The sequence below is a fragment of the Triticum aestivum genome, chromosome 1B (genome assembly GCF_018294505.1).
Source record: "Triticum aestivum cultivar Chinese Spring chromosome 1B, IWGSC CS RefSeq v2.1, whole genome shotgun sequence".
NCBI lineage: Eukaryota > Viridiplantae > Streptophyta > Magnoliopsida > Poales > Poaceae > Triticum > Triticum aestivum.
The window spans coordinates 439,473,895-439,545,983 of record NC_057795.1 but is presented as its reverse complement, the minus strand read 5'-3'; the positions used below and the strand labels follow the sequence as shown (position 1 = coordinate 439,545,983).

Sequence of the window (72,089 nt, the reverse complement as noted above, 5' to 3'; positions counted from 1 at the left end):
GAGTTCTGAATTGACATGGAGGATATTTTGGATGGCCCGAGAAGTCATCGTCGACGTGACAGCCGATCGGGCGGTCATGACGAAGTCGCCTAGTCGGAGGGTTTGGCCTAGAGCCAGGGCTCCCCATAGGTGATGTTGTCCTTGACAACGAGACGAGCCATCAAGCCTTATAGCGACGGCACAGCGGAACTCTCAATGAAAGCACCAATGTCGGTGTCAAAACCGGCGGATCTCGGGTAGGGGGTCCCGAACTGTGCGTCTAAGGCTAATGGTAATAGGAGGCAGGGGACATGATGTTTTACCTAGGTTCGGGCCCTCTCGATGGAGGTAATACCCTACTTCCTGCTTGATTGATCTTGATGATATGAGTATACAAGAGTTGATCTACCACGAGATCATAGAGGCTAAACCCTAAGAGCTAGCCTATGATTCTGATTGTTCTCCTCCTACGGACTAAACCCTCTGGTTTATATAGACACCGGAGGAGGCTAGGGTTACACAGAGTCGGTTACAAAGAAGGGGATCTAACATCCGAATCGCCAAGCTTGCCTTCCACGCAAAGGAGAGTCCCATTCGGACACGGGACGAAGTCTTGAGTCTTGTATCTTCATAGTCCAACAGTCTGGCCAAAGTATATAGTCCGGCTGTCTGGATACCCCCTTATCCAGGACTCCCTCGGTGGGCGCGCCCCCACCCTCCTAGCCAGGGAGTGGGCCCCCTCTGGTGCTTTCTTCGCTCAATAATTTTTATTAATTCCAAAACTAACTTCCGTGGAGTTTCAGGATTTTGGGAGCTGTGCAGAATAGGTTTCCAATATTTGCTCCTTTTCCAGCCAGAATTCCAGCTATCGGCATTCCCCATCTTCATGGTAAACCTTGTAAAATAAGAGAGAATAGCCATAAGTATTGAGATATAATGTGTAATAACAGCCCATAATGCAATAAATATTGATATAAAAGCATGATGCAAAAAGGATGTATCAACTCCCCCAAGCCTAGACCTTGCTTGTCCTCAAGCGGAAGCCGAAATCGATAAATATGTCCACATGTTTAGAGATAGAGGTGTCAATAAAAATAAAATACGGACACGAGGGCATCATGATCATTCTTATAACAGCAACATATATAGATTTTGTCATATGATTTCTTATGCTCAAGTAACAATCAATTCACAATGTCAAGTATGGTTCAGAAACTTCATTGGGAACTAACAAACTATAATCTCAGTCATTGAAGCAATTGCAATTTATCATAACATCATAAAGAGTCAAGAATAGAGCCTTTCAGCAAGTCCACATACTCAACTATCATATAGTCTTCTACAATTGCTAACACTCACGCAGTACTTGTGGTTATAGAGATTCAACTGGACACTAAGAAAGATAAGGGCTTATTGTGTTGCCTCCCAATGTATTCACCTTTGGGTGATGTCAACAATAATAATTCATGCTAACGTGCATCCAATTGGATATATATATATATCAAGATCTTTCAAACATGAGGAGCTTGCCAAAGGATAAAATGAAAAAGGAAAGGTTAAGATCACCTTGACTCAACCATAAAGTAAAAACATAAAGTAAAAGATAGGCCCTTTGCAGAGGGAAGCAGAGGTTGTCATGTGCTTTTAGGGTTGGATGCACAAAATCTTAATGCAAAAGAACGTCACTTTATATTGCCACTTGTATATGGACCTTTATTATGCAGTCTGTCGCTTTTATTGCTTCCATACCAAGATCGTATAAAGCTTATTTTCTCCGCACTAATAAGTCATACATATTTAAGGAGCAATTCTTATTGCTTGCAACATGACAACTTACTTGAAGGATCTTACTCAATCCATAGGTAGGTATGGTGGACTCTCATGGCAAAAACTGGGTTTAAGGATATTTGGAAGCACAAGTAGTATCTCTACTTGGTGCAAGGAATTTGGCTAGCATGAGGGAGAAAGGCAAGCTCAACATGTTGGGAAGATCAATGACAATATACTTTAACTGAGATGTGAGAAAACATAAACCATTACGTTGTCTTCCTTGTCCAACATCAACTCTTTTAGCATGTCATACTTAATGATTTCTCACAATCATAAAAGATGTCCAAGATAGTATATTTGTATGTGAAAACCTCTCTTTCCTTATTACTTCCTATTAATTGCAATGATGACCAAAACTATGTTTGTCAACTCTCAACAACTTTTATGCCTCATACTTTTTACGTGTGAAGTCATTACTATCCATAAGATCAATATGAACTCTTTTATTCTTTTTATTCTTTCTACTTCCTCAAGATCATAGCAAGATAGCAAAGCCCTTGACTCGACACTAATCTTTATTATAGATAGCTCACGGACTCGATTACATAAAGAGATCACAAAGCAAAACTCAAAAACTACTTGATACTAAAACTTCAATCTACTTGATGAAGATACTACTAAAAGGATCGAACTAAGTAAAACGGTAAAGATAGGAGTGTGATGGTGATACGATACCGGGGCACCTCCCCCAAGCTTGGCAGTTGCCAAGGGGAGTGCCCATACCCATGTGATTATGTCCTCGGAGTGGGTGAAGTAGGAGTTGTTGATGATGTAGGCTTGTTCCTCAATTTACGCTTGAGAATAGTATTCTGCTCCTTTAGATCATCGATCTCCTACTCAAGACTCAATATTCTTTTGCATAGTTCTTGTTTATTTTCCTGTAAGAGACAAAAAGGGATAAACTCGATCTTTGGCTTCTTTGCTCTATCAGGGAGGCTTGACTTTTTAAACTCCACATGCATGTCCCCAGGTTGAGGTAATGGGGCTTCGTCTTCGTCTGAACTCGTTTCCTCCTTTCCCTTAGGTTCATAGTCTTCCTCTTCCTCAGTGGTCCAGCCACCATGTTCCAAATCCCCATAGACCTTAGGGTCTGCAAGAAAATCAGCCACATAGCTTTCTCCCTCCGAATCCTGGGACGACATATCGCTCTAACCTGTGGCAGAAACAGCTTGAAACGAAAACAGAGGATATTTGTGTGATACGGTGGTCAAAACCTTTGAGAGATTATATAATGAATTTTTACCGACCAAAATATGTAACGTGCAAGAAAACGGAGTCCGGGAGGCAAACGAGGTGGCCACGAGATAGGGGGCGCGCCCAGGAAGGGTGGGCGCGCCCTCCACCCTCTTGGAGGCCTCGTGTCCTTCCCGGATTACTTCTTTTTCCTAAAATTCTTAAATATTCCAAAATGGATAAAAATAGCCATTAGAATTGTTTTGGCGTCGGTTTACTTACCGTACCACATACCTATTCCTTTTCGGAGTCTGAAATGCTCTGGAAAGTGTCCCTTATGTATTCCTCCGAGGTTACAGTTTCAAAAATATTAGTTTCAACATTGATAGGATTACCTGAGATATAATGTTTAATTCTTTGACCATTCACCACCCTCGGACTTGTGCCTTCGAAGTTGTTGATTTTTATGGCACCGGAATGATAGGCCTCCACGATAACGTAAGGACCTTCCCATTTAGAGAGAAGTTTTCCTGCAAAAAATCTTAAATGAGAGCTGAATAATAACACATAATCACCTACGTTAAATTCTCGCTTTTGTATCCTTTTGTCATGCCAGCGTTTAACTTTTTCTTTGAACAACTTGTCATTCTCATAGGCTTGGGTTCTCCATTCATCAAGTGAGCTAATATCAAATACCTCTTCTCACCGGCAAGTTTGAAGTCATAGTTGAGCTCTTTAATAGCCCAATATGCTTTATGTTCGAGTTCTAGAGGTAAGTGACATGCTTTTCCATAAACCATCTTATACGGAGACATACCCATAGGATTTTTATATGCAGTTCTATAGGCCCATAATGCATCATCAAGTTTTTTGGACCAATTTTTTCTAGATCTATTCACAATCTTTTGCAAAATTAATTTGAGCTCTCTATTGCTCAACTCTACTTGACCACTAGACTGCGGGTGATAAGGAGATGCAATTCTATGATTAACATCGTACTTAGCAAGCATCTTACGGAAAGCACCATGAATAAAATGTGAACCACCGTCAGTCATAAGATATCTAGGGACTCCAAACCTCGGAAAAATAACTTCTTTAAGCATCTTAATAGAGGTGTTATGATCAGCACTACTAGTTGGAATAGCTTCTACCCACTTAGTAACGTAATCAACAACAACTAAAATATGTGTGTAACCATTAGAGGCAGGAAAAGGTCCCATATAATCAAAGCCCCAAACATCAAATGGTTCAATAACAAGAGAATAATTCATAGGCATTTCTTGACGTCTACTAATATTACCAATTCTTTGGCATTCATCATAAGATAAGACAAACTTACGACCATCTTTGAAGAGAGTAGGCCAATAAAAACCAGATTGCAATACCTTATGTGCAGTTCTATCTCCAGCGTGGCGTCCTCCATATGATTTAGAGTGATACTTGCGTAGGATCTATTCATGTTCATGCTCAGGTACACAACATCTAATAACACCATCTACTCCTTCTTTATAAAGGTGTGGGTCATCCCAGAAGTAATATCTTAAATCATAAAAGAACTTTTTCTTTTGCTGGTATGTGAAACTAGGTGGTATAAATTTAGCAACAATGTAATTAGCATAATCAGCATACCAAGGAGCAGTACGAGAAGCATTAATGACCGCTAGTTGTTCATTAGGAAAGCTATCATCAATAGGTAGTGGGTCATCAAGAACATTCTCTAACCTAGACAAGTTGTCTGCAACGGGGTTCTCAGCTCCCTTTCTATCAACATTATGCAAATCAAATTCTTGGAGCAAGAGAACCCATCTAATAAGTCTAGGCTTAGCATCTTTCTTTCCATAAGATATTTAATAGCAGCATGATCAGTGTGAATAGTAACTTTGGAATCAACAATATAAGGTCTGAACTTATCACAAGCAAACACAACTGCTAAGAATTCATTTTCAGTGGTAGCATAATTTCTCTGGGCAGTATCAAGAGTTTTACTAGCATACTGGATAACATTCAATTTCTTATCAACTCTTTGCCCTAGAATAGCACCTACAGCATAATCACTAGCATCACACATAATTTCAAAAGGTAAATTCCAATCAGGTGGTTGAACAATAGGTGCAGTGATCAAAGCTTTCTTAAGTATTTCAAATGCTTCTACACAATCATCATCAAAGACAAAAGGAATATCTTTTTGCAATAAATTAGTCAGAGGCCTAGAGATTTTGGAAAAGTCCTTAATAAACCTCCTATAAAAACCGGCATGACCAAGGAAACTTCTTATACCTTTTGTGTCCTTGGGACATGGCATCTTTTCAATAGCATCAACTTTAGCTTTATCAACTTCAATACCTCTCTCAGAAATCTTATGCCCCAAGACAATGCCTTCATTAACCATAAAGTGGCACTTTTCCCAATTCAGTACGAGACTAGTGTCTTCACACCTCTGCAAAACTCGATCAAGGTTGTTCAAGCAATCATCACAAGAGGATCCATAAACGGAGAAATCATCCATGAATACCTCACAAATCTTTTCACAAAAGTCACGGAATATAGCCATCATGCATCTTTGAAAGGTAGCAGGTGCATTACATAAACCAAAAGGCATACGTCTATAAGCAAAAGTACCGAAAGGGCAAGTAAAAGTAGGTTTTTGATTGATCCTTTGCTGACACAGGTATTTGAGAGAAACCAGAATAACCATCTAGAAAGCAGAAATGTGTGTGTTTGGATAGTCTTTCTAGCATTTGATCAATAAAAGGTAAAGGGTAATGATCTTTCTTAGTAGCTTTATCTAATTTATGGAAATCAATTACCATCCTATAACTTGTGATAATTCTTTGCGGTATCAGTTCATCTTTATCATTAGGAACGACTGTAATACCTCCCTTCTTAGGTACACAATGGACAGAACTTACCCATTCACTATCAGCAATGGGATAAATTATACCTGCCTCAAGGAGCTTTAGTATCTTCTTTCTTACCACTTCTTTCATCTTAGGATTTAATCGTCGTTGAGGATCTCTAACTGGTTTGGCATCGTCCTCCAATTTAATCTTGTGTTGGCATAAAGTGGGACTAATGCCCTTAAGATCATTCAGAGTATATCCAATAGCAGCGCGGTGCTTCTTTAGGGTTTTAATAACCTTTCTTCTTCTTGCTCTGAAAGGTTAGCACTAATAATAATAGGATATATTTTCTTTTCATCAAGATAAGCATACTTAAGATTATCAGGTACTGGTTTGAGCTCAAACACGGGATCACCCTTGGGTGGAGGGGGATCCCCTAGGATTTCAACAGGTAAATTGTGTTTCAGAATAGGACCCTGTTGAATGAACACTTCATCTATTTTCCTTCTTTAATTCATAAACATATCATTTTCATGGTCTGGCAAATATAGTTCTAACAGATCAGTAGGAGGCACGGCAATAGAAGCAAGACCAATAATCTCGTCCTTGCTAGGTGATTCTTTATCACGGGGTTGTCTACGAAACTTAGAAAATTAAACTCATGAGACATATCCCCTAAGCCAATTGCAACAATATCCTTTTCACAATCGATCCTAGCATTAACAGTATTCAAGAAGGGTCTACCAAAAATAATGGACAAAAATCATCTTGTGGGGAACTAAGAACAAGAAAATCAGTAGGATATTTAACCTTCCCACACAAGACTTCAACATCTCTAACAATCCCAACTGGTGAAATAGTATCTCTATTGGGAAGCTTGATAGTAACATCAATACCTTCTAATTCAGCAGGTGCAATATCATGCATAATTTCTTTATATAAGTCATAGGGTATTGCACTAGCACTAGCACCCATATCACATAAGCCATGATAACAATGATCTCCTATTTTAACAGAAATAACAGGCATGCCTACAACAGGTCTATGTATCTTAGCATCTGGTCTAACAATATTAGCAGTCTCATCACAGAAATAAATAACATGCCTGAGGGAGTCCTGGATTAGGGGGTGTCCGGATAGCCGGACTACCATCATCAGTCGAACTGTCATCGGCCGGACTATCATCATCGACCGGACTCCAAGACTATGAAGATACAAGATTGAAGACTTCGTCCTGTGTCCGGATGGGACTTTCCTTGGCGTGGAAGGCAAGCTTGGTGATACGGATATGTAGATCTCCTACCATTGTAACCGACTCTATGTAACCCTAGCCCTCTCCGGTGTCTATATAAACCGGATGGCTCCAGTCCGTAGGACGACAACAACAACCATTACAATCATACCATAGGCTAGCTTCTAGGGTTTTGCCTCCTTGATCTCGTGGTAGATCCACTCTTGTAAACATCCACAATATCAATATCAATCAAGCAGGACGTAGGGTTTTACCTCCATCAAGAGGGCCCAAACCTGGGTAAAACATCGTGTACCTCGTCTCCTGTTACCATCCGCCTAGACGCACAGTTCGGGACCCCCTACCCGAGATCCGCCGGTTTTGACACCGACATTGGTGCTTTCATTGAGAGTTCCTCTGTGTCGTCACCGATAGGCTTGATGGCCTCTTCAATCGACAACGACGCAGTCCTGGGTGAGACTTTTCTCCCCGGACAGATCTTCGTATTCGGCGGCTTCGCACTGCGGGCCAACTCACTTGGCCATCTGGAGCAGATCGAAAGCTACGCCCCTGGCTGTCAGGTCAGGTTTGGAAGCCTAAACTTCACAGCCGATATCCGCGGGGACTTGATCTTCGATGGATCTGAGCCACAGCCGAGCGTGCCGCGCTATCACGATGGGCACACCCTAACTCTGCCGCCGGACAGCACCTTGGAGGCCGCACACGAATCTGCTCCGAACCATTGTCCGGAGTCGATCGCTCTGATCGAGGACGGATGGCTGGACACCGCCTCGGGAGCTGCAACTTCTACGGCGATGGAGCCGAACACTTACCTTGTCCCGCATAAAGCTCATGACTCCGAGGTGCCGAACTCCTTGCCGGACTCCGAACCCCCTGCGCCCCTGCCAGTCGAATCCGATTGGGCGCCGATCATGGAATTCACCGCTGCGGACATCTTTCAGCACTCACCCTTCGGCGATATCTTAAATTCGCTGAAGCATCTCTCACTATCCGGAGAGCCCTGGCCGAACTACGGCCAGGATGGTTGGGACGTGGACGACGAAGAAATTCAGAGCCCACCCACCACCCACTTCGTAGCCACCGTCGACGATCTAACCGACGTACTCGACTACGACTCCGAAGACATCGACGGTATGGACGACGATGCCGGAGACTATCAAGAACCAGTGCCTACAGGACACTGGAAGACCACCTCGTCATACGACATATATATGGTGGACACCCCAAAAGATGGGGACAGCGAAGAAGCAACGGAGGCCGATTCCTTAAAGAAACAGCCCAAGCGCCGACGTCAGCGGCGCCGCTCTAAATCCCGCCACAGCAAGAATGGAGATTCCGGCACAGGAGATAATAACACCCCGGAAAGTGCCGAAGACAACCCCCTCCAGCACGATCCAGCGCAGGAGGAGGCAGAAGCAAGCCCTCACGAGAGGGCGGCAGACGAAGAGGTCGAGGATGATAATTACTTACCTCCCTCCGGAGACGAGGCAAGCCTTGACGACGACGAATTCGTTCGTGCCTGAGGATCCCGTCGAACAAGAGCGTTTCAGACGCAGGCTAATGGCCACGGCAAACAGCCTAAAGAAAAAGCAGCAACAGCTTCAAGCTGATCAAGACCTACTGGCCGACAGATGGACCGAGGTCCTCGCGGCCGAAGAGTATGAACTCGAACGCCCCTCCAAAAGTTACCCAAAACGCAAGTTGCTCCCCCGACTAGAGGAGGAAGCGTACAAACCTACATCACCAGCGCACAATACGGCAGACCGACCACCTCGTGGCCGCGACAGAGAGGCGTGCAAGCCCTCCACCAAAACCGTACCCCGGCATCGCTCAAAAAGCATGAAGCCACGGGGGAACGCGCCGGACTTGCGGGATATATTGGAGGACAAGGCAAGACAATCCAGATCTATCTATGGATCACGTGGGCGCCCCAAGACCCACGACGAATACCGTCGCGCCGGATACAACTACTCCGGCCGGGCCGAACACAGCAGACAACGCTCTCTCGAGCTACGTCGCGATATTGCTCAATACAGAGGCGCCGCACACCCACTATGCTTCACTGACGAAGTAATGGATCATCAAATCCCTGAAGGGTTTAAACCCGTTAATATCGAATCCTACGATGGCACAACAGACCCCGCGGTTTGGATTGAGGATTATCTCCTCCATATACATATGGCCCGCGGCGACGATCTTCACGCCATCAAATATCTCCCGCTCAAGCTTAAAGGACCAGCTCGGCATTGGCTTAACAGCCTGCCCGCAGAGTCAATTGGATGCTGGGAAGACCTGGAAGCCGCATTCCTCGACAACTTCCAGGGCACGTATGTGCGACCACCGGACGCAGATGACCTAAGCCACATAATCCAGCAGCCAGACGAATCGGCCAGGCAATTCTGGACACGGTTCTTAACAAAGAAAAATCAAATCGTCGACTGTCCGGATGCAGAGGCCCTCGCTGCCTTCAAACATAACATCCGCGACGAGTGGCTGGCCCGGCACCTAGGACAGGAAAAGCCGAAATCCATGGTAGCCCTCACATCACTCATGACCCGCTTCTGTGCGGGAGAGGATAGCTGGCTAGCTCGCAGCAACAACCTCAGCAAAAACGCTGGCAGTCCGGATACCAAGGACCGCAATGGCAGGTTGCGTCAAAACAAAAACAAACGCCGCATTAACGGCGACAGCAATGAGGATACGACAGTCAACGCCGGATTCCGAGGCTCCAAGCCCGGTCAACGGAAGAAGCCATTCAAAAGAACCACTCCGGGCCCGTCCAATTTGGACCGAATACTCGACCGCTCCTGTCAAATACATGGAACCCCCGAAAAGCCAGCTAACCACACCAACAGAGATTGTTGGGTATTCAAGCAGGCAGGCAAATTAATCGCCGAAAACAATGACAAGGGGCTACACAGCGATGACGAGGAAGAGACCCGGCCGCCGAACAACAGAGGACAAAAGGGATTCCCCCCTCAAGTTCGGACGGTAAACATGATATACGCAACGCATATCCCCAAGAGGGAGCGGAAGCGTGCACTAAGGGACGTATACGCGATGGAGCCAGTCGCCCCAAAATTCAACCCATGGTCCTCTTGCCCGATCACTTTCGATCGAAGAGACCATCCGACCAGTATCCGCCATGGCGGATTCGCCGCATTGGTTTTAGACCCAATCGTCGATGGATTTCACCTCACGAGAGTCCTGATGGACGGCGGCAGTAGCCTGAACCTGCTTTATCAGGATACAGTGCGCAAGATGGGCATAGACCCTTCAAGGATTAAACCTACAAAGACAACCTTCAAAGGCGTCATACCAGGTGTCGAGGCCAGTTGTACAGGCTCAGTCACACTGGAAGTGGTCTTCGGATCCCCGGATAATTTCCGAAGCGAGGAGTTAATCTTCGACATAGTCCCGTTCCGCAGTGGCTATCACGCTCTGCTCGGACGAACCGCGTTCGCAAAATTCAACGCGGTGCCGCATTATGCATACCTTAAGCTCAAGATGCCAGGCCCTCGTGGAGTCATCACGGTCAATGGAAACACGGAACGCTCCCTCCGAACGGAGGAACATACAGCGGCTCTCGCGGCAGAAGTACAGAGCAGCCTTTTAAGGCAATTTTCGAGTCCGGCCGTTAAACGACCGGACACGGCCAAACGCGCCCGGAGCAACATCAACCAAGACCACCTGGCACGTTCCGAGCACGCGTAGCAATGCGGCCTCAACCCCAGCCCTCGCACAATTGTAAGACAAACTCTCCGCGTACATAATTACGCCCTGGAGATACCATGGGCATAGGGGGAGAGGCACAACCACAACAGACCCAGAGTGCGGTTCGACCACACCAGGGGCTCCCAAGTGTGTCGCTCTTTTTATCTTTTATTTCTCTCTTTTTTATACAGAACTCTGTCCGGCGGCGAACCTGCCGAACTCATGATGCAACAGCCAGGGAGGGACAAAGGCTGCGACGAACACTCAGGTGGTCTCCATTACGAGCATTAAATTTGTTAAATACACCATTCCGCGGCCTACCCCTGGAGGGAGACGCCTTTAATTCGTCCAATCCCTTGCTTTCCGCACTATTTGTATCATTCCGCACTCATAGCAGATCTTCTCGAATAAAATGCAGCACTTTTTGCCCATAATTGCATTACCTTAATATATATATATATATATATATATATATATATATATATATATATATATATATGTTCATTTACGACATGTTGCATCCGTACATTTTGGTACGGCCAAATACACCAGGGGCTTATGTTCCCCGCATTATGGTGTGATAAAGTCCGAACACTTTCACAAGTGCGGCACCCCGAACTTATAGCATTATATGAATCGGCTCCGAATCATGTCTTGGGTCAATAGTTGGGTTTGCCCGGCTCCCATGTTTGGCACCTTACGTTCCGTTCTATCGGCTAAGGTAGCACTGGGAGAACCACTGCGATTGCGCCCCGGTTGAGCCGGGTTAACGCCTCAGTGGAGAAAGCTAAAACTGACTGTCATGATAAGGCGAGAGACTGGTCGCTGTTCGAGAGGTCCTTTCGGGTCCTTAAAGACCTACGCCGCTTCGAGCGAAGTTCCGGATAATGTCCGACGAAGGCGTGGATAGCGCCCCTAATTCGGTCTTCCGAATACTAGGGGCTTCGCCGAAATTTAAAATTATAGAATTCTATGGCTAAGTGAGAGTGTTCAAGCACTATAAGTCCGGTTGCCTTGTTCGTTGTGTTGAGCGCCTCCCTAGATGGACCCAAAAATGGGAACAAGAGTGCTCAAGTTTATCCCGAACACCCCAGCACTCGTGGCATGGGGGCTGAAGCCGACGACTTGCCATCTCTCAGATTTAATAAACGGCCGCACAGAAGGTAATATTTTAAATTAACAAGCGTTGCTTAGCGCATATGAACAAAGTTTTCAGCGCACAGGATAACACATTGCGAATTTACTCAATAATTACATCCCTGGGGCACTCATCCGCAATCTTGCGGGCACCCTTCAGGACAGTCTTATAGTACATTTCGGGCGTACGATATTCCTTGCCCGCTGGTGGCGCGTCAGTGATTAGCTTCTCCGCATCCAGCTTGCCCCAATGCACCTTTGCGCGGGCAAGGGCCCGACGAGCACCTTCAATACAGGCGGAGCGCTTGATAACCTCCACCCAGGGGCACGCATCCACCAACCGTCGCACGAGGCCGAAGTAGCTCCCAGGCATGGCCTCTCCAGGCCACAGCCGGACTATGAGGCCCTTCATGGCCTGCTCGGCCGCCTTGTGGAGCTCGACCAGCTGCTTCAGCTGGTCGCTAGGGGGCACCGGATGGCCGGCCTCAGCATACTGAGACCAGAAGACCTTCTCCGTTGAGCTCCCCTCCTCGGCTCGATAGAATGCGGCGGCATCAGACACACTGCGAGGCAGATCTGCAAATGCCCCTGGAGAGCTCCGAATACGGGTAAGTAACACGTAATTTACATTCACATGCTTGCTTTGCATGAAAAATGCCTTACCCGCCGCTATCTTCCTCACCAACTCAATCTCCTGAAGGGACTTATGGGCATCGGCCTTGGCAGTTTGGCACTTTCGAGAGCCGAGGCAAGCTCGGACTCTCGAGTCTTTGAGTCACGCTCCAAACTCTCATGCTTTTCCATGAGAGCCTGGAGCTCTTGCCGAACCACCGCCACCTGCGCCTCCTGCTTTTCTCGCTCTGCCCGTTCCGCGGCCGCATTGCGTTCGGCCGCGGACACGGCCTCCTTCAGGGTCGCCACCTCGTTCGTGGCCCCTGCAGTACCCATGTTATCCTTGTTATTTTTTGTTGCAACCTAAATCCTTTTCTGTAAGGTACAAGTTCAAAGTGGTGTTACTCACCTTCTTTGTCCTGGAGCTGCTTCTTGGCGCGGCCGAGCTCTTGCTCGGACCGCTCGAGCTCCTGCTTCAAAGCACCGACCTCCGCAGTCAGTGCGGCAGAGGTCAGCAGCGCAGCCTGCAACCCATATTGACATAATTTTTTAGCAACCCTGCGTATATCTTCTTTTTTTCAGATCCTCAGTCCGGCTTTTCTTTCCGAACACCGAACCGAGCATCAGGGGCTACTGTCTATGCGGTATTACATTGCATATTTTTAACTTCTTACCTCAAAGCCTGATAGAAGGCTACTGCAGGCTTCGGTCAGCCCGCTCTTGGCGAGCTGTACCTTCTGAATCACCGCACTCATAATAGTGCGGTGTTCTTCCTCGATGGAAGCGCTCTGGAGCGCCTCCAACAAATTGTCCGGCGCCTCCGGTTGGACGGAAGCCGCCGGCGTCACGGTCTTGCCCTTCGTGCGAAGGGGCCGCCGGCCGGACTCCGGAACCACTGCGGGTTCTGATATGGAGTCCGGCGCAAAGTCCGGGAGGCCGCCTTGTGGCGCCTCCGGAGCCTCCCCCTGATGGGTCCCTTCTTGGGATCCCACCTCGGCGTCCTCGGTGTCGCGAGGGGTGGAGGCGGTCGGGATGGAGTCTACATCCGACGGAGCCAACGACCCGCTCGATGAAGCGGGGAGATCATCATTGGCCGGACTACAGGCAGCATGCGGCATCAGAATGACACTATGTGACGCAGAAAAAGAAATTATAAATCATTCAGGAATCCGGATACTTACGATCTCGCCGGAGGCCTGGCCCTTGAAGGCCATTCTTCCTCGCCAACGTTGATGTTGGCGGAGCTGTCCGGGGGAATAGTCCTTCCCCTCTTGGACCCTTCGGCCTCCCCTGTTGGGGAAGCCTTCCTCTTCCTCTCTCCCTCCTCTGGGAGAGAGTCCTCTTTCTCCTCCTCGTTTTCGGGGAGGAGTCCGCCCCGGAGTCGTCGGACACCTGAAAACGGGAACTCTTTCGAGCACCCGTGGCCTCCTTCTTGGCCTTCTTCTCCGGCACCACGTGCGGTGCCGGAACCAGCAGCCTCGCTAGACGGGCGTCTACTGGGTTTTCTGGCATGGGAGCCGGGCAGATAATCTGCTCCGCCTTCCTCATCCAGTCCTGTCAAAGGAAAAGGGGAAATTAAAACCCGCATAGAGTCAAACTATGAAAAGCAAGTGTCCCGTAAAGGGGTAGAATCACTTACCTCGTCGGCTTGGCGCTGCGAGCGAAATCCGCGATCTTCAGTCGCGGATGCGGGGGCTTCGGCGCCCTTAAACAGCACCCTCCAGGCGCCTTCGTACGTCGTGTCGAAGAGCCCGCTCAGCGCCTGGTGCTGTTCCGGATTGAACTCCCACAGATTGAATGCCCGCTCTTGGCATGGGAGAATCCGGCGGACGAGCATGACTTGGACCACGTTAACCAGCCTGAGCTTCTTCACCAGCTTCTGGATACAGGCTTGGAGTCCCGTCAGCTCCTCCGAACTACCCCACAGCAAGCCCTTCTCTTTCCAGGAGGTGAGCTGCATGGGGATACCAGATCTGAACTCGGGGGCCGCCGCCCACTTAGGGTCGCGCGGCTCGGTGATATAGAACCACCCCGATTGCCACCCCTTGACGGATTCCACGAAGGCCCCTTCGAACCAAAGGACATTGGGCATCTTGCCCAACATGGCGCCTCCGCACTCCGCTTGAGTGCCCTTCACTACCTTCGGCTTGACATTGAAGGTCTTGAGCCACAAGCCGAAGTGGGGCTGGATGCAGAGGAAGGCCTCGCACACGACGATAAACGCCGAGATGTTGAGGATGAAGTTCGGCGCCAGATCATGGAAATCCAGGCCGTAGTAGAACATGAGCCCCCGGACAAAGGGGTGAAGTGGAAAACCCAGTCCGCGGAGGAAGTGGGGAAGAAAAACGACCCTCTCATGGGGCCTGGGGGTGGGGATGAGCTGCCCCTCGTCGGGCAGCCGGTGCGCGATGTCGCCGGACAGGTAGCCGGCGCTGCGCAGTCTTTCGATGTGCTCCTCCGTAACGGAGGAGGTCATCCACTTGCCTCCCGCTCCGGACATAACTGGGGAAGGTTGAGACGAGATGTGCGGGCTTGGGCGCTGGAGCTCGAGTGCGCGGAGATGGATAAGCAAAGGAGGAAGAAGGCGTAGGTGAAAAGGTGAATCCTTATCCCTTATATGGGCGGGCGAAGTCTACGCGTCCCCCACCGGCCTGGTAAAACTCGCTTATCCCCAAGCGTCACCATCAATGGCGCGGTTGGGTTACCCACGTCCGTATTGATGAGAATCCCAGATTAAGGGGGAACACGATCTCTGCTTCGACAAGACGTGCCAAGGAAACCGCTTCGCTAAATGCGCTGAGGTGGTAGAGTAAAAAACGATTCAAGTAATGGCTTGGTAGTGGCGTGACGTCATGCCGCAAAAAACGTCAGCAGATTGAACTTGTGTATATATTATTCTCTCTACGGTGGAATGTGGAATTTATTTTGCAGAGCCGGACACTATCCTGGTGTTCACAATCTTCTATCATTCGGAGGAGGAACCCGCCTTGCAATGCCAAGCAATATACGCGCCGGACTTATCGTCATTGAAGCCTGGTTCAGGGGCTACTGAGGGAGTCCTGGATTAGGGGGTGTCCGGATAGCCGGACTACCATCATCAGCCGAACTGTCATCGGCCGGACTATCATCATCGACCGGACTCCAAGACTATGAAGATACAAGATTGAAGACTTCGTCCCGTGTCCGGATGGGACTTTCCTTGGCGTGGAAGGCAAGCTTGGCGATACGGATATGTAGATCTCCTACCATTGTAACCGACTCTATGTAACCCTAGCCCTCTTCGGTGTCTATATAAACCGGATGGCTCTAGTCCGTAGGACGACAACAACAACCATTACAATCATACCATAGGCTAGCTTCTAGGGTTTAGCCTCCTTGATCTTGTGGTAGATCCACTCTTGTAAACATCCACAATATCAATATCAATCAAGCAGGACGTAGGGTTTTACCTCCATCAAGAGGGCCCGAACCTGGGTAAAACATCGTGTACCTCGTCTCCTGTTACCATCCGCCTAGACGCACAGTTCGGGACCCCCTACCCGAGATCCGCCGGTTTTGACACCGACAATGCCCATCTAAATTATCATATAAGAGATCTTTAACCATAGCAATACTAGGTTCAACTTTGATTTGCTCAGGAGATGTATAAGTCCTAGTATAACTCTTACGAACAACAGTCAAAGTTTTAGCATGATCCTTTATCCTAACAGGAAAAGGAGGTTTCTCAACATAAGTAGTAGGAACAGTAGGATCATTATAAGTGACAGTCTTTTCTTCAACTGTAATAGGTGCAACTACTTTTACTTCAGTGGGAGGATTATATTTAAACCACTTCTCCTTAGGGAGATCAACGTGAGTAGCAAAAGATTCACAAAAAGCAGCTACTATCTCACACTCAAGTCCATACTTAGCGCTAAATCCACGAAAAGCATCGGTATCCATAAAAGATTTAACACAATCAAACTTAGGTGTTATACCTGACTCCTTACCATCGTTGGAACCCCAATCTTCAGAGTTGCGTTTAATTCTTTCCAATAAGTCCCACTTGAATTCAGTAGTCTTCAGCATATAAGAACCAGCACAAGAAGTATCAAGCAAGGTGCGATCATTGGGAGACAGCCGAGCATAAAAGTTTTGAATAATCATTTCTATTGAGAGCTCATGATTGGGGCATGAATATAACATTGACTTAAGCCTCCCCCAGGCTTGAGCGATGCTTTCTCCTCGCAAGGCCAGAAATTATATCAATGCGATCATGATGAACAAGATGCATAGGATAGAACTTCTGGTGAAATTCCAACTTCAATCGTTTATAATTCCAAGATCTCGTATCATCACATAGCCTATACCATCTCAATGCATCCCCCTTCAAAGATAAAGGGAAGACCTTCCTTTTGACAACATCATCGGGAATACCTGCAAGCTTAAATAATCCACAAATTTCATCCACAAAGATAAGGTGTAAATCAGGATGCAATGTTCCATCTCCTGCAAAGGGATTAGCTAGCAGTTTCTCTATCATACCCGAAGGAATCTCAAAGTAAATATTTTCAGTAGGTTCAATAGGTTGAGGAGCAACTCTTTGCTCTTCTGGTCGGGGTGAATATACCCCGAACAAGCCCCTCAAAGGATTAGTTTCCATAGTAACAAGTGACAGAAAATTTCAGCACACTATAAATGTTTCCTTACCAAGTTCCACTCACCAAAGGCACTTCACTCCCCGGCAATGGCGCCAGAAAAGATTCTTGATGACCCACAAGTGTAGGGGATCTATCGTAGTCCGTTTGATAAGTAAGAGTGTCGAACCCAACGAGGAGCAGAAGGAAATGACAAGCGGTTTTCAGTAAGGTTTTCTCTGCAAGCACTGAAATTATAGGTAATAGATAGTTTTGTGATAAGATAAATTGTAACGGGTAACAAGCAATGAAAGTAAATAAAGTGCAGAAAGGTGGCCCAATCCTTTTTGTAGCAAAGGACAAGCCTGGAAAATTTCTTATAATGAGAAAAGCGCTCCCGAGGACACATGGGAATTATCGTCAAGCTAGTTTTCATCACGCTCATATGATTCGCGTTCGGTACTTTGATAATTTGATATGTGGGTGGACCGGTGCTTGGGTACTGCCCTTACTTGGAAAAGCATCCCACTTATGATTAACCCCTATTGCAAGCATCCGCAACTACAAAAGAAGTATTAAGGTAAACCTAACCACAGCATTAGACATATGGATCCAAATCAGCCCCTTACAAAGCAACGCATAAACTAGGGTCTAAGCTTGTGTCACTCTAGCAACCCATCATCTACTTATTACTTCCCAATACCTTCCTCTAGGCCCAAATAATGGTGAAGTGCCATGTAGTCGACACTCACATAACACCACTAGAGGAAAGAGAACATACATCTCATCAAAATATCGAACGAATACCAAATTCACATGACTACTAATAGCAAGACTTCACCCATGTCCTCAGGAACAAATGGAACTACTCACAAAGCATATTCATGTTCATGATCAGAGTGTAATATGCTTTAAGGATCTGAACATATGATCTTCCACCAAATAAACCAATTAGCATCGACTACAAGGAGTAATCAACACTACTAGCAACCCACAGGTACCAATTTGTGGTTTTGATACAAGATTGGATACAAGAGATGAACTAGGGTTTTGAGAGGAGATGGTGCTGGTGAAGATGTTGATGGAGATTGACCCCCTCCCGATGAGAGGATCGTTGGTGATGACGATGATGATGATTTTCCCCTCCCGGAGGGAAGTTTCCCCGGTAGAACAGCTCCGCCGGAGCCCTAGATTGGTTCCGACAAGGTTCCACCTCGTGGTGGTGGAGTTTCGTCCCGTAAGCTTGCTTATGATTTTTTTCCAGGGTAAGAGACTTCATATAGCAGAAGATGGGCACCGGAGGGCCACCAAGGGGCCCAGGAGACATGGGGCGCGCCCAGTAGGGGTGGGTGCGCCCCCCACCCTCCTGGCCAGGGTGTGGGCCCGCTCTGGTGCTTTCTTCGCTCAATAATTTTTATTAATTCCAAAACTGACTTCCGTGGAGTTTCAGGATTTTTGGAGCTGTGCAGAATAGGTTTCCAATATTTGCTCCTTTTCCAGCCAGAATTCCAGCTGTCGGCATTCCCCCTCTTCATGGTAAACCTTGTAAAATAAGAGAGAATAGCCATAAGTATTGAGATATATGTGTAATAACAGCCCATAATGCAATAAATATTGATATAAAAGCATGATGCAAAATGGACGTATCAACTATCACTGGGAAAGGGCACCGCAAGATTGAACCCAAAGCTAAGCACTTCTCCCATTGCAAGAAAGATCAATCTAGTAGGCCAAACCAAACTGATAATTCGAAGAGAACTGCAAAGATAACTTAATCACACATAAAAGAATTCAGAGGAGATTCAAATATTTCTCATACATAAACCTGATCATAAACCCACAATTCATCGGATCTCGACAAACACACCACAAAAAAGAGTTACATCGAATAGATCTCCAAGAAGATCGAGGAGAACTTTGTATTGAGATTCAAAGAGAGAGAAGAAGCCATCTAGCTAATAACTAAGAACCCAAAGGTCTGTGGTAAACTACTCACAACTCATCGGAGAGGCCTTGGAGATGATGTAGAGGCCCTCCATGGTCGATTTCCCCTCCGGTGGAGCACCGGCGAAGGCTCCAAGATGGGATCTCACAGATACAGAAGGTTGCGGCGGTGGAAATAGTTTTTCGTGGTGCTCCTGGATGTTTTCGGGTTACGTGGATATATATAGGAGGAAGAAGTAGGTCAGTTGACACTCGAGGGGGCCACGAGGGTGGGGGACGTGCCCACCCCCTTAGGGCACGCCGGGCACCCTCGTGGCTGCCTCGTTTGCTGCTTGACGTCCACTCCAAGTCTCCCGGATTGCGTTTGTTCCAAAAAGATCGCTCCCGAAGGTTTCATTCTGTTTGGACTCCGTTTGATATTCCTTTTCTTCGAAACACTGAAATAGCCAAAAAAACAGCAATTCAGGCTGGGCCTCCGGTTAGTAGGTTAGTCCCAAATACGATATAAAAGTGTAAAGTAAAGCCCATAAACATCCAAAACGGGTAATATAATAGCATGGAACAATCAAAAATTATAGATACGTTGGAGACGTATCAAGCATCCCCAAGCTTAATTCCTGCTCACCCTCAAGTAGGTAAATGATAAAAACAGAATTTTTGATGTGGAATGCTACCTAGCATATTTCTCAATGTAATTTTCTTTATTGTGGCATGAATGTTCAGATCCAAATGATTCAAAATAAAAGTTCATATTGACATAAGAAATAGTAATACTTCAAGCATACTAACTAAGCAATCATGTCTTCTCAAAATAACATGGCATTAGAAGGTTCATCCCTACAAAATCATATAGTTTGGTTATGCTTCATTTTCATCACACAAAATACTCCCATCAAGAACAACCCCGGTTTCAGCCAAGCAATTGGTTCATACTTTTTAACGCGCTTCAGCTTTTTTCAACTCTCACGCAATACATGAGCGTGAGCCATGGATATAGCACTATGGGTGGAATAGAATATGATGATGGAGGTTGTGTGGAGAAGACAAAAAAGAAGAAAGTCTCACATTGACGAGGCTAATCAACGGACTATGGAGATGCTCATCAATTGATGTCAACATGAGGAGTAGGGATTGCCATGCAACTGATGCACTAGAGCTATAAATGTATGAAAGCTCAACAAAAGAAACTAAGTGGGTGTGCATCCAACTTGCTTGCTCACGAATACCTAGGGCATTTTGAGGAAGCCCATCATAGGAATATACAAGCCAAGTTCTATAATGAAAAATTCCCACTAGTATATGAAAGTGACAACATAAGAGACTTTCTATATGAAGAACATGGTGCTACTTTGAAGCACAAGTGTGGAAAAGGATAGTAACATTGCCCCCTTTTTTATTTTTTTATTTTTTGGGCCTTTTTGCCTTTCTTTTTTTTCTTTGGCCTTTTTTTCTTTTTGGCCTTTCTTTTTTTCTTTTCTTTTTGGGGACAATGCTCTAATAATGATGATCATCACACTTCTATTTATTTACAACTCATGAATTACAACTCAAAACTAGAACAATATATGACTCTATATGAATGCCTCCGGCGGTGTATCGGGATGGGCAATGAATTAAGAGTGACATGTATGAAAAATGCATGGTGGCTTTGCCACAAATACGATGTCGACTACATGATCATGCAAGGCAATACGACAATGATGATGCGTGTCATGATAAACAGGACGGTGGAAAGTTGCATGGCAATATATCTCGGAATGGCTATGGAAATGCCATAATAGGTAGGTATGGTGGCTGTTTTGAGGAAGATATAAGGAGGTTTATGTGTGATAGAGTGTATCATATCACGGGGTTTGGATGCACCGGCGAAGTTTGCACCAACTCTCAAGGTGAGAAAGGGCAATGCACAGTACCGAAGAGGCTAGCAATGATGGAAAGGTAAAAGTGTGTATAATCCATGGACTCACATTAGTCATAAAGAACTCATATCCTTATTGCAAAAGTTTTATTAGCCCTCGAAGCAAAGTACTACTACGCATGCTCCTAGGGGGGGGGGGGTTGGTAGGAGTTAACCATTGCGCGCCCCCGACCTCCATACAAGGGAAGGCAATCAAAAGTGCACCCCATGCAATAAATTTGTTACACAACTTTTACCATACGTGCATGCTACGGGACTTGCCAACTTCAACACAAGTATTCTTTAAATTCACAATTACCCAACTAGCATGACTCTAATATCACCACATCTATATCTCAAAACAATTATCAAGCATCAAATTGATCATAGCATCCAATTCACTTCCTATGATAATTTTTATTATACCCAACTTGGATGCCCATCATTCTAGGACCAAATTTATAACCATAGAAAATACCATGCTATTCTAAAAGACCCTCAAAATAATATAACTGAAGCATGAGAGATCAACAATTTAAAATCCAGCCACCGCCGTGCTCTAAAAATATAAGTGAAGCACTAGAGCAAAATTATCTAGCTCAAAAGATATAAGTGAAGCACATAGAGTATTCTAATAAATTCCAAATCATGTGGGTTTCTCCCAAAAGGTGTGTAAATCAAGTATAATTGGGGTAATCTAAAAAAAGACTAATATCATATAAGACGCTCCAAGCAAAACACATATCATGTGGCAAATAAAAATATAGCTCCAAGTAAAGTTACCGATAAACGAAGACGAAAGAGGGGATGCCTTCCGGGGCATCCCTAAGCTTAGGCTTTTGGTTGTCCTTGGATATCTTGGGGTGCCATGGGCATCCCCAAGCTTAGGCTCTTGCCACTCCTTATTCCATAGTCCATCAAATCTTTACCCAAAACTTGAAAACTTCACAACACAAAACTCAACAGGAAATCTCATAAGCTCCGTTAGTGCAAGAAAGAAAAACCACCACATAAGATACTGCAATGAAGTCATTATTTATTTATATTTGTGTTAAACCTACTATATTCCAACTTCTCTATGGTTCATACCCCCCGATACTAGCCATAGATGCATCAAAATAAGCAAACAACACAAGAAAAACAGAATCTGACAAAAACAGAATAATCTGTAGAAATCTGCAACTTTCGAATACTTCTAGAACTCTAAAACTCCTACCAAAATAGGAAGTTCTGGGAAATTTGTCTATTGATCTACAGCAAAACGAATCAACGCAAAATCACGTTTCTGTGATTTATTAAAATTATTCTCGTGCGCGCAAAAGTTTCTATTTTTTAGCAGAATCAAATTAGCTATCACCGTAGGTTATCCTATAGGTTCTACTTGGCGCAAACACTAATTAAAACATAAAACACGTCTAAACAGAAGCTAGATGAAATATTTATTACTAAACAGAAGCAAAAAGCAAGAAACAAAAATAAAATTGGTTTGCCTCCCAACAAGCGCTATCGTTTAACGCCCCTAGCTAGGCATAAAAGCGAGGATAGATCTAAGTAGTGCCATCTTTGGTATCCAATTCTTCAATAGAGCACTTATAACCCTTAGGAGTTTCTTTATTTTTAGCAATGATTAAAATCCTAGGCAAGAAATCAATAAATTCGTTCGAAGCAAAAGGTTCCTTTATGATAGAGAGACAGTTGGGGTGGACACTTATTGATTTGAGATCCGCATTTTCCTTACTAGAAGATTCACCCTTATTTTTAGGAACATAAATAAATTTGGCACTTTTGGTTGGAGGAGTTGGAGTATTTTTCACGGATGAAAAGGCCGACCCTAAGTTGGTAATAATATCCTCAAGTTTACCGATTCTCGTAGAGTCAAGATCTATTCTTTCATTAACTATAGGTTCTTTCTCTTTAAAATGCTTCAAAGTAACTCCAACCCTAGATCCATATTGGGTAATTTGGTTATGAATCTTTTTATCCAAATTTTCAATCAACTCAACAGTGGCAACTTTATTTTCAATAATTTCAAGCCTTTGCATCACATGTTCCAAAGTTAAAACTGTTCCATTAACCAAAAGAGGTGGTGGGACAAACAAATCTAACATCGCATTATAAGCATCAAAAGTATGGCTACCCGAGAAATCCCCTCCGGTAATGGTATCAAGAATGCATATATTCCAAGGAGTAATGCCTACATAAAAATTGCAAAGAAGAACGGAAGTAGAGAGCATCCTAGTAGATCTATTTTGAGCATTGCAAATTCTATGCCAAGCATCTTTTAGATTTTCTCCCCCCCCCCCTTGTTTAAAATTGAGAACTTCATGCTAGGGAGTAATAACGAGGATAGGAGGACTAGCCATAGCGATGAGCACACAAAAGACAAGCGAAAAGAGAGGAGAACGAGAAAGAGGGGGCGAATAAAATGGCAAGGGTGAAGTGGGGGAGAGGAAAACGAGTGGCAAATGGCAAATAATGTAATGCGCGGGATATGAGTTTGTGATGGGTACTTGGTATGTCTTGACTTAAGTGAAGACCTCCCCGGCAACGGCGCCAGAAATCCTTCTTGCTACATCTTGAGCTTGCGTTGGTTTTTCCCTTGAAGAGGAAAGGGTGATGCAACAAAGTAGCGTAAGTATTTCCCTCAGTTTTTGAGAACCAAGGTATCAATCCAGTAGGAGGCTCCTCAAAAGTCCCACGCACCTACACAAACAAACAAGAACCTGGCAACCAACGCGATAAAGGGGTTGTCAATCCCTTCACGGTAACTTGCAAAAGTGAGATCTGATAGAGATAATAAGATAAGATAAATATTTTTGGTATTTTTATGATATAGATTGGAAAATAAAAGATGAAAATAAAAGTAGATGGAAAACTTATATGATAAAAGATAGACCCGGGGGCCATAGGTTTCACTAGTGGCTTCTCTCAAGATAGCATAAGTATTACGGTGGGTGAACAAATTACTGTCGAGCAATTGATAGAAAAGCGCATAGTTATGAGATTATCTAGGCATGATCATGTATATAGGCATCACGTCCACAACAAGTAGACCGAAACGATTCTGCATCTACTAGTATTACTCCACACATCGACCAACTCCTGCCTGCATCTAGAGTATTAAGTTCATGAAGAACAGAGTAACGATTAAGAAAGATGACATGATGTAGAGGCCTAAACTCGTGCAATATGATATAAACCCCATCTTTTTATCCTCGATGGCAACAATACATATACATGCCTTGCTGCCCCTGCTGTCACTGGGAAAGGACACCGAAGATTGAACCCAAAGCTAAGCACTTCTCCCATTGCAAGAAAGATCAATCTAGTAGGCCAAACCAAACTGATAATTCGAAGAGACTTGCAAAGATAACTTAATCACACATAAAAGAATTCAGAGGAGATTCAAATATTGCATAGATAAACTTGATCATAAAACCACAATTCATCGGATCTCGACAAACACACCGCAAAAAGAGTTACATCAAATAGATCTCCAAGAAGATCAAGGAGAACTTTGTATTGAGATTCAAAGAGAGAGAAGAAGCCATCTAGCTAATAACTATGGACCCGAAGGTCTGTGGTAAACTACTCACACCTCATCGGAGAGGCCTTGGAGATGATGTAGAGGCCCTCCATGGTCGATTCCTCCTCCGGCGGAGCACCGGCAAAGGCTCCAAGATGGGATCTCGCGGATACAGAAGGTTGCGGTGGTGGAAATAGTTTTTCGTGGTGCTCCTGGATGTTTTCAGGGTACGTGGATATATATAGGAGGAAGAAGTAGGTCGGTTGATGCTCGAGGGGCCCACAAGGGTGGGTGCGCGCCCAGCCCCTTAGGGCGCGCCGGGCACCCTCGTGGCCGCCTCGTTCACTGCTTGACGTCCACTCCAAGTCTCCTGGATTGCGTTTGTTCCAAAAAGATCGCTCCCGAAGGTTTCATTCTGTTTGGACTCCGTTTGATATTCCTTTTCTTCGAAACACTGAAATAGGCAAAAAAAACAACAATTCGGGTTGGGCCTCCGGTTAGTAGGTTAGTCCCAAAAATGATATAAAAGTGTAAAGTAAAGCCCATAAACATCCAAAATGGGTAATATAATAGCATGGAACAATCAAAAATTATAGATACATTGGAGACGTATCAGAGTGGTATGATAATCCTGTTCTGGAAGTCATGTTACTAGACCATGGTGAACCTACGAACTATGAGGAAGCGATGATGAGCCCAGATTCCCTGAAATGGCTCGACCCATGAATCTGAGATGGGATCCATGTATGAGAACAAAGTGTGGACTTTGGTGGACTTGCCCGATGATCGGCAAGCCATAAAAAATAAATGGATCTTTAAGAAGAAGACTGACGCAGACGGTAATGTTACTATTTACAAAGCTCGACTTGTTACAAAAGGTTTTCGACAAGTTCAAGGGGTTGACTACGATGAGACTTTCTCACCCATAGCGATGCTTACGTTTGTCCGAATCATGTTAGCAATTGCCGCATTTTATGATTAAGAAATTTGGCAGGTGGATGTCAAAACTGCATTCCTGAATGGATTTCTTGAAGAAGAGTTGTATATGATGCAGCCAGAAGGTTTTGTCGATCCAAAGGGTACTAACAAAGTGTGCAAGCTCCAGCGATCCATTTATGGACTGGTGCAAGCCTCTCGGAGTTGGAATAAATGTTTTGATAGTGTGATCAAAGCATGTGGTTTTATACAGACTTTTGGAGAAGCCTGTATTTATAAGAAAGTGAGTGGGAGCTCTGTAGCATTTCTGATATTATATGTGGATGACATATTGTTGATTGGAAATGATATAGAATTTCTGGATAGCATGAAGGGATACCTGAATAAGAGTTTTTCTATGAAAGACCTCGGAGAAGCTGCTTACATATTAGGCATCAAGATCTACAGAGATAGATCAAGACGCTTAATTGGACTTTCACAAAGCACATACCTTGATAAAGTTTTGAAGAAGTTCAAAATGGATCAGTCAAAGAAAGGGTTCTTGCCTTTGTTACAAGGTGTGAAGTTGAGTCAGACTCAATGCCCGACGACTGCAGAAGATAGAGAGAAAATGAAAGTCATTCCCTATGCTTCAGCCATAGGATCTATCATGTATGCAATGTTGTGTACCAGACCTGATGTGTGCCTTGTTATAAGCATAACAGGGAGGTACCAAAGTAATCCCAAAGTGGAGCTCTGGATAGCGGTCAAGAACATCCTGAAATACTTGAAAAGGACTGAGGATATGTTTCTCGTTTATGGAGGTGAAAAAGAGCTCACCGTAAACGGTTACGTCGATGCAAGCTTTGACACTGATCCGGATGACTCTAAGTCGCAAACCGGATACGTATTTTTATTGAATGGAGGAGCTGTCAGTTGGTGCAGTTCCAAGCAGAGCGTCGTGGCGGGATCTACGTGTGAAGCGGAGTACATTGCTGCTTCGGAAGCAGCAAATGAAGGAGTTTGGATGAAGGAGTTCATATCCGATCTAGGTGCCTAGTGCATCGGGTCCAATGAAAATCTTTTGTGATAATACTGGTGCAATTGCCTTGGCAAAGGAATCCAGATTTCACAAGAGAACCAAGCACATCAAGAGACGCTTCAATTCCATCCGTCATCAAGTGTCGGAAGGGGACATAGAGATTTGCAAGATACATACGGATCTGAATGTTGCAGACCCGTTGACTAAGCCTCTTCCACAAGCAAAACATGATCAGCACCAAAGCTCCATGGGTGTTAGAATCATTACTATGTAATCTAGATTATTGACTCTAGTGTAACTGGGAGACTGAAGGAAATATGCCCTAGAAGCAATAATAAAGTTATTATTTATTTCCTTATTTCATGATAAATGTTTATTATTCATGCTAGAATTGTATTAACCAGAAACTTAGTACATGTGTGTGAATACATAGACAAGACATATTGTCCCTAGTATGCCTCTACTTGACTAGCTCGTTAATCAAAGATGGTTATGTTTCTAACCATAGACATGTGTTGTCATTTGATGAACGGGATCACATCATTAGGAGAATGATGTGATGGACATAACCCATCTGTTAGCTTAGCATTATGATCGTTACAGTGTCATTGCTACTGCTTTCTCCATGACTTATACAAGTTCCTCAGACTATGAGATTATGCAACTTCCAAATACCGGAGGAACACTTTGTGTGCTACCAAACATCACAACGTAAATGGGTGATTATAAAGGTGCTCTACAGTGTTTCCGAAGGTGTTTGTTGGGTTGGCATATATCAAGATTAGGATTTGTCACTCCGTGTTTCGGAGAGGTATCTCTGCGCCCTCTCGGTAATACTCATCACTATAAGACTTGCAAGCATTGGGACTAATGAGTTAGTTGTGGGATGAAGTATTATGGAATGAGTAAAGAGACTTGCTGGTAACGAGATTGAACTAGGTATGATGATATCGACGATCGAATCTCGGGCAAGTAACATACCAATGACAAAGGGAACAACGTATGTTATTATGCGGTTTGACCGATAAAGATCTTCGTAGAATATGTAGGAACCAATATGAGCATCCAGGTTCTGCTATTGGTTATTGACCGGAGACGTGTCTTGGCAATGTCTACATAGTTCTCGAACCCGTAGGGTTCGCACGCTTAACGTTCAATGACGATTGGTATTATGAGTTTATGTGAGTTGATGTACTGAAGGTTGTTCAGAGTCCCGGATGAGATCACGGACATGACGAGGAGTCTCGAAATGATAGAGACATAAAGATTGATATATTGGACCATGTTGTTCGGACACCGGAAGTGTTCTGGATAGTTTCGGATAAAACCGGAGTGTGGGAGGGTTACCGGACCCCCCCCCCCGCCCTCCGGGAAGTATTGGGCCTTAGTGGGCCTACAGGAGAAAAAAAGAGGGCCGCACTAGGAGGTGCCCCCCCAAGGGGAGTCCGAATAGGACAAGGGGAGGGGGGTGCGGCCCCTCTTTCGCTCTCCCTCTCTCTCTCTCTCTCTCTCTCTCTCTCTCTCTCTCCTTCCTTCTCCTCCTAGTTGGACTAGGAAAGGTGGAACCTACTCCTACTTGGAGTACGATTCCCCCCTTGGGCGCACCCCTGGTGGCCGGCCGGCCCCCTCCTCTCCTCCTTTATATACGGGGGAGGGGGCCACCCCATAGACACACAAGTTGATCTTTAGCAGTGTGCGGTGCCCCCTCCATAGTTTTCCGCCTCGGTCATATCGTCATAGTGCTTAGGCGAAACCCTGCGCCGGTAACTTCATCATCACCATCACCACACCGTCGTGCTGATGGAACTCTCCCTCGGCCTCAGCTGGATCTAGAGTTCAAGGGACGTCACCGAGCTGAACGTGTGCAGATTGCGGAGGTGCCGTGCATTCGGTACTTGATCGGTTGGATCGCGAAGACGTTCGACTACATCAACCACATTACTTAATGCTTCTGCTTTCGATCTACGAGGGTACGTGGACACACTCTCCCCTCTCATTGTGATGCATCACCTAGATAGAACTTGCGTGATCATAGGAAATTTTTTGAAATTATTGCGTTCCCAAACAATGCTCACTTCCAAACCCCTCTAAGGCCCTGAAGTGGATTTAAACACAGGCAAGGCAACGATCCATCCCACATCAGTACGACAAGCAACTAAATGGGCCTAGCAGGTAGCAACCTCGCACCAACAATCAGCTGAGTAGATCCATTCCTAAACATCTTCTACAGCATATACGACCACCGACAGATCTAAACATCTTTAGTAAACTAAGCCGATAATCTGGAGATGCATGACAGCCACACAAACAAACACACACACACACACACACACACACACACACATGTTATGATTACATGAATGTTCCTCACAAAAGTTAAACAAGGATTATAACTACTTGTCAAGCCAAGTTAAACACAAGAAGTTGAGAAAATTTATAGTCACTTAACCTAGGAGATGCAACTGCCTTAATGCCTCACCCAAGATCTAATACCTCGCTTCAAACATAAACCACCACCAAATTCGCACCAAGAACAGGAACAAGTCACGCTGGAAAGAAATGGAGGAAGGGGAATTTTCCATCGTACCTCGCTTCGACATCTTGGAAGAGGGGGTGGTACCCGGCGGCGGTGGTGGAAGGGGAAGGACGGCATTGGGGCCGCCGGGGTGGAGGAGGGGGGACGCCGCGGTGACGGGGGTCACGTGGGGTGGCGGCGGCTTGGGCGCAGGGGCGGGGCGAGGCGGCACGGTGAGGGGGTGGCGCGGGGCGGAGGAGGGGGTTGCCGGGGCGGCGCGGTGACGGGGGTGGCACGAGGCGGCGGCGGCACGAGGGCGGGGCAGCGGCGGCTCGGAGGCCGGACGGAGAGAGAATGAGGGGACAGAGAGATGGGCAGCATCATTGGCATTTTTTCAGGCACGGTTCTTTGCCGTCTGCCAGCACACGGCAAAGAGCCTAGCTAACAGACGTTAGTTTGGCCACTTTCTTTGCCGTCTGCTAGCAGAAAGCAAAGGAAGTGTCCGTTAGGTGGTCCTCGCTAGTGGGCCACCAACACTCTTTGCCGTCTGCCAGTTGACGGAAAAGCTTCTATGTCGTCTGCTGGCAGACGGAAAATAGTTGGCTGACGGCAAACATGACCTTTGTCATCAGCTCATTCTTTGCCGTCAGCTTTCTTCAAGATGATGGCAAAGACATTCTTCCTAATTCTAGTAGTGAGATCGGTACAAAAATTGCCCAGGTTGTCCTAATTTTTCAGAATTTTGAAGTTACAGAAGTATTCGAGAGTTACAGATTGTTATAGACTGTTCTGTTTTTGACAGATTTTGTTTTCTATGTGTTATTTGCTTATTTTGATGAATCTATGGGTAGTATCGGGGGGTATGAACCATGGAAAACTTGGAATACAGTAGATATTACACCAATATAAACAAAGAATGAGTTCACAACATTACCAAAAGTGGTGATTTATTTTCTTATACTAACGGATACCATAAGATTTTCTGTTGAGTTTTGTGTTGTAAAGTTTTCAAGTTTTGGGTAAGAATTTGATGGACTATGGAATAAGGAGTGGCAAGAGCCTAAGCTTGGGCATTCCCAAGGCACCCCAAGGTAATATTCAAGGACAACCAAGACCCTAAGCTTGGGGATGCCCCGGAAGGCATCTCCTCTTTCGTCTTCGTCTATCGGTAACTTTACTTGAGGCTATATTTTTATTCACCACATAATATGTGTTTTGCTTGGAGCATCTTGTATGATTTGAGTCTTTGATTTTTAGTTTCCCACAATAGTCCTTTCTGTACACACCTTTTGAGCGGGACACGCATGAATCGTGATTTATTAGAATACTCTTTGTGCTTCACTTATATCTTTTGAGCTAGCAATTTTGCTCTAGTGCTTCACTTATATCTTTTTCGAGCACGGTGGTGGCTTTATTTTATAGAAGTTCTTGAACTCTGTGTTTAACTTATATTATTTTGAGAGTTCCTCTAAACAGCATGGTAATTTGCTTTGGTTATAAACTTAGTCCTAATATGATAGGCATCCAAGAGGGATATAATAAAAACTTTCATATAAAGTGCATTGAATACTATGAGAAGTTTGATTCCTTATGATTGTTTAGAGATATGAGGATGGTGATATTAAAGTCATGCTAGTGGAGTAATTGTGTATTGTAGAAATACTTGTGTTGAGGTTTGTGATTCCCGTAGCATGCACGTACGGTGAACTGTTATGTAACGAAGTTGGAGCATGATTTATTTATTGATTGTCTTCCTTATGAGTGGCGGTCGGGGACGAGTGATGGTCTTTTCCTACCAATCTATCCCCCTAGGAGCATGCACATAGTACTTTGTTTCGATAGCTAATAGATTTTTGCAATAAGTATGTGAGTTCTTTATGACTAATGTTGAGTCCATGGATTATACGCACTCTCACCCTTCCTGATGGGGAACGTAGTAATTTCAAAAAAATTCCTACGCACACGCAAGATCATGGTGATGGCATAGCAACGAGAGGGGAGAGTGTTCGTCCATGTACCCTCGTAGACCGTAAGCGTAAGCTTTATGACAACGCGGTTGATGTAGTCGTACGTCTTCACGATCCGACCGATCCAAGCACCGAACATACGGCACCTCCGAATTCAGCACACGTTCAGCTCAATGATGATCCCCGGGCTTCGATCCAGCAAAGCTTCGGGGATGAGTTCCGTCAGCGCGACGGCGTGGTGACCATGATGATGTTCTACCGGCGCAGGGCTTCGCCTAAACTCCGCAACGATATGACCGAGGTGGAATATGGTGGAGGGGGCACCGCACACGGCTAAGGAACGATCCGTAGATCAACTTGTGTGTCCATGGGGTACCCCCCTGCCCCCGTATATAAAAGAGGGAGGGGGGAGGCCGGCCGGCCCCTTTGGGCGCGCCAAGGGAGGAGGAATCCTCCTCCTAGTAGGAGTAGGACTCCTCCTTTCATACTCCTACTAGGAGGGGGAAGGAAGGGGGAGAGGGGGAAGGAAAGAGGGGGGGCGCCCCCCCCCCCTCCTAGTCCAATTCGGACCAGAGGGTGGAGGGGGTGCGCAGCCCATGCTGGCCGCCCCTCTCTCCTTTCCCCTAAGGCCCATAAGGCCCAATACTCTCCCAGGGGGTTCCGGTAACCCCCCCCCCCCCAGCACTCCGGTTTTCTCCGAAATCACCCGGAACACTTCCGGTGTCCGAATATAGTCGTCCAATATATCAATCTTTATGTCTCGACCATTTCGAGACTCCTCGTCATGTTCGTGATCACATCTGGGACTCCGAACAAACTTCGGTACATCAAAACTTATAAACTCATAATAAAACTGTCATTGTAACGTTAAGCGTGCGGACCCTACGGGTTCGAGAACTATGTAGACATGACCTAGAACCATTCTCGGTCAATAACCAATAGCGGGACCTGGATGCCCATATTGGTTCCTACATATTCTACGAAGATCTTTATCGTTCAAACCGCATAACAACATACGTTGTTCCCTTTGTCATTGGTATGTTACTTTCCCGAGATTTGATTGTCGGTATCCAATACCTAGTTCAATCTCGTTACCGGCAAGTCTCTTTACTCGTTCTGTAACACATCATCTTATAACTAACTCATTAGTTACAATGCTTGCAAGGCTTAGGTGATGAGTATTACCGAGAGGGCCCAGAGATACCTCTCCGACAATCGGAGTGACAAAACCTAATCTCGAATTATGCCAACCCAACATGTACCTTCGGAAACACCTATAGAGCACCTTTATAATCACCCAGTTACGTTGTGACGTTTGGTAACACACAAAGTGTTCTTCCGGTAAACGGGAGTTGCACAATCTCATAGTTGTAGGAACTTTGTACAAGTCATGAAGAAAGCAATAGCAATATACTAAACGATCAAGTGCTAGGCTAACGGAATGGGTCATGTCAATCACATCATTATCCTAATGATGTGATCCCATTAATCAAATGACAACACATGTCTATGGTTAGGAAACATAACCATCTTTGATTAATGAGCTAGTCAAGTAGAGGCATACTAGTGACTTTATGTTTGTCTATGTATTCACACATGTATCATGTTTCCGGTTAATACAATTCTAACATGAATAATAAACATTTATCATGATATGAGGAAATAAATAATAACTTTATTATTGCCTCTAGGGCATATTTCCTTCACTTCCACCATCGCTAGCCTCTCTAGTACCGCGCAACTTTCTCCGGTACCATACACCCACCATATACCTTCCTCAAAACAGCCACCATACCTACCTATTATAGTATTTCCACAGCCATTCTGAGATATATTGCCATGCAACTTTCCATCATTCCGTTTATTATGACACGTTCCTTCATTGTCATATTGCTTTGCATGATCATGTAGTTGACATTGTATTTCATACATGTCACTCTTGAGTCATTGCACATCCCGGTACACCGCCGGAGGCATTCATATAGAGTCATATTTTGTTCTAAGTATCGAGTTTTAATTCTTGAGTTGAAAGTAAATAAAAGTGTGATGGTCATCATTATTAGAACATTGTCACATGTGAGCAAATAATAAAAAAAGGAGGCCAAAGAAGCCATTCAAAAAAATGAGTGAGGGAGTCCTGGATTAGGGGGTGTCCGGATAGCCGGACTACCATCATCAGCCGAACTATCATTGGCCGGACTATCATCATCGACTGGACTCCAAGACTATGAAGATACAAGATTAAAGATTTCGTCCCGTGTCCGGATGGGACTTTCCTTGGCGTGGAAGGCAAGCTTGGCGATACGGATATGTAGATCTCCTACCATTGTAACCGACTCTATGTAACCCTAGCCCTCTCCGGCGTCTATATAAACCGGATGGCTCTAGTCTGTAGGACAACAACAACCATTACAATCATACCATAGGCTAGCTTCTAGGGTTTAGCCTCCTTGATCTCGTGGTAGATCCACTCCTGTAAACATCCACAATATCAATATCAATCGAGCAGGACGTAGGGTTTTACCTCCATCAAGAGGGCCCGAACCTGGGTAAAACATCGTGTCCCTCGTCTCCTATTACCATCCGCCTAGACGCACAGTTCGGGACCCCCTACCCGAGATCCGCCGGTTTTGACACCGACAGTGGTGCTTTCATTGAGAGTTCCTCTGTGTCGTCACTGATAGGCTTGATGGCCTCTTCGATCTACAACGACGTAGTCCTGGGTGAGACTTTTCTCCCCGGATAGATCTTCGTATTCGGCGGCTTCGCACTGCGGGCCAACTCACTTGGCCATCTGGAGCAGATCGAAAGCTACACCCCTGGCCGTCAGGTCAGGTTTGGAAGCCTAAACCTCACGGCCGATATCCGCGGGGACTTGATCTTCGATGGATCTGAGCCACAGCCGAGCGTGCCGCGCTGTCACGATGGGCACGACCTAACTCTGCCGCCGGATAGCGCCTTGGAGGCCGCACATGAATCCGCTCCGACCCATAGTCCGGAGCCGATCGCTCAGATCGAGGACGGATGGCTGGACACCGCCTCGGGAGCTGCAACTTCTACGGCGATAGAGCCGAACACTTACCTTGTCCCGCATAAAGCTCATGACTCCGAGGTGCCGGACTCTCTGCCGGACTCCGAACCTCCCGCGCCCCTGCCAGTCGAATCCGACTGGGCGCCGATCATGGAATTCACCGCTGCGGACACCTTTCAGCACTCACCCTTCGGCAATATCTTAAATTCGCTGAAGCATCTCTCACTATCTGGAGAGCCCTGGCCGAACTACGGCCAGGATGGTCGGGACGTGGACAATGAAGAAATTCAGAGCCCACCCACCACCCACTTCGTAGCCACCGTCGACGATCTAACCGACGTGCTAAACTACGACTCCGAAGACATCAACAGTATGGACGATGATGCCGGAGACAATCAAGAACCAGCGCCTACAGGGCACTGGAAGGCCACCTCGTCACATGACATACATATGGTGGACACCCCAAAGGGAAGCGATAACGAGGAACAACGGGACACGGCAGAGGATAATCCCGCCGATAAACAACCAAAACGGCGACGTAGACGCCGCCCTAAGTCCCGCCTCGATCAAAGCAGCATTCCTAACGACCCAGCGATAGAGCAGGGCAAACCAGCGGACGACGAACAGGACAAGCCGGATAATCAACCCCTTCACGGAGCAATCAACAGTCCGGACACAACACAGGAGCATAAGAACCTACACAAAAGACTCGTCGCCACTGCAAGAAGTTTGAAGAAGGAAAAACGGAAGCTCAAAACAGCGGAAGACATACTCAGAATGAAGTGGAGAAAAGTACTCAAGACCGCAGACAAATATGGCAATGGCCATCAAACAAAGAGCTACCCGAAGCGCAAGTTGCTGCCAGAATTTGACGAGGAAGCCATAGAGCCCTCACAGTCAAAAAATAAAGAGGCCGCCTGGCCGGATAGATGGCCAGATGACAGGCCAAAAGCGACAAGCGGCACCGCACACAAGCCGACTTGTGATCCTGGGAAAATGGACGGCCCAACTAGGTCCATCTACGGGCCAAAAAAGAGGGCCCCGGGAAGTAACACAACACGACAAGTGTTCGAAGACAGCGGCACACCCAAATACAGGGGCGCCGCACACCCGCTATGTTTTACCGATGAGGTGCTGGATCATGAATTTCCAGCAGGGTTCAAACCCATAAACATAGAGGCATACGACGGCACAACAGACCCAGGAGTCTGGATAGAAGATTACATACTACACATACACATGGCTAGAGGAGATGATCTCCACGCCATAAAATACCTACCCCTCAAGCTCAAAGGGCCAGCTCGGCATTGGCTCAAAAGCCTCCCAGAAAACACTGTTGGAAGTTGGGAAGAGCTTGAGGACGCGTTTAGAGCAAATTTTCAAGGGACTTATGTCCGCCCTCCGGATGCAGACGATCTGAGTCATATAACCCAACAGCCCGGAGAGTCAGCGCGCAAATTCTGGAACAGGTTCCTTACCAAAAAGAACCAAATAGTCGACTGTCCGGACGCGGAAGCCTTAGCAGCTTTTAAACACAACGTCCGAGACGAATGGCTCGCCAGACACCTCGGCCAAGAGAAGCCAAGAACAATGGCCGCGCTAACAAGCCTCATGACGCGCTTTTGCGCAGGAGAAGACAGCTGGCTAGCAAGATGCAGCACCAGCGACCCGAGTACATCCGAGATCAGAGATGGAAACGGAAAATCACGGCGCAGGAAAGATCAGCGCCGGAATAAAGAAAAAAGCCCAAAGGGCACGGCGGTCAACGCCGGATTCAAAAGCTCGCGGCCAAACAATAAAACACTGCCTCTTAAGGACAACAGCGACGAGCTATCAAATTTAAACAAAATTTTAGATCGGATATGTCAAATCCACAGTACCTCCGGAAGGCCTGCAAACCATACCAACCGAAATTGTTGGGTTTTTAAACAGTCCGGCAGACTCAACGCCGGACACAAGGGGCTCGATGCGCCAAGCGAGGACGATGACGAACCCCACCAGCAGAGCACCGGAAGTCAAAAGACTTTCCCACAAGAAGTCAAAACAGTAAACTCACTTCATGTGATAGTACGGAAAACCAACACGGCACTCGCTAAGACAAGTGTCGCACGGTCCACCCCAGCGGAACACCGAGATTGGATGTCAAAACCAATCACTTTCGACCACCTGGATTAGTCCAGAAGTATCCGGAACGCAGGATAGACTGCCCTGATACTGGATCCCATAATAGACGGACTGCAATTCACGCAGGTTCTGATGGACGGCGGCAGTGACTTAAACCTGCTATATCCGGACACAATCCGCAAGTTGGGATAGACCCTACTACAATTCGGCATAGCCGCACTTCCTTCAAAGGAGTGGCGCCAGGCCCTTACGCCAGGTGCACAATTTCATTATTACTAGAAGTTGTGTTCGGGTCACCTGACAACTTCCGACGAGAAAAGCTAACCTTTCATGTCGCCCCATTTAAAAGTAGCTATCAAGCATCACTGGGACGGGAAGCTTTCGTCCGCTTCAATGCAATACCACATTACGCGTCTCTTACGCTTAAAATGCCCGGTCCACGTGGCATCATTTCATTAAAAGGTCGCCTGAGACCCCGGACACGGCTGGACGAGTCCGGAATAAATAAGCTAGGGGCTACCTAGCCGCACACCCCTTCACAAGGGTTTGTACATATAAGCCATAATGAGCTAGCATAGGCTCAACTTTATTAATCTATATTTCAATTTTTTATGCACTTTCTCGCACGATTTCTTTTCAAACTAAGTTCCTCTCTTTTTACAGATGAACAGCGTGCACACCCGTCCAGGATACGGCACAACGGAGACACAGGCGCAGACGTGCAGTAGGGACCCGTTGCAAGGACTCTTTTCAGACTAAGACCCTACGTAAACCTTTCTTACTGTCTCTTGTTGCTATAATCCCCTGGTTTCTCATTATAACCAGAGTGGAGACTGGCGTTTTGGCATCGGCCGCGCCAGAAGAACTTGCCCGTACCTGGACACAAGGGGCTTAGGGCATTGTTTTGCCCGCTATCATAAAGACCGAACACCTTCGGGAGTGTTCGGCGTCTCGAGTTAGGCCTTATATGCATCAGCTCCGAATCATGTCTTTGGTCAAATGTTGGGTTTGCCCGGCTCCTGTGTTTTGCTGCCTTACGTTCCGTATCATCGGCTAACGCGGCACCAGGAGAACTACTGCGATTGTGCCCCAGTTCGGCTGGGCGAGCACCTCAGTAGAGAAAGCCGAAAACTGACTGTCATGATACAGCGAGAGACTGGTCAACCACTCGATCGACCATGGGAATGTTTAGAATTCCTCCGCTTTGACGAAGGGCCGTTTCCCGGTCAGGCACATACGCGCCCCAAATTCGGAGAGCGCGGTGCCCCCAGGGGCTATGTCGTAGCCCCACCCTCGAACTCCATGGCTAAGTGAAAGTGATAAAGCATTATAGTCCGGTTGCCTCGTTTGCTACGCTACCACCTCCTTTACAGGACCGAGACGTCGGATTAAGTGTGAAAACGCGCTATTTTTTGCGAACACCCCCGCACCTTGTGCGTGGGGGCTGAAGCCGACGACTGCCATCTTTCAGGTTATACACACGTATACATGAACGGCCGCATAGGAGATATTCTATTACTTGAACGCACAAGTATAAAAGGCGCTTACATCATAAATATTGTTTTACATCATAAAAACGTTCATTCGAACGTAACATTTTTTGAGCACTGCGACTCTATTACACGAGCACCACGCAGCACTTCGCCAAAATAGTGCTCGGCGGGTAACCGGTTATCGTCCGAACCCGGGGTCGCAACAGCGGTGGCATCCATCTCTGTCCAATGTGTCTTCACACGGGCGAGTGCCATCCGCGCACCCTCTATGCAGGCCGACCGCTTCATCGCCTTGATATGCGGCACCGCCCCAAGAAATTGCTGCAATAAGCCAAAGTAACTCTTCGGCTTGGGCCTATCCGGCCAGACATGGGTCACTATATCCGTCATAGCAAGCCCGGACAACCTATTTAGCTCAGCCCACTCGGCCAAACGGTCGGTCAGCGGAAGTGAGCACTCCGGACTATGGAATTGAGACCAAAACAGCTCTTCCATCTTGTGATCCTTCTGGCTTCGAAAATGCACAACGGCATCCGCCGCACTCGCTGCTAAGTCCATGTAAGGGTCCTCTGGACCCCCACAGTTGGCCCAGCTGAGCATACTTTGGATCCATAAACCTTCGGCACAGCAGAAAAGGCTTGCCAGCTACAATTTCTCCGGCCTGGCGCAGCTCTTCCTTTATAGCCCGCATTGCAGAGCGGGCATCCTTGGCTTCGGCGGTGGCCTTCTCCAGATCTTCTTGCCCCGCTAGGCGCTCCTTCCCAAGAGCCTCATTGCGGTCGGTAGCATCTTTTAACTTCACGGCCATTTAGGCCATCTCTTCCCTGCTCCGGCAGTGTGCGACCCTTTCGGCCGCTAACTCCTCGGCCGCCCTCGAGGCCGCCGCATTACTCCTTTTGGCCTGCTCCTTGGCTTGAGCAAGTTCGGCCCGAAGGCTCTCCACAGCAGCGGCACTATCTGCATTTCACACACATGTTGTAAGGAGCTGGCTTCGGCTCCCTTACCTAGTGACCGCACAGAAACACTTACCTTGCGACTCATCAAGTCGCCTGTTGACCAGCGTGATGTCCGCATCCGCAACAGCGAGTTGCCGCTTTAGTTCAGCAACTCCATCAGTCCGGCTGGCCTCCGGACGACCCGCCACCTGCATCGGCACGGTGGAATTTAAACCTGCGATTTTGATCCTCGGCACGCTGTCGATTTCGACAACCTACCGAGTCTCAGGGGCTACTATCTATACAGGGCGCATTCTATATGCAAAACTGTTAAAAGGTGTGTCATTTTTACGTACCTCAAACCCCGCCAGCAAACTCCTGACGGCATTATGCAACCCGCCTTCGGCGGACGAAATCCTTTCAATCACCATGCTCATCAATGCGTGGTGATCTTCTGAGATAGACGCCTTCTCAAGCAGATCCTTCAGCCGTACACCAGTTGGCGCCGAACTATCCGGCTTTGCCAAACCAGGGGGCTCCCTCCGTGACGACACTTCAGGCTCGTCCGCCCTATCCGACGGCGCCCCGGACGGAGGCGTCTCGCTCTCCATCATCTCCGGACGAAGGTCCCCCGAAGACGAGCTCATTTGCGAAGGACGGAGATCCGAACTACAAGGTAAAAACTTTAGTTATCCTCAGAAGCACAAATAGGGATGTCCCTTATTATAAAACTCCTTTCTTTCTACTTACGGCTCGTTGGAGGGCTGATTCTTTAAGGGAGATTGTGCGGCCGGGGCCTCCCCGGACGCAGGACCCTCTGGCGAAGATTTCTTCCCCCGTTTAGGGGCGTTTGCCCCCGGGTCCTCGGAGGCAGTCCTCTTCTCCCTTGGAGGGAGGGATTCTCGATCCCCCCTCTTTCAAGAGCCTCCTTAGGCGAGGCAGTAGCTTTCCTGCTTTCCCCTTCGCCTTCCTCTGGAGGCGCAACCTCAAGCATCCGAACCAGCACGGAATCCGGCGCGGTCTCGGGGAGGGGGGCCGGACACCATATCAATTTTGCTTCCGCTATCCACTCCTGTTTAGAAGGAAGTTGGTCATAAGGCGAATTATCGAAAGGCAAACAAACGTTATGTCCGGACTTGGAACTACTTACTTGAGTATCCGGGCGATTGCAGCTTAGGCCAGCATCCTCGGTCAATTCCGGACGCGCCTCTTGCGATCCGAAGAATAATTTGTACATCTCCAGGGGTGTCATACCCATGAAGTGTTGAAGAATCCGTGGGCCCTCCGGATTGAACTCCCACAGCCGGAGAGGGCGGCGTTTGTAGGGCGGGAGACGCCTAATCAGCATAACCTGCATTACCACCACCATATCGACCTCCCTCGTTTGGAGATCTCGAATCCGGCCCTGCAGTAGGGGCACGTCCTTTGACGGCCCCCAGTTGAGCCCTTGGTTGACCCACGACATCAACCGTCGTGGAGGTCCCGGGCGGAATAAGGGCGGCGGCTTTTGTCTGCGGCCCCTCGGAACAGTAATATAGAACCACTCTTGCTGCCACAGGCCGAGCTCCTCTTGGAAGGAGCCAGCGGGCCACGGGGCATCGGCCCTCCTACTTATGGCCGCCCCGCCACACTCCGCTTGACGCCCCCCGATCATCTTCGGCGCCACATTGAAGGTCTTCAGCCACAGGCCGAAGTGAGGGGTGACGCGGAGGAAGGCTTCGCAGACAACAATAAATGCGGAAATATGGAGGATGGACTCCAGAGCAAAATCGTGGAATTCCAGCCCATAGTAAAACATGAGCCCTCTCACAAAAGGATCCATCGGGAAGCCTAAACCCCGACGGAGGTGGGATACAAAAACGACATACTCGCCGGGCTCGGGGGTGGGGATGGCCTGCCCTTCGGCAGGCAACCTGTGTGAAATCTCATAAGCCAGGTACTTGGCCTCCCGCAGCTTTAGCACGTCCTCCTCCATCATCCACCGGCCCTGGAGGTCAGAACCGGACATCGTTGAAGGTCCGAAGCGCTCGAATCTGGAGCTCTAGGTGCTGGAACTTGGAGCGGGGAGAGGATTCGATGGAGGATTGAAGAAAAGAAACGAGCCTTGGTCCCGTTATAAAGAGGGAGAATACCAAGAGCCGTCTCTGTGACCGTTTGGGACTCGCCTTCGATAGAGGGGGCGGGGCGACGGGCGCGGTTTGGTTACCCACGTCCGTATTGATGAGAATCCCGGATTAAGGGGGAACACGATCTCTGCTTCGACAAGACGTGCCAAGGAAACCGCTTTGCTAAATGCGCTGAGGTGGTGGAGTAAAAAACGATTCAAGTAATGGCTTGGTAGTAGCGTGACGTCATGCCGCAAAAAGCGTCAGCAGATTGAACTTGTGTATATGTTATTCTCTCTACGGTGGAATGTGGAATTTATTTTGCAGAGCCGGACACTATCCTGGTGTTCACAATCTTCTATCATTCAGAGGAGGAACCCGCCTTGCAATGCCAAGCAATATACGCGCCGGACTTATCGTCATTGAAGCCTGGTTCAGGGGCTACTGAGGGAGTCCTGGATTAGGGGGTGTCCGGATAGCCGGACTACCATCATCAGCCAAACTATCATCGGCCGGACTATCATCATCGACCGGACTCCAAGACTATGAAGATATAAGATTGAAGATTTCGTCCCGTGTCCGGATGGGACTTTCCTTGGCGTGGAAGGCAAGCTTGGCGATACGGATATGTAGATCTCCTACCATTGTAACCGACTCTATGTAACCCTAGCCCTCTCCGGTGTCTATATAAACCGGATGGCTCTAGTCCGTAGGACAACAACAACCATTACAATCATACCATAGGCTAGCTTCTAGGGTTTAGCCTCCTTGATCTCGTGGTAGATCCACTCCTGTAAACATCCACAATATCAATATCAATCGAGCAGGACGTAGGGTTTTACCTCCATCAAGAGGGCCCGAACCTGGGTAAAACATTGTGTCCCTCGTCTCCTGTTACCATCCGCCTAGACGCACAGTTCGGGACCCCCTACCCGAGATCCGCCGGTTTTGACACCGACAATGAGAGAAAAAGAGAGAGGGGACAATGTTACTTTCCTTTTTCCACACTTGTGCTTCAAAGTAGCACCATGATCTTCATGATAGAGAGTCTCCTATTTTGTCACTTTCATATACTAGTGGGAATTTTTCATTATAGAACTTGCCTTGTATATTCCAACTATGGGCTTCCTCAAATGCCCTAGGTCTCCATGAGCAAGCAAGTTGGATGCACACCCACTAAGTTTATTTTTGAGCATTCATAAACTTATAGCTCTAGTGCATCTGTTGCATGGCAATCCCTACTCACTCACATTGATATCTATTGATGGGCATCTCCATAGCACGTTGATACGCCTAGTTGATGTGAGACTATTTCCTTCTTTTTGTCTTCTCCACAACCACCATATTCTATTCCACTTATAGTGCTATGTCCATGGCTCACGCTCATGTATTGCGTGAAAGTTGAAAAGGCTTGAGAACATCAAAAGTATGAAACAATTTCTTGGGTTGTCATCGGGGTTGTGCATAATTGGAATATTTTGTGTGATGAAGATGGAGCATAGCCAGACTATATGATTTTGTAGGGATGGCTTTCTTTGGCCATGTTATTTTGAGAAGACATTATTGCTTTATTAGTATGCTTGAAGTATTATCGTTTTTATGTCAATATTAAACTTTTGTTTTGAATCTTATGGATCTGAACATTCATGCCACAATAAATAAAATTACATGGATAAATATGTTAGGTAGCATTCCACATCAAAAATTATGTTTTTAGCATTTACCTACTCGAGGACGAGCATGAATTAAGCTTGGGGATGCTTGACACGTCTCCAACATATCTATAATTTTTGATTATTCCATGCTATTATATTATCTGTTTCAGATGTTTTATATGCATTAATATGTTATTTTATATTATTTTGGGGACTAACCTATTAACCTAGAGCCCAGTGCCAGTTTCTGTTTTTTCTTTGTTTTTGAGCCCCGCACAAAAGGAATATCAAACAGAGTCCAAACAGAATAAAACCTTCACGGTGATTTTTCTTGGACCAGAAGACACCCAGGAGACTTGGGGTCCAAGTCAGAAGACCTTGGAGTAGACGACAAGCCACAGGGGGGCGCCCCCTGCCTTGTGGCCTATTCCAACACCCCCTGACCTAATTCTTCGTCCTATATATTCACAAATATTCCCAAACCACCAGAGGCATCCACAAAAACACTTTTCCACCGCCGCAACCTTCTGTTCCGTGAGATCCCATTTAGGGGCCTTTTTCGGCATCCTGCCGGAGGGGGATTCAATCACATAGGGCTTCTACATCAACTCTATTGCCCTTCCTATGAAGTATGAGTAGTTCACCACAGACCTACAGGTCCATAGCTAGTAGTTAGATGGCTTCTTCTCTCTCTTTGATTCTCAATACAATGTTCTCCTCGAAGTTCTTGGAGATCTATCTGATGTAATCTTCTTTTGTGGTGCATTTGCAGAGATCCGGTGAATTGTGGATTTATGATATGTTTATCTATGAATATTATTTGAATCTTCTCTTAATTCTTATATGCATGATTTGATATCTTTGTCTTCGAACTATCGGTTTAGTTTGGCCAATTAGATTGATTTTTCTTGCAATGGGAGAAGTGCTTAGCTTTAGGTTCAATCTTGCGGTGTCCTTTCCCAGTGATAGTAGGGGCAGCAAGGAACGTATTGTATTTTTTCTGTCGGTGTCAAAACTGGCGGATCTCGGGTAGGGGGTCCCGAACTGTGCGTCTAGGCGGATGGTAACAGGAGACAAGGGACACGATGTTTTTACCCAGGTTCGGGCCCTCTCGATGGAGGTAAAACCCTACTCCTACTTGATTAATATTGATGGTATGGGTAGTACAAGAGTAGATCTACCACGAGATCAGAGAGGCTAAACCCTAGAAGCTAGCCTATGGTATGATTGTTGTTCGTCCTACAGACTAAAACCCTCCGGTTTATATAGGCACCAAAGAGGGTTAGGGTTACACAGAGTCGGTTACAATGGTAGGAGATCTACATATCCGTATCACCAAGCTTGCCTTCCACGCCAAGGAAAGTCCCACCCGGACACGGGACGAAGTCTTGAATCTTGTATCTTCATAGTCCAGGAGTCTGGCCAAAGGTGATAGTTCGGCTATCCGGACACCCCCTAATCCAGGACTCCCTCAGTAGCCCCTGAACCAGGCTTCAATGACGACGAGTCCGGCGTGCATATTGTCTTCGGCATTGCAAGGCGGGTTCCTCCTCCGAATACTTCATAGAAGATTTTGAACACAAGGATAGTGTCCGGCTCTGCAAAATAAGTTCCACATACCACCGTAGAGAGAATAATATTTACACAAATTCAATCTGCTGACATATTCCGTGGCGTGAGATCACACCACGGCCAAGCCTTTATTCGAATCGTTTTACTATCCCACCTCAGCGCGTTTAGCGAGGCGGTTTCCTTGACACGTCTTGTCAAAGCAGAGATTGTGTCCCCTTATTCCGGGATTCTCATTAATACGGGCGCAGGTAACCCAGTCGTGCCTGTTGGCATGTCTCCTTTATCGAAGGCGAGTCCCGAACGGTCACGGGGAAGGCTCTTGGTATTTAACCTCTTTATAAAGAGACCAAGGCTCCACTCCTTTCTTTCAATCTCAATCGAATCCGCCCCTCGCCTCGAGTTCCAACACCCAAAGCTCCAGATTCAGGCGCTTCGGACCATCGATGATGTCCAGCTCCTACCTGCAAGGCCGGTGGATGCCTTCCTCCGTTACGGAAGCAGACGTGCTAAAGCTAAGAGATGCCAGGTATCTAACCGGCGAAATTTCGCATAGGCTGCCTGCCCAAGGGCAGGTTATTCCCACTCCCAAGCCTGGTGAAAGCATGGTGTTCGCGTCTCACTTTCTTCGGGGGCTAGGCTTCCTGACGGACCCCTTCGTGAGGGGGCTCATGTTTTACTATGGGTTGGAATTTCATGACTTGGATCCGGAGTCCATCCTCCACATCTCATCTTTCATTGTCGTATGCGAATCCTTCCTCCGCATTACCCCTCACTTCGGATTGTGGCACAAGACCTTCAAAGTGGAGCCGAAGATGATCAAGGGGCAGCAGGCAGAGTGCGGAGGGGTTGTTATAAGCAAGAATGTTGATGCTCCATGGCCCGAGGGCTCTTTTCAAGAGGAGCTCAGCCTATGGCAACAAGAGTGGTTTTATATCACAGCTCCCAGGGGCACCAAATGGGTGGCGCCACCTGCCTTTCGCTCGGGTCCTCCACTACGGCTGGCGTCATGGGTCAATAAAGGACTTGACTGGGGGCCGTCCAAGGATGTGCCCTTGTTGCCGGGCCGCATTCAAGACCTCCTAGAGAGAGAGAGAGAGATCACTCTGGTCGTAGTAGCGCAGGTCATGCTGATTCGTCGCACCCTGCCCTGCAAACGTCGCCCCCTCCGCCTGTGGGAATTTAACCCAGAGGGACCACGAGCTCTCCAACATTTTATGGGCGCGACGCCCGTGGAGACGTACAAGCTTTTCTTCAGATCACAAGCGATGTGTCCGGACTTGACCGAGGACGCAGGTCTGAGCTGCAATCGCCCGGATACTCAAGTAAGTAGCCTGTACCCGGACACGTTATCCCATATTTATCACGAACTTGCCCTTTAAAAGAGTTGTTCCTTGAACAAAAGTGGATAGCGAAAGCAAAGTTAATCAGGTGTTCGGCCCCCCTCCCTGAGACCACACCAGATCCCGTGTTAACCAGGATGCTGGAGGTTGTGCCTTCAGAAGAAGGTGAAGGGGGAACAAGGAAGGTACCGCCTCCGCGAGGAGGCTGTCAGGAAAGGAGGGATCGAGAATCCCTCCATCCAAGGGAAGAAGAGGACCGCCTCTGAAGACCCGGAGACCATGGTCTCAAAGCGGGGGAAGAAATCTTCGTCAAAGGGTCCTGCGCCGAGAGATACCTCGGCCGCATTGTGCCCCCAAGGGGATCATCCCTCCACCGAGCCGTAAGTAAAAAGGGGAGTTTTTTTTAAAATAAAGGATATCCCTGCCCTATTTCTGATGAAGATAACCGAAATTTTACCTTGCAGTTCGGATCTCAGCCCTTCTCAGCAGAGCTCATCTTTGGGGGATCTTCGTCCGGAGATGATGGAGAGCGAAATGCCTCCCCCTGCCGTACCGTCTTGCGAGGTGGGCGACCCTGAGGTGTCGTCGCGGAGGGTTTCCCCGAGTCCGGCGGGGCCGGAATGCAGTCATATGTCCCCTCAAAGCCCTCCGCGTCCGGCCTTCGAAAAAGGCCATCAGACGAGTCCGGCACCACCTGGTGTACGGTCGGAGGAGCTGAAGGATCTGCTCGGGCGAGCGTCTATCTCAGAAGATCATCGTGCGTTAATGTGTATGGTGATTGAAAGGATTTCATCCGCTGAGAGCGGATTGCACGAAGCCGTCAGAAGTTTACTGACAGGTTTTGAGGTACGCAAAATGATGTACCTTCTGATAGTTCCGCATATAAAATGCGCCCTGTGTAGATAGTAGCCCCCGAGGCTCGGTGTGTTGTCAAAAATGACAGCGCGCCGAGGATCATAATCCCAGGTATAATGTGTCACCCTTCCTATGTAGGTGGCGAAGGGTCCGGTGGCTAGCCGTACTGACGAATTTGCTGAACTAAAGCGGCAACTTGACGTGGCGGATGCCGACATCACGCTTGTCAATAAGCGACTTGACGAGTCACAAGGTGTGCAATTTCTCCGCGGACACCTGGTAAGGGAGCTTGATGCACGTGCCTTACAACATGTATGCTTGATGCAGATGGTGCCACTGCCATGGAGAACCTTCGGGCGAAGCTCGCCCGAGCCAAGGAGCAGGCCAGAAAGAGTGATGCGGCTGCCTTAAAGGCGGCCGAAGAGCTAAAAGCCGAATAGGCTGCTCACTGCCGAAGCAAGAAGGAAATGGCCGAGATGGCCATGAAGTTGAAGAATGCTGCCGACCGCTGCAAGCTTCTTGAAAAAGAAGATCGAGCGGTGCAAGAGGACCTGAAGAAGGCCACTACCGAGGCCAAGGATGCTCGCTCTATGATGAGAGCTATGAAGGAGGAGCTGCGTCAGGCCGGAGATATCGCGGCTAGAAATCCCTTTCTGCTGCGGAGGAAATTCGTGGATCCTAAATATGCTCAGTTGGACCGGCTGCGGAGTGCGGAGGATGCTTATCTGGACTTGGCGGCAAGTGCCGCAGACGCGGCCGAACACTTCCAGATCAAAAGGATCACGAAATGGAAAAGGTTTTTTGGTCGCGGTTCCATAATCCAGAGCACCCACTTCCATTAACCGATCGCTTGGCCAAATGGGAGGAGCTGAATAGGTTATCCAGATTTGCCATGAAGGATGTCGTGAGTCTTTTGTGGCCGAAAAGGCCCGAGCCGAAGAGTTATTTTGGCTTGGTGCAGCAGTTCCTTGGTGCGGTGCCGCATATCAATGCAATGAGGAGGTCGGCATGCATAGAGGGTGCGCGGATGGCTCTTGCCCGTGTCAAGACATACTGGGCGGAGATGAAGGCCACCGATGTTGCATCCCAAGATTCGGATGGAAGCCGAGTACCTGCCGAGCACTATTTTCAGGAAGTTCTACAGGGCGCTCATTTAATAGAGACACAGTGCTCGAAGGATATTATGTTCGAATAACATGTATTATTGTGAAACAATGTATCGATGGAATATAAAAGCTTTTTATACTTGTGCCTTTCAAGAATTAAAATACCTCTTGTGCGGCCGCTAATGTATCTGTATATATAACCTGAAAGATGGCAGTCTTCGGCTTCAGCCCCCACGCATATAGTGCGGGGGTGTTTGCAAAAGGCACATTTTCACACTTGATCCAACGTCTTGGTCCTAGAAAGGAGGTGGTAGCACAGCAAACTAGGCAACCGGACTATAATGCTTTATCACTTTCACTTAGCCATAGGAGTTTGACAGTGGGGCTACTATATAGCCCCTAGGGGCACCGCGCTCACCCAAATTCGGGGCGCGTATGTGCCTGACCGGGAAACGGCCCTTCGTCAATGTGGAGGAATCCTATAGATTCCGGCGGGTCATCGAGTGGTTGACCAGTCTCACGCTATATCATGACAGTCAGTTTTCGGCTTTCTCTACTAAGGTGCTCGCCTGGCCGAACCGGAGCACAATCACAGTAGTTCTCCTGGTGCCGCCTTAGCCGATAGAGCGGAACGTAAGGTAGCAAAACACAGGAGCCGGGCAAACCCAACATTTGACCAAAGACATGATTCAGAGCTGATGCATATAAGGCCTAATTCGAGACGCCGAACACTGCCTAAGGTATTCGGTCTTTATGAAAACGGGCCGGACACCGCCCTTGGTAATAAGCCCCTGGTGTCCAGGTACGCGCAAAATTCTGACGTGGCCCATGCCAAAACGCCAGCCTCCTCCTCGGTTATGGCAAGAAACCAGGGGATGTGTATCAACAAGAGATGGTAAAAAAGGTTTACGCAGGGTCTTAATCTAAAAAGTATCCTTTTCACGGGTCCCTACTGCACGTCTGCGCCTGTGTCCCCGTTGTGCCGTATCCTGGACGGGTGTAGCACGGTGTTCATCTGTAAAAGAGGGGAACTTAGTTGAAAAAGATCGTGCGAAAATGTACGTTATACTAAATAAACAAAGTACAATTCAAAAAATGAATAAAATTGAGCTTAATTGTCTCTTGTTGTACATGCGCGGAGCCCCTTGTACATGGGGTATGCGGCTAGTAAGCCCTTGTAAGTTTACGCCGGACTCGTCTAGCCGTGTCCGGGGTCTGAACGACCTGTTTAGGTGCTTTGATTGGTGAAGCCGGCTTAGTGTGTGGCTGTCAAGGCAGTCGCACCATCTTCCACGCTCGAGGAACACTCGGTATTTCCCTTTAAAGAGATGATGCCTCGCGGACCGGGCATTTTAAGTGTAAGGGATGCATAATGCGGTATTGCGTTGAAGCGGGCGAAAGCTTCGCGTCCCAGTAGTGCTTGGTAGCTACTTGTGAACGGGGCGAGGTGGAAGGTTAACTTTTCGCGGCGGAAGTTGTCGGGTGAGCCGAACACAACTTCTAGCAGTAGAGAGCCCGTACAATGGGCATATGGGCCTGGCATTACCCCTTGAAAGGAAGTGTTGCTATGGCGAATTTTGGTTGGGTCTATCCCCATTTTGCGGATTGTGTCCTGGTATAGCAGGTTTAGATCACTGCGCCGTCCATTAGGACTTGTGTAAATTGGAGTCCGTCAATTATCGGATCTAATATCAAGGCAGTCCATCCTGCATTCTGGATACTTCTAGAGTAATCCTGATGGTCAAAGGTGATTGGTTTTAACAACTAGTGGCGGGACTCCTCTGGGATAGGCCGTATGGCGTGTACCTCTATGGGCGCCGCTCTATTTTCCCTTTTGTCACGTGAAGTGAGTTTACTGTTTTGACTTCTTGCGGGAAATTCTTTTGTTTTCCGGTGCTCTGCTTGTGGGGTTCGTCATCGTCCTCGCTTGGTGTGTCGAGCCCCTTGTGTTCGGCGTTGAGTTTGTCGGACTGCTTGAAGACCCAACAATCTCTGTGGGTATGGTTTGCAGGCTTCCCGGGAGTACTGTGGATTTGGCATATCTTGTCCAAGATTTTGTTTAAGTTAGATAGCTCGTCCCTATTATCCTTAAGGGGCAGTTTTTTATGATTCTGTCGAGAGCTTTTGAATCCGGCGTTGACTACCGTGCTCTTCGGGTTGTTTCCCTTGATCCGGCGTTGGTCCTTGCTGCGTCGCGGTTTCTCGCTTCCATCCCTGACTTCGGATGTACTTGGGTCACTGGTACTGCATCTTGCCAGCCAGCTATCCTCTCCCGCGCAAAAGCAGGTCATGAGGCTTGTTAATGCGGCCATTGTTCTTGGCTTTTCTTGGCCGAGGTGTCTGGCGAGCCATTCATCTCGGACGTTGTGTTTGAAAGTTGCTAAGGCTTCGGCGTCCGGACAGTCGACTATTTGGTTCTTTTTAGTAAGGAATCTGTTCCAGAATTTTCGGGCTGACTCTCCGGGTTGTTGAGTTATGTGACTTAAATCGTCTGCATCCGAAGGTCGGACATAGGTCCCTTGAAATTTTGCCCGAAAAGCATCCTCGAGCTCTTCCCAACTTCCAATGGTGTTTTCGGGGAGGCTTTTGAGCCAATGCCGGGCTGGCCCTTTGAGCTTGAGGGGTAAGTATTTTATGGCGTGGAGGTCATCTCCTCTAGCCATGTGTATGTGGAGGATGTAATCCTCAATCCAGACTCCAGGGTCTGTTGTTCCGTCGTATGCCTCTATGTTTACGGGCTTGAATCCCGCTGGAAATTCATAATCCAGAACCTCATCGGTGAAACATGGGGGGTGTGTGGCACCCCTATATTTAGGTGTACCATAATATTCGGATACTTGATGTGTTGCATTGCTTACTAGAGCTTGCTTTCTTGGCCTGTAGATAGATCTAACTGGGCCATCTTTTTTGATGCGAATCCGTGTGTGGGTCGCGTGCCGGCTTGTGTGCGGCGCCGTTTGCCGCTCTATGTTTGCCATGGGGTCGTCTATCCGACCGGGTGGTCTCCTTGTTCTTTGATTGCGGGGGCTCTACGGCCTCCTCATCAAATTCGGGCAGTAGTTTTCACTTCGGGTAGCTCGTTGTTCGGTGACTATCGCCGTATTTGTCTGCGGTGTTGAGTACTTTGCTCCATCTGATTCTGAGCGCATCTTCCGCTGTTTGGAGCTTCCGTTTCTGCTTTTTCAGGCTACGCAGTGGCGACGAGCCTTTTGTGGAGGTTCTTCTGCTCCAGCAACTTGTCCGGCATGAGATCGTCCGGACTGTTATCTTTGCCGGGGACGGATTGTTTATCCAGGTTGTCCTGTTCGGACGGTTGCTCGATGGCATATTCGTCGTCCACCGGTTCGCCCTGCTCTATGGCTGGGTCTGTATGGCTATTGTCTTTGTCGAGGCGGGATTTTGAGCGGCGCTTACGTCGCCGTTTTGACTGCTTTTCGAGGGAATGATCCCTCGTGGCGTCCCGTTGTTCCTCGTCGTCGCTTCCTTTAGGTGTGTCCACCATGTATACATCGTGAGATGAGGTGGCTGTCCAGTGCCTTATAGGTGCTGGTTCATGCTTATCTCCTACATCCTCGTCCATACCGTCGATGTCTTCAGAGTCGAAATCGAGCACGTCGTTTAAACTTTCGACAATGGCTACGAAGTGGGTGGTGGGTGGGCTTTGAATTTCTTCGTCGTCCGCATCCCAACCTTGCTGACCATAATCCGGCCAGGGCTCTCCTGATAAAGATAGAGACTTTAGTGAATTCAGGATGTCGCCAAAGGGCGAGTGCTGAAAGATGTCCGCGGTGGTGAACTCCATGATCGGCGCCCAATCGGATTCGATTGGCAGGGGCGCGGAAGGTTTGGAGTCCGGAGAGGAGTCCGGTACCTTGGAGTCATGAGCTTTGCAAAGGACAGGGTTGGTGTTCGGCTCAATCGCCGTAGAGATAGCAGCCCCCGAGGCGGTGTCCAGCCACCCGTCCTCGATCGGCGCAGTTGGCTCCGAGCTAAGGGTCGGAGCGGACACTTGTGTGGCCTCCAAGGCACTGTCCGGCGGCAGAGCTAGATCATGCCCATCGTGACAGTGCGGCGCGCTTGGCTGTGGCTCAAACCCGTCGAAGATCAAGTCTCCGCGGACGTCAGTCGTATAGTTCAAACTTCCAAATCTGACCTGATGGCCAGGGGCGTAGCTTTCAATCTGATCCAGATGGCCAAGGAAATTGGCCCACAGTGCAAAGCCGCCGAATGCGAAGATCTGTCCGGGGAGAAAAGTCTCACCCTAGATCGCATCGTTGTTTATGATCGGAGGAGCCATCGGGCCTAAAGATGACGACACAGAGGAACTCTTAATGAAAGCACCAATGTCGGTGTCAAAATCGGCGGATCTCGGGTAGGGGGTCCCGAACTGTGCGTCTAGGCGGATGGTAACAGAAGACAAGGGACATGATGTTTTTACCCAGGTTCAGGCCCTCTCGATGGAGGTCAAACCCTACTCCTGCTTGATTAATATTGATGGTATGGGTAGTACAAGAGTAGATCTATCACGAGATCAGAGATGCTAAACCCTAGAAGCTAGCCTATGGTATGATTGTTGTTCGTCCTACGGACTAAAACCCTCAGGTTTATATAGGCACCGAAGAGGGTTAGGGTTACACAGAGTCGGTTGCAATGGTAGGAGATCTACATATCCGTATCTCCAAGCTTGCCTTCCACGCCAAGGAAAGTCCCACCCGGACACGGGACGAAGTCTTCAATCTTGTATCTTCATAGTCCAGGAGTCCGGCCAAAGGTGATAGTTCGGCTATCCGGACACCCCCTAATCCAGGACTCCCTCAGTTTCCATCAAGGATAAAAAGATGGGGTTTACATCATATTGCTTGAGTTTATTCCTCTACATTATGTCATCTTACTTAAACCGTTACTCTGTTCTTCATGAACTTAATACTCTAGATGCAGGCAGGAGCCGGTCGATGTGTGGAGTAATAGTAGTAGATGCAGGCAGGAGTCGGTCGATGTGTGGAGTAATAGTAGTAGATGCAGGCAGGAGTTGGTCTACTTGACACGGACGTGACGCCTATATTTCACATTCATTGCCTTGGATATCGTCATAACTTTGCGCTTTTCTATCAATTGCTCAACAGTAATTCGTTCACCCACCGTATTATTTGCCTTCATGAGAAGTTTCTAGTGAAACCTATGACCCCCGGGTCTATTTTCCATCATATTAGTTTCCAATCTACTATTTTTCATCATATTAGTTTCCGATCTACTATTTTGCAATCTTTTACTTTCAGATCTATAAACCAAAAGACCTAAAAATATTTTATATTTTGTTTATCTATCTCTATCAGATCTCACTTTTGCAAGTGACCGTGAAGGGATTGACTACCCCTTTATCATGTTGGGTGCAAGTTGTTTGATTGTTTGTGCAGGTATTGGTGGCTTGTACGTTGTCTCCTACTGGATAGATACCTTGGTTCTCTAACTGAGAGAAATACTTATCTCTACTTTGTTGCATCACCCTTTCCTCTTCAAGGAAAAAACCAACACAAGCTCAAGAAGTAGCAGAGTGCGAGTTGCTACAGGCCTGCACGCGGGAGAGTACGGCGGCACGGGCATCGTGGATGCCGTGGACGACGTCACGTCGTATCGCTCCTCCCGTGCCAGAGACCACGCCATCCACCGTCGACGTACGCGTAACCGCACCCTACCGCAGAGAAAGAAGCCGGCTTCGCGGAGATGGACGAAACAGTGGCCAGCACGTCCGCGCCACCTCCATCATCGAGGAGAAGTAGAACATGGAGGCCGCCGCTGCTTGGGTCCCATGAAGGCCAGCACCGAGGCAACGTCGGCGTACATAGATGGTGTCTTGCCCGGTCGTAGGCCATCGTCTTCCCCTTCCCTCCGGCTGAAGCACAATGCGGCAGTTCCACTCTGTTGAGGGACACTGCCGAACATTGGGAAGCTAGCCGCCCTTTGCGTTGAAGCATATACCTTTGGGGCTCACAACAGTCCGACGAGTGGGCTGCTGGACATGGGAAGGACAATGGAGATCCACCGCGACCGGCCGTAGACTAGTCAAGGGTATCCGTGTTGTGCGCATGGATATCCGACGGTTCTGGCGGTAGACTAGTTTTATCTTAGTCCAATATAGTATTTAGTTAAAAGAATGTCCAAAATGTAATGAATATCGTCCGGTTTATATGAAATCTGCCGTGTTTCCATTAAATTTATTCGGTTTGTTTAAAAAGTTGTTGAAATGTGTGCGGACAATGTTGGATGACCGCCTCCTGTATCCATGTCCGCAGACAGATGCGGTGTTTCCATGAAATTTATTCAGTTGGTTTAAAAAGTTGTTGAAATGTATGCGGGCATCATTGGATAGCTGCCTTCCGCGTCTGTGTCCGCGGACGGATTCGGGAGCAATGTACAAACCGGCTAAGAGGTAGCAAAACTGAGAAAAATAATAAAATTCATGACGACGTGGCCACTGCGACGCCCAGAACAATACTACAGTATACCTTTTTTTTGTAAACTCATACTGCAGTATAATTTTGTGAACCGGAGGCGGCAGTCTTGCAGTAAGACGTGACCGTGGCATGTCCCTCCTGAGCCCGGTCTTGACGCTATCCGAGATATACTATTGATCAGCATTTATGTACTTCCTCCATCCGGAAATACTCATCCTCGCTGCATTTTTCCTGCATTTCACGATCGACGGGTCTAGTCCGTTGTAAAGCTGGCGTAGAGGTTTCGTCCGATCCCAGCAAGCAAACAAGAGGCGTTTCTTTCTTCCGCCAAAAGAAAGAAAAGGCGACCTCGCCGCCAGGAGTCTTCCCCGCCGCCGCCGTCCGGCGGCTCCCCTCCGTCGGCGGCCTCGGTCGTCGGTGGTGAGGGGGTCGCCGGATCCACGCGCGTGGATCGTTTCTCTTTTGTAGATTAGGAGTTTAGGCCGTTCATCGTCTTGGCTTCGGCGGCGGCTATGGCGGCGCTGAATAAAGTTTCTTCGGACCCTACTCCAACAAGGCGATCGGTCCTATGGTTGGGGATGGATTTGGCAATCAGTTTGTTCAAGCAAGGATTGTGTTGCGGCGACGACATCCTTGTGGTGGACCTGTGTCCTCGGGCTCCGCCGTTGCGACGGCGTTTGCTCCAGCGCCGGCGCGGAGCTTGGGAGGTAGTCCAGGAGCGGATGCAGATTGTGGTCTGCATCGGCGGCATCTGGAAGATGGTGGATCGTGTGCTGGGTTCGCGGTTCGTGGATGGCAGATGTGGTTTTCTCCTCCGGCGTTCTAGTCGTGTGGGGGTGCCAGATCTGGAGTTCGATGGCGTGTCCGGGGTGTTGCCCCGGTCTGATTCGTTCAACGGTAATGGTTTTACCTTTGGTGAACCACCTTGGAGGTCCGCAAAGCTGCATGTCAGCAATGGAGCCGCTACGAGCTCGGGTGCGAAGGTGATCTGTCACTTTTCCGTTTGGTGGCTACTGTCGTGGTTTAAGAGGCAGGTGACGGATGTTGGTGTCAAGTTCAGAGGTTTCTTCAACCTTGATTGTAATTTTACTTCTTGGTTGTTGTTCCTTTGCGCAAAGGCTAACTTTCTGCTGTCTTTTCAGTTTTGTCAGGTCGGTTACGTGACTTATACTATGATACTTATGATATAAATGAGACACGTATTACCATGAAAAAAAAAAAGGTTTCGTCCGATCCTATCGGGTAAATCCCTGTACGTGGGATGCATTTACCTTTACGATTGGCTGGGTTGGGCCTGTAGAAACCGTGTCGCTCGGGCAAGGTTCGATAGCTCCGCATATTAATTGCCGCGCCGTGTGATCGCCGGCAATGACAAGGTGACTGATCGATGCACCTGTGGCACAGGAAGGATGGGGTTCTGCTTCTGCACAAAGCCCATATCCATGTATAAATTCAACACCACTCCCGCTGTAATCTGCACATAGCCAAACAGCCATTTCCTGCCCAGCTCAATGGCCTCGCCGTCCTCCATGCCTGCCCGTATTCCCATCTTCCTCCTAGTACTGCTTTCTGCCATCTCGTTTTCTTCTCCCAGTCCGACCAACGGCAGCGACACCGACCTCGCCGCCCTGCTGGCTTTCAAAGCGCAGCTCGCCGACCGTCTCGGCGTCCTTGCCGCCAACTGGACCACCGGCACGTCTTTCTGCCACTGGGCTGGTGTCTCGTGCAGCCGGCGCAGACAACGTGTCACCGCTTTATCATTGTCTGACATGCCTCTCCTTGTTTTCTTTCCGTCTTTAACCTCAGGAACACCAATCTCACAGGGACTATCCCGTCCGAACTTGGTAGGCTACATCGTCTCAGGTTCCTTGGTCTTCATGAAAATAGCCTGTCAAATGCCATACCTGCTGCCCTAGGCAATCTCATGAGGCTCGAGTTTCTCTATCTTCATTTGAACCAGTTGTCAGGCCAGATCCCTCCTCAGATGATGCTACGCAGGCGTAACCTTACACAGATTAATCTGTACGGGAACGGCTTGAGTGGACAAATACCTCCGTATTTGTTCAACAACACGGCTATGTTGACGTTCATTAATTTTGGAAACAATAGTCTCTCAGGTCCTCCACACGCCGTTACATCACTATCCATGCTTGAATTATTAAGACTGGATTTTAATCAACTCTCTGGCCTAGTGCCACAAGCCATGTTCAACATGTCTAGATTACAGGAAATTCCACTAGTAAATAATCGTAACCTGACTAGAACTTTTCCGAGCAATCAAAGTTTCAGCCTCCCTATGTTACAGTTTATTTCCATATATGGTAACAAATTTGCCGGTCGGTTACCATCAGGGTTTGCATCATGTCAATACCTACAAGTAATTGATTTGCACGAAAATTCTTTTGTGGATGTTCTGCCAACATGGTTGGCCAAATTGACAAACCTCAAAAAACTTAACTTGGGTTTTAATCACCTTATTGGCTCGATCCCGGCGGCCTTTGGTAATCTTACAAAACTCACTCAACTACAACTCGCAAACGGCAGTCTAACAGGTGAGATTCCACCAGAATTAGGTCTTATGCAGGAACTCTCTTATCTAGATCTTCAATACAACCAATTGATTGGTAAATTTCCAGCTTCGCTCGGTAACTTATCCAAATTGTCCTACCTAAATTTCCAAGTGAATCAGTTGTCCGGTCAAGTACCATCAATGCTTGGAACAAATACAGTTTTGAATATTCTTGCTTTGGGAGACAACAATTTAGAGGGGAATCTAGATTTCTTGTCAGCTCTTTCCAAGTGCAGACAACTCCAATTCCTTGATTTTGAAAAAAATCGTTTTACAGGCACCATCCCTGGTTATGTGGGAAAATTCTCAACACGTTTAAACTATTTTGGTGCAGGTGCCAACCAGTTGACAGGTGGACTTCCAGTAGCAATTTCAAATATAAGCAACCTTCTATGGATTGATTTTCGGGATAACCTATTCACCGAGCCAATTCCAGAATCTATCACTATGCTGGAAAATCTTGCATGGCTTGATCTCTCCTGGAATAACATGCCAGGCCCTATCCCTACACAAATGGGTATGCTTCGAAGTCTAGAACGATTGTTTCTCCAAGCCAACAAATTATCAGGCTCCATACCAAGAAACTTTGGTAATCTTAGTTGGTTAGAAAGCATAGACTTGTCATATAACCAGTTAAGCTCAACGATACCAACGAGTTTCTTCCACCTGGATAAACTTATCACACTTGATCTTTCACACAATTCCTTTACCGGTGAAGTACCGGTAGATGTTACTGGCCTAAGACAAACATATCAAATAGACATGTCTTCTAACTTGTTGATAGGAAGCATACCAGAAACATTTGGACAACTTAGTATGCTTACTTACCTAAATCTATCACATAACTCCTTCAAAGGCTCAATTCCAGTTCATCTCGAAAAAGTAAAAAGACTAGCATCATTGGACCTCTCGTTTAACAATCTTTCGGGTACAATTCCAGTGTTCCTTGCTAACTTTACGTACTTGAATACCTTGAACCTATCGTTCAATAGGCTAGAAGGACAAATACCCGAGGGAGGTGTTTTCTCAAACCTCACATTGAAATCTTTGGTTGGGAATCCTGGGCTATGCGGCGCTCCGCGACTAAGATTTCCACCATGCCTTGATAGAAATCATTCAAGTAAAAGACACTTGCTTCAATTTCTACTGCCAACACTCATATTAGCTTTTGGCGCCATTGCCATTTACGTATACCTATGGTTCAGAAAGAAACTTAAGAAGGGAAAGGACAATGCTTCTGTTGATCCAACTGATGCCATAGGCCATCAAATAGTCTCCTATCATGAGCTTGTTCGCGTCACCAATAATTTCAGTGATGAAACACATCTTGGGATGCGGAAGCTTTGGAAAAGTTTTTAAGGACCAACTGAGCAATGGTTTGGTGGTTGCGATAAAAGTTCTTGACATGCAACTAGAGGAGGCCATCCGAAGCTTTGATGCGGAGTGTCGGGTGCTTTGTATGGCGCGACACCGCAACCTGATAAGGATAATTAACACATGTTCCAACCTTGACTTCAGAGCACTAGTGCTTCAATACATGCCAAATGGCAGCTTAGAGTTGCACCTTCATGGATCACAGAGCACAACAACGCGCTTGGGATTCCTTGAGAGACTGGGCATCATGCTTGATATTTCGATGGCAATGGCTTATCGACACCATGAGCACTACGAGCTGATCTTGCATCGTGACTTGAAGCCTAGCAACGTGTTGTTTGACGAGGACATGACGGCGCTGTGGCAGACTTTGGCATTGCAAGGTTGGTTCTAGATGACAACTCCATGATAAGTGCGAGCATGCCTCGAACAGTTGGGTACATGGCATCAGGTATTTAATTAGCTTGTTGTTGTTATTTTGCTCAGCAAACATTTGTTTAAACCAATGATAAATTATGACTCGACTCAAAACAACATGGTTGAGCAACTGCATCTAATTTATATTTTTGTTTTTTCTCAAACAGAGTACATGTCACTTGGAAAAGCATCGCGGAAGAGCAACGTCTTCAGCTATGGGATCATGCTCCTTGAACTCTTCACTGGAAAGCAGCCCACTGCCACTATGTTTGGCGCACAATTAACGCTCAGGCGGTGGGTTCATGAGGCATATCCTGCAGAGCTTGTCAAGGTCGTCGATGGACAGCTACTACATGGCTCCTCTCTTTCTAGCTGCACCTTGGACGATGGGTTTCTTGCTTCAGTATTTGAGTTGGGTTTGATTTGTTCTAGCGACTCTCCTGACCAGCGAATGACGATGCAAGATGTGGTCGTGACACTGAAGAAGGTCAAAGCTGAGTACACTAAACGGACAGCAAAAACATGACGTAGCACAATGGAATTATCGTTCTTCTTTGCCTTGTTTTTAACAAAGTACAGACGCAAGCGCTCATACAATATGTATACAAGATGAATTTTCTACCTGTATAAGTATAGCTAATTCGATGTACATACTTTTTTTTTGCGAAAACGATGTACATACATATACATGATGATTATACCTCTATATGTATACCTAATTTGAATTAGCTAGTACTTAATTTTTCGATAGTGTCCGTTATGTCTGGCTCTCCACCCGCATACTTGTCCATAATAAAGGTCCACTTGAGTGTTGTGATATGGCTCCCGGTGACAGGTAGCCATTTGTTTTGAAAAAACATACTTTCGAGACATTATAACCTACAAAATATGTTACTCATTTAACAAAACGACTTACTAGCACTACCTTCATGGGCCAAACGAGTTTGCAGTATACATGACATTTAGTTCATGGACTTCATATTTGCTTGCCGAATCCTAAGATCTCTGAACACAAAAAACATGGCTTTACATACATTTGCACAACTGGCAATGACGAAACAACTTGTATTATGCCGGACTATACTTTTATCTAATGTTACTTTATACAATGCAGGTTTCACAATAACAATTTGCAGGCAACCCAAAAAATCTCAACTCAGCATTACTGCTGTTACTGTCCCAGGTAAAGGGGAGCTGCCGAAGATATGCCACTTCATATATTCTTCCAAACTATGCCTACTTACAGAAACCAATTAGGTAACACATCTGGTTTTCCATGTGCCAGAAATTTGGGCAGCAAAGACAAAACCGAATCTGGAGACAGGACCGTTCCTGAAACTCAATCGCTTCCGTACTTTTTGGGTTTTCGGACTCGTTGGCTCCTCCGCGTGTCCACAGCTACGAAAACAGGCTTTTCATTCTTCAGATTGTGCAGATCTTTCACAGTTCTCTTCTTTGCAGGTACATCAGGGGACTTCTCGATTTGCTCTTCCAAAGGAGGCAGAGAGCTCCCAGATTTCTTCTTTGGTTTCTTGCTTCGTTTATTTCCAGGACAGACTTGCTTCACACTTGGAGCTATTTCATAAACTGGTTCAAGCTTAACCACCTGACTTGCAACAGTTTCTTCTCCTCTGGAAAGAAGGGTGTTAGCAACCTTATTAGCCAGCTCCACATGATTCTGTGCTTCCTGCTTCACCTTCTCAAACTGCTGGTACCCTTCTACTAGGGCTGCTCGATTGTCTATTAGGACATCATCAGCATTCTGCAAATACAATAAAAAATCATCAGCTAAAAGTGTGTTCGACAAATGTCCATCCAAAAGTTGGTAGTATGTCTCCATTTCACAATAATTCAAGGATAAAACTACAAATCTGATACATGGTTTAATATTAAATTTGACTTGACTAGTTAGCTACAATCATGAATGGATGGTAAACATAGGGGAAACGACACGAATCATATGAGCTTCAGCACTCCTTCCTCATAAAAGTGTAAACAGTGCCCAAAATCATTAGTTTCAGGTTGTTACCCAACAATCTACTTCAAGACGATTACAATTACAAAGACCTGCATTCGTACAACTGAAACTCCTAAGATGGTAACACTGAAAGTATAGATTATTCATTACATTTGGTTCTGAATTGTCAAATTATAATTATTTTTTAAAAACTGTGTGGTTAAAATAGAGAAGAATGATATGGAACATGAGCTTACTTCTTGGTATAATTCTCCTAGATGAGTATGATGAATTAAGGGATTATCTGCACCAAAGAGTGTCTCAAATGTGACTTTTTTTGCATATGGTTGTGTTGCACCTTCTTCTGCGATATTTCTCTTTCCATATTCCATTGCATAGTCAGTGCACCTATCTGATAAAGCAGTTGGAACTCCAACAAGTGGTCTAGGTTTATCCTCCTCCTGAAGCAAACTATTCAGATCCCTCTTTTTCTGAGGACGGTGCCCATCCTTCTTACAAGAGGCTAACTGGGTTTGAGCCTTCTGACTCTTTGGAGGCACCTTAACTTGTGCGTGGCTGCAAACCTTGCTGAGATGACCTTGAAGCCTAAGGACTCGAGACTGGATACTATCAATTGTCCGAAGAATATCTGTTAAAGAATATTGTTCTAAGACCCTGTCTGTTTCCTTAGACTCCGGTAATGTATTGTCAGGACCTCTTCTTTTGGTATCCTCAACAACTGCATTAGAAATTACAAGCAAACCAAGGATTAGACATTGGTAAAATAAAACAACGCCGCACCATATATACAAAACAATGACCAGGATGCACGTGTTCTGGTTTTCCAACTTCAATAATCTAACTATAATAACTACAATGACATTCAATATTGTCGTATCCCAATATATTATCAACAAATAAGTAATAACAAGATACATAAAGGGATGGACAGTCAAAATAAATACGATAGATGCAAAAGCGGCTAACATATGTATATCAAGATCAAAGGCTGTAAAGATAGCAGTGGCCGGAGCTACATCCACATCTTTGGGCGGGCCAAAACAGACCAGCTTAAAAATACTAGTACAGTACATCTGAAGTTTTGCTCTTAGGGCCCAAATTCAGCACCAGTCTTCACTAAATTTTCGTTGAGCTGAGCAGGCCATGGCCTGGTTTTGCCCAGCAGTAGCTCCACCACTGAAAGATAGTAAAGTGAGGCCAAGCAGTAGTTTGCACCCAACAAATTTTTGCAAGTATGTCACATCTCAGAACTTGCCTGCACTGATTAGCAGGGTTGCTAATACCGCTCGAGTCATATTAAGTAGGTAATTAGCGTTTCCCTTTCTTTTCTAAATGAGAGCAATGTGCATTCTTTGAAAGAAATAAATTCTAGAAAAGAGGTAATCTAAAACTAATAATAAAAGTTACTTGCCAAACCCACAGTTGTGTAGCACAAACAATTAATGTTATATGTACATAGGACATAACTATGATAAACATTACACTTTCTACATTCAAACTAATAAAATAGGAGAACTTTGAGTGCAAGGGCAAAGCCATCCACCATACCTGCATCATCGTAAATCAACAGACCATCTGTTTCAGCTCCACTGTTTCTGTTTTTGCTTTCTGCAAAAGAAGGAGACACGTCATCATTACCAAGTATCAGTACAAGCTCCGTGCAAAATACGGATCTACTGCAGGATATAAAATATAAAATTTCTAGCCCTACAGAATAAGGATAGATGTCAAACCATGATAATAGGATAATATTTGATGACTATCCATGTACAATGAGGTGTCCACGATGTCTTCAAGCCTTTGCCGTTGTCTCCTCTTCATAATATTTCTATCATGGCCTTGGGCATCCAGTTTTGCCAGTTCTGGACCAGAAGTATCTGTTGCAATCATCTCAGACTGCAGATCTTTTTCATGACTGATTAAAGCAAGTTCCCTGTCATACTTTGCTACTTGCGACGAAAGCTCCTTCATACGCAATTCTAACCACTGGCATCGCCACATAATTGGGCGAACGGCCTTTCTCCACTCAGCAGTCACTTGTTTATGTCTGAAACATGATTTATGTCATTTACAAACTATTAATAATAAGAAAGGGATACAGAGTACACAAAATAAATTTCATTTACAAATATCACATAGCAGAAGTATTGCGCATTCATGCGCCAATCTTAATCGCCCCTAATCTATTTCAAGGTATAAGGCACCCCAAAATAGGCATGCTTTCACTTGTGCATGTGGGGCCTGTTTCACACTTCGAATTTTGCATTTTTTTTGGAGTCATGAAATTTGGTGACAACAGGGCATGTGTAAAAGGGACACAGTAGCACATGTCAGATTAGTTCTTATTTTATTGTTATGGTAATCAGTAAAAGAAATTATCCATTTTACAGTATCCAGTAATTCTATCAATAGGACATGCCCGACCTTTCTTTTGTGCTGAAACAAAACCATGCAAAGATAGAATGGAAACTTGACAAGGGCTTGCGGAGATATGTGCACCTGGCCGTCTTTGGAAGAGAAGCGGCGCCATCCACATTGAAATTGCCCAGGAAAGGCGATTCCACCTCCATGTCGTGCATGCCTGACTTGGTCTCGTCATCAGATACAGAGCAAGAGGGCCCAAATGAGCTTGAGCACTCCGTGCTGTCCCCATGGCCGTCTTCGGAGAAGCAAAGATTATCAGCAGCCGTATCGCCTGAAGACTCGATCGTCTCCACCGTATGACCACGGACAGGCACCGGCGCGCCGGGGCCGGGGCGAGCAGGGGGGTGGGGGCGAAGAAGGTTACCCCGACAGCTGGCCCTGCCATGGGCGTCATGGCCGTTGCTGCCCACCGCCGGAGCCGCTGCCATGGCCAAAAAGCAAGAAAGATCCCCAACCGCGGAGACCAGAAGAAGAAGAGGAAAATGCGCCTCCTTCGCGCCTCCCCGAAAAATTCCCCAGGATCAAGAAACCCCCTGCGGACCAGGGGCGGATCTAGACGGACGGCGCGCGCCCAGGAATCGCGGGACTGGACTAGTCGCCGGACGAAAACCGCCCCATACCTCACAACCGAACGGCCAGAGACTCCGGACGGAGCGGAGGGGGCAGGAACGCGACGCCCCGACGAGGAAGGACGGGGACGGCGGTGGGCCGCGGGAAGCGATTACTCGGAGCGGGAAGGTGCGGATTTCCGGGTGGAGGGAGGGGAGGGGAGGGGGAAGAAAATCGGAGAAGAAGAGCAGGCGAGAGGGAGGGGGGATTGGGATTTCGGACGGAGGGGAGGAGGGGGGTGCTGTGTTCGGTTCGGTTGAGGGGGTTTGGTTGGGTTTAAGAGGTTGCTCGCCGGGAGAAACAGAAAGAGACGGAAAACGTAAGCAGCAAGATGGGTGGATCGGCCAATCATATCGTCCGAGGGGGAGGGGAGGAAACTAAATTCAAGCGGAAAATGGATTCGGGTGGAGATGCGGTGGGGCGAGAGGCGGCGCCGCGTCGTGGCACTCATCACACTGGATCCGGTTGGTTTGTTTGTTCCTAAAAACTTAAAAGTGCACGCGCACTATTTAGATGGAACGAGCGGCAGGTTCCTGGCTGCAGGATCAGGCCACATCGCCCCGCCGTGCGTCACGTGCCATCTTGTCGGAGCCATCATATCCTCGTTGTCTCGATTTTTTGTCCAAAAAGACCACCTGCCAAGACGAATTGACAAAAAAAACCACCTCTAAATCAAATAGTCAGAAAAGACCCCCTTGACCGTGGCGGCAGGCGCGCCAGCTGACACGTGGCACATGCCGCCACGGTGCAAGGCGGCAGCCCCTGCCGCCATGGTGTGAGGCGGCACGCTGCAGATTACAGAATTCCACACCGCGACGGAACGGAGTCGGTCCCGTGGGCCATGCCGCCACTGTGTGAGGCGGCGGCTTGCGATGAGACAGCTCTGCTGGCTATCGGTTGGTGAGCTCTCGCGTTTTATGTATGCCGACACTGCCTGTGTATGCTCTGGAATCTCTCGTTGTTATATGAGGCAGCCCAGCTCATTTCTTTGCGCGCCCACTCCTCTCCTCTCTGCTCTAAGTAACCTAGCACATTGAGAAGAACAGCTCAAATAGCTACTTTGAACACGATTTTGAGCGTTTTAAAGGCCGATTCAAAAGATGTTTTAGTTGAGTAAAAGGTAGAACAAGGTCAGATCTGTCCATTTTTGTAGGTATCATTCACATGCATAATGTTTTTGGTCTGTTAATCGAATAAACCAAACCAATATATTTTGATTATTATGGTTCGCTTGCTAATTTTTGTGTGATTATTTCGGTGGCCATTTCAATAAAATCAAATTATAAAAACCCGAATAAACCGAATCATATTAACCATATTAACCGAACTTCGAGCCCTACTAGCGGTAACATCATTCACAATAGTACATCAATATAAAAAATATTCACAATATTACACGGTGCTATTTATACCTTAGCTTCAATATGAATGTCGTTCTACATAAAATTAAGCATCACAAAAGTTCAAAAAAGTATCCGTCAGCATGAACATATCACCGGCAATATATCGACGGAGTCAACCTATTATCACATGCACATAAATATTAGCCACGGATTTTTTTTCTATCAACTGCATCAAAATAGCACTTGCATGAACATGGTCATCACCTCAGCGCCGACGGTCGGCCGTTTTTAATCCGAGCATGCGGCGGACGACGTCGCCACCGCCTGGAACACGGCGTCGCCCCGCACCGACGTTGATCAACCCAACTGGCCCCGACGATGACGAAGAGGATGTCCTGGGCAGCGTGCCACCTCGTAGTTTAGTTTTTTTAATTTTTAATTAATGTAAATGTGGACGCATGGACTCTCACCGTCCTTTGTGGCCGGCATTAATATAAAAAACAGAGAATACATATCTAGGAACCAATCAAACAGAACAAAAATATACATGCGAATGAAACCAACAAAAATGGATAGATCTGACCTTGGTCTATCTTTTGTTCAACTAAAACATCTTTTGAATCGGCCTTCAAATCGTTCAAAATCGTACTCAAAGTAGCTATTTGAGTTCTATTTGAGTTCTCAGTGTGCTAGGTTACTTAGAACAGAGAGGAGAGAGTGAGCGCACAAAGGAATGAGCCGGGCTGCCTCATATAAAGAAGGGAACAACGAGCAGATTCCAGAGCCAACACGGGCACTGTCGGCATAAAACGCCAAAGCTGACCAGAGCTGTCTCGTCGCGCGCCCCATGCACAGTACCGGCCGCCTCACGCAGCGGCGGCATGGCCCACGGGCGGTGTGGAATTTCTGTAATCTGCAGTGTGCCGCCTCACACCATGACGGCAGGGACTGCCGCCTCGCGCCATGGCGGCAGGTGATAGGTGTCGCTTGGCGCGCCTGCCGCCACGGTCTAAGGGGTCTTTTCTAACAATTTGATTTAGAGGTGGTTTTTTTTGTTAATTCGTTTCAGTAGGTGGTCTTTTTGGACAAAAAATCCGTTGTCTCCTTCACTCCCCGACCCCACACGTTGCGATTTCGCCTCTCCACCGCCGCTCCCACCCCCGTGTCGTCCTCCTGCTGCTCGCGCCCCCCCCCCCACCCCAATCCAGGTGGCGATGTGGGGTCCGCCTCGGCCTCTCGAATCGGCCGCCGATGGCGACTGCTCCGTGAAAACGGCCCCGGCGCTCACCGTCGGCCCCGTCTCCCACAAGGCCGCCTCCAAGCGCGCCTTACCTGACGCCTCCCTCGCCGCGGTTGTTTCGCTGCCGCAGCTGTCGCCACAGTTGAAGGAGAGCACGGACCTCACCCGCATGCCCCGCTTCCTGCAGTCCGCGAGAGCCCGCGTCTTTCCCGAAGCGCGCGTCGCGCGAAGGCCGCCTTATCCAGAATCAACACGCTTATGCGATCCTCTCGTCCAGCAGCGCACGACATGGATGGATTTTGTTTACTGTGGCCTGTGGGCTTCACCGCTTCAGTTCTGAAGAAATTGTGTGCCGCCGTGCCGGCAGGCGTCAGCAGCGGCATCTAGCAAGGGCAGCAGGTAGCGGCGGCATCTAGCAACGGAAGCAGCAGCAAGACATGGTTCAGTTGAGTTTCAATTTCAGCAGCGGCGGCAGCAGGTCATGGCTCATTTTACTATAGAAAATCGAACATAAGCTAGCAACGGCAGCAGGAGCAGGCCATGGTTCAGTTTACTGTAGAAAAGCAAATACTACTATAAGCTAGCAGCGACAGAAGCATCGATTTACTCCTTAGTATCAAAAAGGCTCTTATAAGTTGACTAAATGTTTCTTTCTAAGTTGATCTATTATTACTATTTTCTCCATCCCAAAATTTTTGTCTTAAATTTGTCTAGATACGGATGTACCTAATACTAAAACGTGACTACATCCATACTTAGACGAATCTAAGACAAAAATTTTGAGACGGAGGGAGTATTTTTTATTGGCATCCATAGTAGTTGTAGGTGCACACATATTAGTCTTAGTTGGCACATGCATGACCACGGAGTTGCACAATTTGATCTACATAGTCTCATATGAATTATCGTGGGAGGTTCTCACGCCCTGCCGTGAAGTTGCACACTTCGTCGGCGTAGTCGCACGTGCATGGCAACAGAGTTGCACAATCCGGTCCGCATAGTCGCACATGAATTGTCGTGGGAGATTCTCACACCCGGCCACAGAGTTGCACAATCTTGCCGGCATAGTCGCACACGCATGGAAACAGAGTTGCACAATCTCGTCCGCATAGTCGCACATGAATTATCGTGAGGGTGCTCACGCATGGCCGTGAAGTTGCACACTTTGGTCGGCACAGTCGCACATGCATGGCCACGGAGTTGCACGATCTCGTTCGCATAGTCGCACATGAATTGTCGTGGGAGGTGTTCACGTCCGGCCGTGGAATTGCACACTCTCGTCGGTATAGTCGCGCATGCATAGCCACAGAGTTGCACAATCTCGTGCGCATAGTCGCACATAAATTGTCGTGAGAGGTGCTCACGCATGGCCGCGGGGTTGCACACTCTCGTTGACACAGTCGCACATGCTTTAGTTTTTATATGAAATCTATAGTTGGATATGATCATTGGGAACTCGCACACATGATGATCATTTTTATTGGCATCTATAGTAATTTTAATTGCACACATAGTTGTTTTCAATTGGATCCAATCATTAGGAACTTGCACACATGGTTATCATTTTTGTTGGCATCTATAGTAGTTCTAATTGCACACATAATCATTCTCAGATGGATATATACGATCATTGGGAAGTTGGACACACGACGATCATTTTTATTGGCATCTATAGTAGTTCTAGTGATTACACAAATAATTGTTCCCAGTTGGATATGGTCATTCGGAAGTTACACACACAGCGATCACTTTTTGTTGGCATCTATAGTAGTTGTTGTTGCACACATAGTTGTTCTCAACGATACGATCATTGGGAAGTTACACATATATCGATCTTTTTTTGTGGGCTTCTATATTAGCTCTAGTTGCACATATAGTCATTCTCACACTACTAGAATCTGGTTTTGTCCCGAGTTCCGATACTTCACCGAGTTCATTTTACCGGAAACTCGACAAACTTCTCTCTGTCAAGTTTAATCCAAAATTGGACTCGATGGTGATAAGCAACTCGGCAGAGCTATGCCTTTGCCAGGTTCCAACAAAAAATAACTAGACGAACTTAATAAACTCGGCAGAATTACATGTTCACCGAGTTTCTGCGAAAATACACTTGGCAAAGCCTGACAAGTGGACCCTGTTGTATGGTAGTCTATGGAGCAGCCAGCCAAAAAAGAAGTATTTTGTCCCTAGTCTATAAAAGGAACTAAATTGTCTCCCTAATTCATATAAAAATTCTAATTCATATTAAAGAGAAAAAGTAGCAGGTGAACGGAAAAAAGAAAATGAAATTACAAAAGCATGTGTGAACACATTTAATTGGGATCTTTGAATTTTTTTAAAAAGCCATAACTTTTAAACCATGCGTCGGAATTAAGATCCGTTTTCACCGTTAAAACCCTTCCAGCGTGCTCTTCGAAACATGATCCCGCATGGATATGCTTCGATGAATTTTTTTTGTGTGCAATTTACTCCCCGTTTCGGTTCAACTGTTTAAGAGTCGATGTGCAACTACTTGAGCGTCGACATGCAACTTTTGCACTACCTTGGATGTGCAGTTTTCACTGACGGAGACCTCCACCCTAAACTACCCCTAACACTTTGATGTGCAACTTCGTTTGCTGCCCAAGCCAACTGCCTAGTAGTTGATGTGCTACTTCCCCCCGCCCGTTGATGTGCAATTTTCACTATTTTGCTATCTCGACCAACTGCCTAGCAGTGGATGTGCAACTTCGGATGCTGCCTCGGCCAACTTTCTAAGAGTGATGTGCAACTTTTCCCGTACCCCTATGGGCGTATAGTTTTGACTGCTAGCACCCCGTCCAAACCACATGTGCTAGTGAGATGTGCAACTTTAGCTCCATGTATATATGCAACTTTTTACTGCCCTCATGGATGTAGTTTTCACCAACCAACTATCCCTGCCTGAGATGTGCAACTTCGCTTGTTGCCCCGGCCAAATACCTAGCAGACTATGTGTACCCTCATCTCTTGCCTCCGCCAACTGAAACTACATATCCACAAGTAGATAGGGGAAAGAGTTGCACATCGACTACTAGGCAGTTGGTTGAAACAACAGACTAACTTGCACTTATTGCTGATAGGGCAGATTGGGCAGGGTGTGCAAGCAGTGAAAAACTACACATACACGAGTAGTGCAACTTCGTTTGCTGCCTGCCTATAAGTTGTTGGTGTCCTTGTCAGAACTACCCTTCCTATGAGATGTGCAACTTCGTTTGCTACCCCTACCAACTGCCTAGCAGTTGATGTGCAATTTTATCTGTTACCCCAACCAACTATGCCAATGATAGCATGCAACTCTGCGGCTGTGCGTGTGTGACTATGATGTCGCGCGTGTGCAACTCCCACATCCGATTGTGTGACTATGCCACTGCGTGTGTGCAACCGCCGCAGTTGTCCGTGAGCTACTATGCAGACGAGAGTGTGCACCTCTGTGGCCGTGTATGTGCGACTATACTGATGGGAGTGTGCAACTCCATGGTTGTCATGTGCGACTATGCGGCGAGAGTGCGGCTATGCTAACAAGAGTATGCAACTCCGCGACCGTGGGTGAGCTACTACGCTGACAAGAGTGTGCAACTCTGGGTCCTAGGTGTGCGACTATGCCACCAAGCGTGTGCAATGCCGCAGTCATGTGTGAGCTACTATGCATGCGGACGAGAGGGTGCACCTCCATGGTCGTGCGTGTGCGACTACGCCGACATGAGTGTGCAACTATGTGGCCGTCATGTGTGACTATGCGACGAGGTTGTGCAACCCGGCAGCCGCGCGTGTGCAACTACGCTGTCGCGCATGTGCACCTCTTGGAGCCGTGCGTGAGCTAGTATGTAGATGGGAGTGTGCAACTCCGTCATCGCGCATGCGCACTTTCTGCAGTTGTGTGTGTGCGACTATGCGAATTAGAGCGTTCAACTCCACAATCGTTCGTGTGCAAAATTCTTGTTTAATTCAGTAGTATATTCAGTAGCTCAAAGCACACCATAGCACTATATTCAGTAGGAGAAAAATCAGCAAACCATCAACACACAGTGGCACCGCGACCAAAGCAGTTGCCGGCCTGCAGCACACTGGCCTGTGCTCGTCTTGCAAAATTCAGCATAAATGAACTGGGCAAACACGAACAGCGGCCACGCAAGAACTCTGTTCCTTAGCAATCTTCGTCTCCGTCCTGCTCCAGACCAAGGACGATCTCAACCCCCTCCTCTGCCGAAGCTTCCTCCTCTGGCCGTTCCATCTATAGCAAGCTCGTGTTTCCTCCTCTCTCTCAACCGCAGTAGCCATGCCTAGAGATCCCTGCTACAGACCCGCCCAGATTAGAGAGAGAGAGAGAGAAAGAGGAGAAGATGGGGCCTTCCTTGGGGGCACTAGGCATGGCGCCGGGGGCAGGAATCGAAGCAGTAGAAGAAGCCCATGGAGGGGCGCCCAGGTGAAGAATCCCGTGTCGGTGGCGGCGGGTTCTGTATCTGCTGGCCGCCTGACCTGATCTAGTCGCTCGATCTCCCTCATCTCCTCTCTGCTATTCTCTCGTACAAGGGGAGGGGGACGGGGAGAGAGTAGGGGCGGAGGCCGGCGACGAGGTGTGACTCCGCAGACGAGGCTCGGGTCAGCGGCCGAGGGCAAGGAAGGGAAGGTCTCCCGTTGTTTTTCTTATTAATATTAATCAAGTAGACAAAAATATTTCTATTTTAGGCCGGCCGCTCGCGAAGCCCAGCGAGCAGCCGGCCGCTACCTAGACTTGTCCTTGTTTGTTTGTTTCCTTTCTTTTCTTTCCCTTGGGGGCGTGAGTACGGTGGAACGAACAAACGCAGCAGGCAGCAAATCCGTATTCCGTCCACAAATGACAAATAGTCGCCGTTGGAAGGCATTTGTGTCGAATTATTTTAGGATCCAAATAGTTGGCCAACGTTCGCCGTGAGGGATGGCATTTATGAACGTCTTTGCCGCCAGTTTTTTTCCAGACGCATAACATTTTCTTGAGAGGCGCATGGTAGTTTCTAAAAATAAGGGAAACTTGAGGCAAAAATGGACTGAGACCGCCACCGTTTGATCTCGTGTTGCAACTAAAACTATCAGAAAAATGAGTTCGCTTGTCATCCCCCTCTCAGAAAACGCTCGATAGATAACATTTTCATTATTTTAATCTCTGGCAACTCAACACCGTGTAACACTATTTATGATGTTCGTACTACTTTCCGCTCCCGCCACGAAAACGACCAACCTGCCCATTCTTTAAGAGCAACTCCAACAATTCCCTATCTCTAAAATAACCGACGTTTACCAGAAGTTGTGGCAAAAAAAACTCTCTAACAGTTCCCGTAAACTAGCTTTATGTTTAGAGGACCCCGTAAAAGAGGTCTTTCCTCCCTGCAGATTTACCGGAAGATGGCATTCCCGTATCTTTTTGGCGGGATTGCTGTTGGGGAACGTAGCAGAAATTCAAAATTTTCTACGCATCACCAAGATCAATCTATGGAGTAATCTAGCAACGAGGGGAAAGAGAGTGCATCTACATACCCTTGTAGATCGCTAAGCGGAAGCGTTCAAGAGAACGGGATTGAAGGAGTCGTATTCGTCGTGATCCAAATCACTGGAGATCCTAGTGCCGAACGGACGGCACCTCCGCGTTCAACACACGTGCAGCCCGGTGACGTATCCCATGCCTTGATCCAGCAAGGAGAGAGAGAGAGGTTGGGGAAGACTCCGTCCAGCAGCAGCACAACGGGGTGGTGGTGGTGGAGGAGCGTGGCAATCCTGCAGGGCTTCGCCAAGCACCGCGGGAGACGAGGAGAAAGAGAAGTAGGGCTGCGCCAGGGAGAGGTGGAAACTCTTGTGTATGGCAGCCCCAAAACCTCAAGTATATATAGGGGAGAGGGAGGGGGTTGCGCCCCCCTTAGGGTTCCCACCCCAAGGGGTGCGGCTGCCCCAAAAACCCATCTAGGGTGGCGGCCAAGGGGGAAGAGGGAGAAACTTGCCCCCCAAGCAAGGTGGAGGCGCCCCCTCCCCAAACCATAGGCGCCTTGGGCCCTGGTGTGGGGGCGCACCAGCCCACCTAGGGCTGGTCCCCTCCCACAGTTGACCCATGCAGCCCTCTGGGGCCGGTGGCCCCACTTGGTGGACCCCCGGGACCCTCCCGGTGGTCCCGGTACATTACCGATAACACCCGAAACTTTTCCGGTGACCAAAACAGGACTTACCATATATAAATCTTTACCTCCGGACCATTCCGGAACTCCTCGTGATGTCCGAGATCTCATCCGGGACTCCGAACAACATTCGGTAACCACATACAAACTTCCTTTATAACCCTAGCGTCATCGAACCTTAAGTGTGTAGACCCTACGGGTTCGGGAACCATGCAGACATAACCGAGACGTTCTCCGGTCAATAACCAACAGCGGGATCTGGATACCCATGTTGGCTTCCACATGTTCCACGATGATCTCATCGGATGAACCATGATGTCGAGGATTCGATCAATCCCGTATACAAT

General features: G+C 47.2%; 1 protein-coding gene and 1 pseudogene across 1 annotated transcript; one reads left to right on the top strand and one right to left on the bottom strand.

The window, feature by feature from the left end:
• Positions 1–55,127: 55,127 nt before the first annotated feature.
• Positions 55,128–58,628, top strand: LOC123129705 (probable LRR receptor-like serine/threonine-protein kinase At3g47570; annotated as a pseudogene).
• A 410-nt stretch (positions 58,629–59,038) lies between these two features.
• LOC123129695 (uncharacterized) lies at positions 59,039–63,230 on the bottom strand. Its single transcript, XM_044549759.1, has 5 exons — positions 62,465–63,230; positions 61,699–62,012; positions 61,514–61,573; positions 60,202–60,683; positions 59,039–59,749 (listed from the first exon to the last, which is right to left on the bottom strand). The coding sequence occupies exons 1-5, from the start codon at positions 62,815–62,817 to the stop codon at positions 59,327–59,329; spliced, it is 1,632 nt and encodes a 543-aa protein (XP_044405694.1). The 5' UTR covers positions 62,818–63,230; the 3' UTR covers positions 59,039–59,326.
• Positions 63,231–72,089: the final 8,859 nt, after the last annotated feature.

Bases quoted from the DNA above. Each gene is read 5' to 3' on its own strand.
- LOC123129695 (XM_044549759.1), bottom strand. From the start codon at position 62,817: ATGGCAGCGGCTCCGGCGGTGGGCAGCAACGGCCATGACGCCCATGGC. The intron at 62,013-62,464 runs GTGCACATATCT...ATCATGTTTCAG, and splicing joins TCTCTTCCAAAGACGGCCAG to ACATAAACAAGTGACTGCTG. The intron at 61,574-61,698 runs GTTTGACATCTA...CTTCTTTTGCAG, and splicing joins AATATTATCCTATTATCATG to AAAGCAAAAACAGAAACAGT.